Genomic DNA, 72,089 nt, shown 5'->3' with positions numbered 1-72,089 from the left:
GTCCGGCCGGCGGGACGGGGCGTCCGTCCGGCTGGCATTCTTCTTACGCCTGGCCGGACGACACTTACTTCACGTCCGACCTTCTCTCTCCATCGGCATGCTGGGGAGATCTTCGGTAAGATGTTATGTAGGGACTACTAGCAGTATGTTACATTGCCTTTGGACGATCATGACGTCCGCTCGGCCCTTCGTTACTGTTCAATTGAGCGTCGGAACCCCGATCCCTGTCAGGGCGTCTTTTTATTATCGGATGTTCATCGGTCGGCCGGTCGGGAGGCCGACTCATCCTTCTCCGGTTGGCCGGTCGGTTTGCCCTTCTCTCATGAGTCCGGTCGGCTCACCCTTCTCCGATGGACCACCTGGCCCTTTGACTTCCACGTGGCGTTGACCCCTCGCTATGGGGTCCCGTGTTCTAACCGCCGGATCAAAGGAGATTTTAATTTTTAGAGATAACTTTCCTTTTTGGAAATCATCCATATGTTTAAAAGAAAGATTTTAATTTATAAAATTTTCTTTTTACAAACCACCATGAAGGGAAAATTATTGGAGAAATTTTTTATAAATTTCCGGAGATAAATTAGGAAGTTTTAATTCTTGTGTTTATTAAAACTCTCCTTGTTTGGGATTTTAAAGTGGCCGACCATGATGTTTAATGAGAAGAAAATTGTTTTTTAATTAAAATAAAATTTTCTTTTCATGAAAAAAGAATTAACGAAGTTTTTATTCAAATTTCCTTATTTGCCAAGACCAAGGATTATAAAAGAGGGGGTAGAGGTGTCTTCATGGCTAGAGAACTCTATTCTTTTTCTTCCTCTCTTTTCCTCTTTGGTGTGGCCGACCCTAGAGGTTCTCCCTCTCCTCTTCTCTTCTTCTTTAGTGGCTAGTTTCATCTTCTCTTGGAGCTCTTGTTGATGGTCGGTTCTAGCTGTTGGTTGCTACTCGGAAAACCTATCGGTTTCACTGTACAAAAAATTTTGTACAAAGGTCTGAACCTTTTCCTAGCTACCATGTGTTTTTTTAAATTAAACTTGGATTGCCTGCAGAACTTAACACGTTTGATCCTAAGTTTAATTTATTTGTTCTTTTAGGTTTAGACTTGGATCTCCTGCGGAACTTAACACGTTCGATCCAAATCACCTAGGTCACGAAGAAAATTAAATATCTATTTCCAAAATCGGCTTCCAATACTGCATGGCGAGGCACATGACCTTCTTGGATATGAGAGCAACCACCACCGACTAGACAAAGCCTTTTAAGGAAATTAAATATTTAACCTTCCCATAGTAACCCTAGGTTAACCACTAAGAACAATCAAATCACAAGGAAAAGATAAAACAAAAGAACACAACTTCGAAAACTAATTCGAAAAACTAGAATCGTATGCCTCTTGTATTTGGTATTTTTTACAAAGAAACAAAACTAACATGATGCGGAAAACTATTATTAGTTATACCTTACTTTATGAATAATGATCTCTTGATCTTCTACTGCATTCCTCTTCTAATCTTGGACGTTGTGTGGGCAACGATCTTCCGAGACGAGGACCACCTAGCACCTTCTTCTCTTTCCTTCAAGTTTCGGCCAAGCACAAAGCTTCCAAAGGATGAAGATCTTTTTCCACCAACCAAGCTCCAAGGGATGCAAGCTTTCTCTCCTTCTTCTCCAAGCTAAAATCCGGCCACCACTTGATCTCCAAGGAAGATGAGAGGTTCGGCCACACCAAGGAGAGGAAAGAACTTGAAGGGGCCGGCCACACCAAGGAAGAAAAGAGGGAGAAAATAGAATAGTGGTTGTTCACCTTGAAGGCACCCAAACCCCCTCTTTTATAATCCTTAGCTTTGACAAATAAGGAAATTTAATTACAATAAAATTTCCTTAACTTTCCTTGACATGAATTAATTAAGAAAAATTAAATAAAATTTCCTAATAACCCATGTCATGGTCGGCCACCTCATGGAAGAGCAAATAAGGCAATTTTCAATCAACCAATTAAAATTCCTTATTTGTTTCCGAAAATTTTAAAAAATAAAATTTCCCTTTTAAAATCCCTTCATGGTTGATAAAAAGAAATTTCTATAATTTTAATTTTTCAACATGTGAATAATTTACAAAGAAGAAAAATAAAATATCCTTTCAATCTACAAATCAGGAAAGAGATTTAATCTCTTTTCTTAATCTTTTGTAGAAACTTATAAAAGAGATATTTTAATTTTTAATTTCTCTTTTAAATTATATTTTCCACATAAGAAAAATTTAAATTTAAAATTCTTTTCTATTTTAATAGGGCCGACCACCTAAGCTTGGGTTCAAGCTAGAGCCGACCACCCATGGACCAAGGCTTGGCCGGCCCTAGCTTGGTCCTCAAGCTAGCTTGGCCGACCCCTTCAACATGGGTATGAAGGTGGGTATAGTACTCTATAAATAAGAGGCTACGATAGGGACCGAGAGGAGGAATTGGTTTTAGTCTCCCGATAAAATTAAGCATTCCGTGTTCGCCCCGAACACACAACTTAATTTTATCAATAATAATCCATTCCACTAGAGAACTATTATTGAACTACCGCACCAATCCCAAATTACATTTTTGGGCTCTTTATTATGAGTGTGTTAGTCTCCCTGTGTTTAAGATGTTGAATGTCCACTAATTAAGTGAGTTACTGACAACTCATTTAATTAATATCTTAATCCAAGAGTAGTACCACTCAACCTTATCGTCATGTCGGACTAAGTCCACCTGTAGGGTTTAACATGACAATCCTTATGAACTCCTCTTGGGGACATTATCAACCTAGATCACTAGGACACAGTTTCCTTCTATAATCAACAATACACACTATAAGTGATATCATTTCTCAACTTATCGGGCTTATTGATTTATCAAACTAAATCTCACCCAATGATAAATTAAAGAAATAAATATCAAATATATGTGCTTGTTATTATATTAGGATTAAGAGCACACACTTCCATAATAACTGAGGTCTTTGTTCCTTTATAAAGTCAGTATAAAAGAAACGACCTCTGATGGTTCTACTCAATACACTCTAAGTGTACTAGTGTAATTATATAGTTAAGATAAACTAACACCTAATTACACTATGACCTTCCAATGGTTTGTTCCTTTCCATCTTGGTCGTGAGCTACTGTTTATAATTTATAAGGTACTGATAACATTATCTTCTGTATGTGACACCACATACTATGTTATCTACAATATAAATTAATTGAACAACTATAAATAAATGTAGATAATTTGACCAAATGTGATTCTTTAATTCAAAATAAATGTCTACAAAAGCTTAGGCTTTCAGTATACACTCTAACAATCTCCCACTTATACTAATGACTAAGCTGTCATATCTGCTGCCATACATCTGATTTCCATCCCCTCCACATGCCGATCGAAAGCTTTTACTGGAAGGGCCTTAGTGAAAGGATCTGCTAGGTTATCTGCTGATGCAATCTTGGCAATGACAACTTCTCCTCGCTTCACGATATCTCGTATCAGGTGGTACTTGCGCTCTATATGTTTACTTGCCTTATGGGCTCGTGGTTCCTTCGAGTTTGCAACTGCACCGCTATTATCACAATAAATTGTGATGATTTTGGGCAAACCAAGAATCACATCTAAGTTCATTAGAAAGTTCCTGAGCCATACTGCTTCTTTAGCTGCCTCAGAGGCTACCACATACTCAGCTTCCATGGTTGAGTCTGAAACACATTTCTGCTTAACACTCCTCCATGCAATGACTCCACCTCCTAAAATAAACACATAGCCTAATGTAGACTTACTGTTGTCCCTATCCTATTGGAAATCTGAATCCGTGTAACCCACAGGGAGCAAATCGTCTGCTTGGTAAACTAGCATATAACCTCTAGTCCTTCTCAGGTACTTTAATATATGCTTTACCGCAGTCCAATGTCCTTGTCCAGGGTTACTCTGATATCTGCTAACCATGTCCACGGCAAAACAGATATCAGGTCTCGTACACAGCATTGCATACATAAGGCTTCCTACAGCCGAAGCATAAGGAACTGCTTTCATGTCCTCTATTTCCTTTGATGTCTTCAGAGACATCTCTTTAGATAGAGCTACTCCATGCCTAAAAGGTAAGAAACCTTTCTTGGAATTCTGCATGCTAAAACAAGTAAGGATTGTATCTATATATGAAGCTTGGGGCAGACACAACATTCTTTTCTCTCGATCCCTTATAACTTTGATCCCAAGAATGTGTGCACAATCTCCTAAGTCCTTTATATCAAATTGTTTGGACAACCATACCCTTACGTCCGATAATACCTTGATATTGTTGCCAATTAACAAAATATCATCTACGTATAGTACAAGAAATACCACCACTTTTCCGTTACACTTCTTGTATACACAAGACTCATCCGGACACTGAATAAATCCATATGACTGGATTACTTCATTAAACTGGATGTTCCAAGACCTTGAAGCTTGCTTCAGTCCATAAATGGACCGATTGAGCTTGCACACTAGATGCTCTTTGCCTTTTTCAATGAACCCTTCTGGTTGCTTCATATGGATGTTTTCTTCAAGACTTCCATTAAGGAAAGCTGTCTTGACATCCATTTGCCAAATCTCATAATCCATATGAGCGGCAATGGATAAGAGTATTCAGATAGACTTAAGCATGGCTACCGGTGAAAATGTCTCCTCATAATCGATTCTCTCTTTCTGAGTGTACCCTTTCGCAACAAGCCTAGATTTGAAGGTTTCTACCTTCCCGTCTGTCCCTCTTTTCCTTTTGTAGATCCACTTGCATCCAACGGCTTTTACACCATCAGGTGGTTCTACAAGCTCCCAGACCTTATTAGAGTACATAGACTCTATTTCAGAATTCATTGCCTTTTGCCAAGATACTGTATCTATATCTTGGAGTGCTTCGTCATATGTTCGGGGATCAGGTTCATGTTTACCCAGGATCAAGTCCGAAGACTCTCCCAAAAACATGAATCTCTCAGGTTCCCTCATAACTCTCCCACTATGATGAGGCACCGTCTGTGGTTGTGTTTCATGTGTGACACGTGTTGCAGTCTTTTGTGGTACTTCATCTTGTACTGTTGGTACTAAAGTAGACATGTCCTCTCTAAGTTCTTCTAGAACAACTTTGCTACTGGACTTGTGATCCATTATATAGTCTTCTTCTAAAAATTGGGCATTGGTGCTAACAATGACCTTCTGGTCTTTAGGACTATAAAATAAACCACCTTTCGTTCCTCTGGGATAACCCACAAACACGCGAACTTCTGTACGAGATTCTAACTTATCAACATCTGGTTTCAGCACATGTGCTGGACTACCCCAAATCTGAATATGTCTTAGACTAGGCTTTCGCCCATTCCACAATTCTGTAGGAGTAGAAGATACTGATTTAGAAGGTACTAAGTTCAGAATGTGCGCTACCGTTTCCAGAGCGTATCCCCAAAACGAATTTGGTAATTCTGAATAACTCATCATCGCTCTAACCATCTCCATAAGAGTCCTATTCCTTCGTTTTGCCACACCATTCTGTTGGGGTGTACCTGCGGATAATTGGGATTGAATCCCGGCCTCTGATAAGTAATTCCTAAACTCTCCTAAGAGGTATTCGCCACCACGATCAGACCGTAGTGTCTTGATACTTTTACCTAGTCGTTTCTCCACATCAGCCTTGTACTCTTTGAACTTATCAAAGCATTCAGACTTGTGGCGCATTAGGTAAATGTATCTGTATCTTGAATAATCGTCTATAAAAGAGACAAAATATTCAAAATCACCTCTCGCTTGGATAGACATAGGACCACACAAATCAGAATGAACCAATTCTAACACTTCTTTGGCTCTATACCCCTTGGCCTTAAAAGGCCTCTTGGTCATTTTACCTTCCAAGCAAGATTCACAAGTTGGAAAATTTTCCAACTCTAATGAACCCAAGAGTCCATCGGCTATAAGCCTTTGAATCCTACTTAAGTTAATATGACCAAGCCTTAGATGCCAAAGATATGCTTGGTTCATTTCCGAAGGTTGTTTTCTCTTATTAGTGTTAGAAGATGTGTTATAAATTTCCATATTTTACTTTGTGGGAGAAATTGGATTTAAAGTATATAAATTGCCAACTAATGCACCATAACAGATAATCACTTTATTTCTCTTTATAACTACATTGTTATTAAAGGAAATAGAATATCCATCCAAATACAGTTTAGAAACTGAAATTAAATTCTTTCTAAAATTGGGTACATAAAGACAATTTCTTAAAACCAATTTTCTATTCCTATCAAAAGATAAGTAGACATCTCCCACTGCAACAACTGCCACCTTAGTAGCATTGCCCATGTAGACGGTTATCTCTCCTTCATATAGTCGTCGGGTTTCCTGGAACCTCTGCAAAGAATTGCAGACATGATCAGTGGCTCCCGTATCTACACACCATGTGCTGATAGATAACACCGCTAAACATGTTTCAACAACCAGAGCATGAGATATACCTTTGTTGTTTTGATTCCTACGAGGACAGTCCGCCTTCCAATGCCCTGACTGCTTGCAGATGAAGCACTCGCCCTTCAACTTCTTCAATCCAGCTTTAGGTCCCGTACTCTAAGATTTATTCACCTTCTTTGCTGAGCTAACTTGTTTCTTCTTCTTCTTTCCTTTCGGTTTAGAAGTAGAACCATTTTCAGCATAGTGAATCTGAGAATTGTGACAAAACAAACCTTCTGCTGCCTGAAGTTCTGTCAGTAGTTCCACCAATAAATATACCCTTTTATTCATATTGTAATTCAGGCGGAATTGCTCAAAACTTCTAGGTAGCGTTTGGAGGATCATATCGATCTGGGTTTCCCCATCAATTTCTTCTCCAAGGATTTGTATTTCATTTAGATAAGCCATCATCGTTAGGATATGATCCCTCACGGGAGTACCCTCTTGCATGGTGGCCGTCATTATCTTTCTCATGGCTTCTTGCCTAGAGGCCCGATCCTGGTGACCATAGAGTTCCTTGAGATTGTTCATAATATCATAAGCTGTTGGTAAATCTTGATGTTGATGTTGCAATACATTTGACATTGAATCCAAAATGTAACACCGCGCCATCTCATCTGCTTTTACCCATTTCTTTTGATATTTAATTTCCTCCATTTACTGAAGATTCATTTGGCATATTTAGATTGAAGAATGTTCAGCTTCTTTTGAATGTGTAGTTAATTATTAGGACCAGTAAGTCTGTTCTCTTTTAGTATGATAGCCAGTGGGTTGAAAGTCATCCTAAGAATCACAAATAACTTTTGGTCAGAACTCTAAATTTAGAATAATATTGATTCCTCAAACAATATTATTTTAAATTAACCAACACCTCAAAACATCGTGAATTTTGTATGCCACGATAGTGTGGACGTATACAAATTCAACATTTGTAAAAGGAGGGTTTAACCCATTAATTTTATTATCTTGTCAACCTAACTTTTTGACAAATAAAATTAATAGTTGGTTTCCTTTGGTCACACGAATAATAGTAGTGACTCCGATGGGGAGGATACTATTAGACGTGCCTAAGTGTATACCATTACTTGACACTAAGTCCATTAATAATATTGTGCCCCTTCCGATGGGGAAGATCACATGCTCTTAATTAATTTCCTATAGTCATCCAAAATGGAAGTTTGCTCTAGTGATCCACAAACAAACTCATCCGATATGGAGGAAGGCACTCATAGCCAACGCGTAAGTTTGTTTGCATCACTTACAAACCAGTAATGGAGACCGTGAAATTTATTTAAAATCTCTCTCCCACTTAGTTATTTAAAGTGAGGAATTTTGACTATGCTAGCCTACTAAACATGCACACACAGCACAACATAAAAGCAATAAATAGAAAAACTAATTTTCAACTATTATGACTTTTATCTATTGTTGTCCTCCGTGTGTTGCCATCCCTAGCTGCTGCCATTTTTGGCCACCGCCACCGGGTCTTGTTGTCGCATCCATCTTGCTCCTTGTTCCGCTGCGCCTCTGGTTCTCAAAAGGTTCCACGCCTTGCAAGATTCGATCCGTGACACAAATAGAATTTTACATTTTTCGATCATATATTCCTCGAAGGAATGTACATGTATCTAGATCAAAAAATAAAATCCTAATAAAACTAAATACAGCTCCTGCTGTATTTTATAATACAATCATGCACACACAATAAAATGCCCTTGACATATCCAAGGGTCCAATCACACACACAATAACTATAAGCCATAATAGTTGGATCCTGCATCCACAAAGTTAGCATATCCTACTATTATCCTACCTAAATTATGTATGACATGTGCATAATTAAACTAATACCAAATACACAGAGGCAAAACCCTAGCTCTGATACCAATTGTTGGTTGCTACTCGGAAAACCTATCGGTTCCACTGTACAAAAAATTTTGTACAAAGGTCTGAACCTTTTCCTAGCTACCATGTGTTCTTTTAAATTAAACTTGGATCGCCTGCGGAACTTAACACGTTTGATCCTAAGTTTAATTTATTTGTTCTGTTAGGTTTAGACTTGGATCTCCTGCGGAACTTAACACGTTCGATCCAAATCACCTAGGTCACGAAGAAAATTAAATATCTATTTCCAAAATTGGCTTCCAGTACTGCATGGCGAGGCACATGGCCTTCTTGGATATGGGAGCAACCACCACCGACTAGACAAAGCCTTTTAAGGAAATTAAATATTTAACCTTCCCATAGTAACCATAGGTTAACCACTAAGAACAATCAAATCACAAGGAAAAGATAAAACAAAAGAACACAACTTCGAAAACTAATTCGAAAAACTAGAATCGCATGCCTCTTGTATTTGGTATTTTTACAAAGAAACAAAACTAACATGATGCGGAAAACTATTATTAGTTATACCTTTCTTTGTGAATAATAACCTCTTGATCTTCTACCGTATTCCTCTTCTAATCTCGGACGTTGTGTGGGCAACGATCTTCCGAGACGAGGACCACCTAGCACCTTCATCTCCTTCCTTCAAGTTTCGGCCAGCACAAAGCTTCTAAAGGATGAAGAACTTTTTCCACCAACCAAGCTCCAAGAGATGCAAGCTTTCTCTCCTTCTTCTCCAAGCTAAAATCCGGCCACCACTTGATCTCCAAGGAAGATGAGAGGTTCGGCCACACCAAGGAGAGGAAAGAACTTGAAGGGGCCGGCCACACCAAGGAAGAAAAGAGAGAGAAAATAGAATAGAGGTTGTTCACCTTGAAGGCACCCAAACCCCCTCTTTTATAATCCTTAGCTTTGACAAATAAGGAAATTTAATTACAATAAAATTTCCTTAACTTTCCTTGACATGAATTAATTAAGAAAAATTAAATAAAATTTCCTAATAACCCATGTCATGGTCGGCCACCTCATGGAAGAGCAAATAAGGTAATTTTCAATCAACCAATTAAAATTCCTTATTTGTTTCCGAAAATTTTAAAAAATAAAATTTCCCTTTTAAAATCCCTTCATGGTTGATAAAAAGAAATTTCTATAATTTTAATATTTCAACATGTGAATAATTTACAAAGAAGAAAAATAAAATATCCTTTCAATCTACAAATAATGAAAGAGATTTAATCTCTTTTCTTAATCTTTTGTAGAAACTTATAAAAGAGATATTTTAATTTTTAATTTCTCTTTTAAATTATATCTTCTACATAAGAAAAATTTAAAATTAAAATTCTTTTCTATTTTAATAGGGCCGACCACCTAAGCTTGGGTTCAAGCTAGGGCTGGCCACCCATAGACCAAGGCTTGGCCGACCCTAGCTTGGTCCTCAAGTTAGCTTGGCCGACCCCTTCAACATGGGTATGAAGGTGGGTATAGTACTCTATAAATAAGAGGCTACGATAGGGACCAAGAGGAGGAATTGGTTTTGGTCTCCCGATAAAATTAAGCATCCCGTGTTCGCCCCGAACACACAACTTAATTTTATCAATAATACTTCATTCTACTAGAGAACTATTATTGAACTACCGCACCAATCCCAAATTACATTTTTGGGCTCCTTATTATGAGTGTGTTAGTCTCCCTGTGTTTAAGATGTCGAATGCCCACTAATTAAGTGAGTTACTGACAACTCATTTAATTAATATCTTAATCCAAGAGTAGTACCACTCAACCTTATCGTCATGTCGGACTAAGTCCACCTACAGGGTTTAACATGACAATCCTTATGAGCTTCTCTTGGGGACATTATCAACCTAGATCACTAGGACACAGTTTCCTTCTATAATCAAAAACTCACACTATAAGTGATATCATTTCTCAACTTATCGGGCTTATTGATTTATTAAACTAAATCTCACCCATTGATAAATTAAAGAAATAAATATCAAATATATGTGCTTGTTATTATATTAGGATTAAGAGCACACACTTCCATAATAACTGAGGTCTTTGTTCCTTTATAAAGTCAATATAAAAGAAACGATCTCTGATGGTCATACTCAATACACTCTAAGTGTACTAGTATAATTATATAGTTAAGATAAACTAACACCTAATTACATTACGACCTTCCAATGGTTTGTTCCTTTCCATCTTGGTCGTGAGATACTGTTTATAATTTATAAGGTACTGATAACATTATCTTCTGTATGTGACACCACATACTATGTTATCTATAATATAAATTAATTGAACAACTACAAATAAATGTAGATAATTTGACCAAATGTGATTCTTTTATTCAAAATAAATGTCTACAAAAGCTTAGGCTTTCAGTATACACTCTAACACTAGCTAGGAGAAGAAGGAGAGAAAGGAGGCTTTGTTTTCTAGCATCCCTTGGAGCTTGGTGGTGGTGGTCGGACCTCTACTTCGCTTGGAGAATTGTGGTGGACGAATCTTGCTTGGAGAAGAAGGTGGCTTAGGTGGATTCTCATCTCAGTAAATCGTTGCCCACACAACGTCCGGGATAAGAAGAGGAATACGGTAGAAGATCAAGAGGTTCTTTGTTTACAAAGAAAGGTATAACTAGTAATTATTTTCCACATCATACTAGTTTTTCTTTGTATAGTTATTTTTGGAAATACCAAATACAAGATGCATATGATTCTAGAGTTTTTCGGATTTGTTTCGAATTTGTGTTTCTTTTGTTTTATTTTTCGAATTTGTGATTCGATTGTTCTTTTTGGTTAAAGCTAGAGTTATATAAGGAAATTAAATATTAGCTTTCCTTAAAAGGTTTTGTCTAGGCGGTGGTGGATGCTCCCATACTCAAGAAGGCCATTTGCCTCGCTATGCAGTCTTGGAAGCCAATTTTGGAAATTAATATTTAATTGAATTAACAACATAGGTTGATTTGGATCAATAGTGTTAAGTTCCGCTTGCAATCCAAGTCTAAACCATTAAGAACAGATAAGTTAAATTTGGAATCAATAATGTTAAGTTCCGTTTGCGATTCCTAATTTAACTTCTAAAGAACACAATAGATTGTTTAGGAAAAGGTTCGACATTTGTACAAAATTTTTGTACAGTGGAATCGGTACGATCCTCCTAGGACCAACCAACAAGACCTTATGGGTATATCTCTCGGCCAATGAAAATGTTGTAGGCTCTGTGTTAGTTAGACAGGAAGGGAAAGAGCAACAACCTGTGTATTTTTCTAGCCATTTATTAAAAGGAGCTGAGTGTAGATATACTACACTCGAAAAATTAGCTTATGCATTAGTGTTAACTGCCCGGAGGTTACACCCCTATTTTTTAGCACATGCAATTATTGTATTGACCAACAGTACTCTCGGACGGGTGTTGCTTAACCCGAGGCATTGGGCCAGTTGATCAAATGGACGACCGAACTTAGTGAGTATGACATACAATACCAGCCTCGCTCGGCCATCAAGGCACAAGCTTTAGCAGATTTCATCATAGAAGTTCAAGGTCCTGAAGAAGAGAATACTTGGAAAGTTTATGTAGATGGATCTTCAACCAGACAAGGTAGTGGAATTGGTATTCTCCTTATATCACCGAGGGATTATAAACTTCAACTTTCTGTCAGGCTGAATTATAGAGCCACCAACAATGAGGCGAAATATGAGGTATTAATAGCAGGATTACAAGCCGCTCAGCATTTGGGAGTGTCTCGAGTTTATATTTATTCTGACTCTCAATTGGCAGCCCAACAGTTATCAGGTAACTTTGAAATTAATAATGATAGACTCAAGTTATATGCCGAGACATTTGATAAATTGAAGGCTCAATTTCAAGAAGTAAATCTACAAAAAATTCCTCGATCTGAGAATCAAGTAGCAGATGAATTAGCTAGATTAGTCTCTGCTATAATACCATGGAGCTTGGATCGACCAGTAGAGCAGACATTGTTAATATCTTGTATTGAAAGACAGGCTGATGAAGAGATACAAGGTGACTGGAGAGCGCAAATCATATTATATTTACAGCAAGGTATTCTTCCAATTGATGCAGAACAAGTAAGGATATTTAAGAAGAGGGTTGCTCAATATACTATGATAGGGGAACAGTTATATAAAAGGGCTTTCTCTAGACCTTTACTTAAATGTATTGGGACAGAAGATATACAATACGTCTTGCAAGAGGTCCATTAGGGCTCATGTGGTAGTCATATAGGTGGAAGGTCCTTGGCCCGAAGAATTTTATTAGCAGGATATTTCTGGCCTATTTTACATGAAGATGCTGCAAAATTTGTAAGAACTTGCATTTCTTGTCAGAAACATCAGAATATTCCACATCATCCTACACAATTATTAATAACCTCTATAGTTTCCTGTCCCTTTGATCAATGGGGCATGGATATAGTTGGTCTATTTCCTATGGCAACTGCACAAAGAAGATTTTTATTAGTAGCAGTGGATTATTTCTCTAAATTGGTAGAAGCAGAACCTTTAGCTCGGATTACTGAAGATGCAGTTATTAAATTCCTATAGAAAAATATTGTATGCAGATTTAACATTCCTCACAAATTAGTTTCTGATAATAGGAGGCAGTTTAAAGGAGACAAAATCCTACACTGGTGCAAAAGCTATGGTATTATTCAAGCATTTACTTCTGTGACATATCCACAGAGTAATGGTTAAGCAGAAGTAACCAATATAGAGATTATAAGAGGGTTAAAAACCAAACTGGATCATGTTGGGGGTAGCTGGATAGATGAATTGCCCAGTGTGCTCTGGGCATATCGTACTACACCCCGAGAAGCCATAGGAATCACTCCCTTCCAACTGGTTTATGGAGAAGAAGCTGTCATTCCTATTGAGGTAGGGGTAGAGTCTGATAGAAAATAACTATATAATGATGATAATACAGGTCGGCGACTTATGGAGTTAGATCTGATAGAAGAAATTCGAGACAAAGCTGTAACTCGCCTCACATCATACCGATAAAGAATGAGGCAAAATTATAACAGAAGAGTTATCCTGTGATTTTTTCAAGCGGGAGATTTAGTATGGAAACGTGTTAAGCCCGCCGGAGATGTTAGCAAACTAGCACCGCAATGGGGAGGACCCTACAAGGTAGTAGAAAAACTTGCATCGGGTTCATATTATCTCGAGGACACAAAAGGAAGAATTCTCGAGCGTCCCTGGAGTGCAAATCATTTACAGCCCTACCGAACTTAACAAGCTCATATCATTCAAAAATATGTCCGAGAGAGCAAATCAAAACTATTTGAAGCAGTTTCCCTACGAACAAATGACAAGTATGCTCATAATTTATGTACTTCATGTAACTCTATAAATACAATGCAAGATAAATATCGCCCAAGGAATAAATATGGTTCAAACAGCGTGATGATTATTGAGCAAACATTTTTAATCTGTTCAAGCAACCGTCAATTGGGAGCTTTAAGGAAGGACCTACCAGGGTTCCTTAAAAGAATCTCCAAGATGGTAAAACCATCGCGAGGTTAGTGCAAGCATTTCAATTTTACTCAAAAAATAGTCGATCGGGAAATCTCATGGAGTAACCCGGACGGGTCTTCATGGGAGGAACCGGAGACTTTAAACTGACCCGTGGGAGGAACCGGAGACTTTAAACTTTCATAAAAACACAGTCGATCGAGAAATCTCATGGAGTAACCCGGACGAGTCTTCATGGGAGGAACCAGAGACTTTAAACTATCATAAAAGCACATTTGATCGGGAAATCTCATGGAGAAACCCGGACGGGTATTCATGGAAGGAACCGGAGACTTTAAACTATCATAAAAACACAGTCGATCGGGAAATCTCATGGAGTAACCCGGACAGGTCTTCATAGGAGGAGCCGGAGACTTTAAACTATCATAAAAACATAGTCGATCGGGAAATCTCATGGAGTAACCCGGACGGGTCTTCATGGGAAGAACCGGAGACTTTAAACTATCATAAAAACACAGTCGATCGGGAAATCTCATGGAGTAACCCGGACGGGTCTTCATAGGAGGAACCGGAGACTTTAAACTATCATAAAAACATAGTCGATCGGGAAATCTCATGGAGTAACCCGGACGGGTCTTCATGGGAAGAATCAGAGACTTTAAACTATCATAAAAATACAGTCGATCGAGAAATCTCATGGAGTAACCCGAACGGGTCTTCATGGGAGGAACCGGAGACTTTAAACTATCATAAAAACACAGTCGATCGGGAAATCTCATGGAGTAACTCGGACGGGTCTTCATGGGAGGAACCGGAGACTTTAAACTATTATAAAAACACAGTCGATCGGGAAATTTCATGGAGTAACCCGGACAGGTCTTCATGGGAGGAACCAGAGACTTTAAACTATCATAAAAACACAGTCGATCGGGAAATCTCATGGAGTAACCCGGATGGGTGTTCATGGGAGGAACCGGAGACTTTAAACTATCATAAAAACACAGTCAATCGGGAAATCTCATGGAGTAACCCGGACGAGTCTTCATGGAAGGAACCGGAGACTTTAAACTATCATTAGCAAGATAATGCAGGATCAAGTATCTGCTTAAAATATGATATAGCGCAGGACTCCATTCGGGATTACACGCTCGACTAGAGGTTGATGGGATTCTTCATATTAAATCGGTCGAGATTACACGCTCGACTCAGGGTGGTTCACTCAATCGAGATTACGTAAATCCTATGGAGTTCTTCATATGAAATTGCTCGAGATTACATATCCCTTGGAAGCACGTAGGTCTTCGGAATTCTTTATATGCAGTCATGTTTGACTGAAGTTCAAGGAATTTATGGAAGGCCTCATGGTTCAAAATTATATGCTCTTGGAAGATATCACAAAAAGGATAAGTCTTATTCTTAACTCTCAGGAGCATTTCAAAGGAAGCAGGATCAAGCTAACACAAACCAGAAAAAATAGGTAAGTACCAAATTTTCTTTTAAAAATGCAAGTACTTAGTTACAAGTCTTTTTCTTACATAATCATGCTTACTCAAAATCGCTTGTTAAGTTTTCGGGCAATTCTTGATTAAGTCTACGACGATTTATAAACTGAGAGGGGGGGTTCCCTAGATAAGTAATCACCTTCCCTCAATTGTCGAATAACCCCTGTCACAGAATGATTCATAGCCCCTATCATTCGGCGGACAAATTCATTACTAAACCTCGGAGACCTTAGATATGCCAAGCGTCTGCCTTCCCATCGATCCTCCTCCTACTCCTTATAACTTTAAAATTCAGCCTGTATTTTAGCAGCTTGGTCTTTGAAAGTGTCTCTTTCTAACTTAAGTTGCTCTATCTCCTTTTGAAGTAAGGATATCTCATCATCCTGAGCCTTTCTTTGTTCTTGCTCTTGTAGCAGAGCAAAATCTCTGGATGCTGACTCTTGAGCCTGATCAGAAAGAAAGATATTGTGAAGCCTCTCCACTTTCTCTAATACAATGTTTTTATGAGAAATATCCGAGAGGGCTTTGTCTTTCAAAGCCGTTTCCACCTGGAGGCTGGAATGTAATCGATCCACTAACAACTCTAGGGTTCTTCTTTCAAGCTCTTTGTTTTTCAACAATTGTTGCTCATGCTGCAATTCCTTTTTCATAGCCTTTATTTGTTGAGTCTGTGAGGCTATCTTCTCTCGTAATTGAGTAAGCTCAATATGGGAAGGAGGAAGATTAGCTTTCAGTGCCTGTACTTGAGCTTTTAACTTGCCATTTTCCCTTTCCAAGGTAATGACTAATTGGTCCAGATGAAGACTTAAGGCAAGGAACTAAAATAATAATACGATTAGTAGGAGTAATAAGAAGTTAACAATATATAATGGAAAATACTTACAGCAATAGCTTGGTGACTATGACTGTCGGCACGGCTGGAAATACCGGTGCCTTTTAATAGTTCTTGGCAATGCAGGCAAGATTCAGACAATGAGCCTTGTAGTTATAAAAAACCGTAATCAAGAGGGTCCGAAGTTTGTCCCATTTGAGAGGGAAGACCCATGACTTGTTTAAATAAAGGCGTGGAGGCAGAAGGAGAAGAGAGTCGTGTGGAAGAATAAGGAAGAGAAAGGAGGGTGGGGGGTAGTAGAACCGGGAATGACAGAGGATGAGCTAGAGGGGATGGAAGATGTTAGAGCAATCAAAGTTGATTCAGTGGTCGAAGCATGGATAACTGATGGTCCTGGACTCGAGGAAGATCTCCTGCAAGGCGTTCTTTTAGCTCGGGGTCCAGGAGCTAAAGGAGGCACGACCAGGGTAAGAGGTTGAGAGGAGGTCGAAGTAGTAGTAGCCATCTGAGAAGTAGAAGTAGTTGAAACGATAGCAGAAGGTGAAGGAATAAGTAGACCCGGTCTTATCATTCTAAGAGAAAGATTAGAAATAATGTGGGTAGGGGGCATTGGTGCCTTATCTCTCTCAAAAGAAATAGGTGAAGGAGCAATAGGGGGCTGCACAAAAGTACCAAAGGTGTCACGAAAGGGAACATCCTCAGTAAGCTTGGGTTTCTTGATTACGGCAACAAAAGGTTGTTCGTCTTCCTCTTCCATAGCAGCCACAGCTTCCGTTGTTTGCTCTTCTTTAGATAATAAACCCAAAGTAAAGGAAGTAGGATTGGCTCGACGAGCTTGCAGTAATTGCTCTCCAAATTTATTCAAAAAAGACTTGGTCATGGCTGTATTCTTGAACATGAAAGCGGGTAGAAGAGCATCAGCTGAAACATAAGAATTGGGCATTACTATAGAAGATGATTAGCAAATAACTGATAAACATAGCTTAGAATGTTTAGACATACCAAAAGAGACATCCAAGGGAGTGTCGATGTTACTTATCCCAAAGGGAAACATCAAACCCTCCACAATCAAGGATGGTAAGCTGAATTTGGCCCCCTTTAGTTTGGATAAAGCGAAAGAAACAGAGGGATCATTGAGGAGATTGTTAGTATTAGGAACTGGAGGGAGATCGTATATCCAGTGGATAGGAAAAGGAAGAGAAGAAAGGAGACGCATAAAGAAAAATTTGTGACGTCATTCCCCTAGAGGAGGAATCCTGTTGAACAAAATAGCCTTAGGGTGAGACTGAAATTTGAAGACACCAATATCTACTTGGCACAGAATGAAGAAGTGGTGAAAAAGACAAGGGGATAGAGGAAAATCTAACAGTTTGGACACCCTAACAAAACCCATAAGGATAGAGAAGGACTGGGGAATGAACTGATTAAGGGAAATTTTAAAGTAGATACTGACATCAGCGAAAAAGCGATGAAGAGGGAATCAAAAATCTTGTAAAACTTGATCCCGGAAGATAGATACACACCCCAGAGGAGGAAGGTGCGGACTATCCTGTGGGGTAGGGCGAACTATATAGGAAGGAAAACCATAGTTCACTTGTAACTCCACTTCCTCTGGCTCTATAAGGTCAGAAGCGCATGAAAGGAACCATGCGGGGGAAGAAGTGGCCATGGAGGAATAGCAGAAGGGAAGCAAACAAAGAAAGAGGTAGGGATAGTAAAAAAGAAGAAGATAGCATTTCAAATCTTCTTCTTGTTAGGATGTATACTAAAAGCCTAGCTTTTGGTATAAACATTTATCTAGAAATAAGAATCACATTGGTCAAATGTTTACATTTATGATAAATGTAGTTGTTCAATTAATTTATATTGTAGATAACATGGTGTGTGGTGTCACACACAGAAGATCATGTCATCGGTTCTTTATAAATTATAAATAGTTACTCACGACTAAGATGGAAAGGAACAAACCATTGGAATAGTCGTAGTGTAATTAGGTATTAGTTTATCTTGACTAATAATTACACTAGTACACTCTAAGTGTATTGAGTAGGACCATTTTAGGCAAATTCTTTTTATACCGACTTGATAAAAGAACTAGACCTTAGTTATTATGGAAGTGTGTGCTCTTAATCCTAATATAATAACAAGCACATATATTTGATATTTATTTCTTTAATTTATCAATGGGTGAGATTTAGTTCGATAAATCAATAAGCCCGATAAGTTGAGAAATGATATCACTTATAGTATGTGTTGTTGATTATAGAAGGAAACTGTGTCCTAGTGATCTATGTTGATAATGTCCCCAAGAGGAGCTCATAAGGATTGTCATGTTAAACCCTGCAGGTGGACTTAGTCCGACATGACGATAAGGTTGAGTGGTACTACTCTTGGACTAAGATATTAATTAAGTGAGTTGTCAGTAACTCATTTAATTAGTGGACATTCTACATCTTAAACATAGGGAGACTAACACACTTATAATAAAAAGGAGCCCAAAATGTAATTTGGGATTGGTGCGGTAGTTCAATAATAATTCTTTAGTGACATGAATTATTATTGATGAAGTTAAGTTGTGTGTTTGGGGCGAACACGGGAAGCTTAATTTCATCGGGAGACCAAAACCAATTCCTCCTCTCGGTCCCTATCGTAGCCTCTTGTATATAGAGATTTATACCCACCACATACCCACCTTCTTACCCACTCTTTGGTGGTCGACCAAGCTAGCTTGGAACCCAAGCTAGGGCCGGCCAAGACCCAAAGGTTGAGCCAAGTTGGTGGCCGGCCAATGCTTGGAGTCCAAGCATGATGTGGTCGGCCACATCATATTAAAAAGGATTTTATTTATAAAATTTTCTTATGTGGATTCCATGGTTTTAAAAGAGATTTTAAAATTTAAATCTTTCCTTTTACAACTTTCTACAAAAGATTAAGAAAAGATTTGAAATCTTTCCTTATTTGTAGATTGAAAGATAGATTTTAATTTTGAGAAAACTTTCCTTTTTTAACCATGTTCATGATTTAAAAGCGAGTTTAAAAATTAAATATTCTCTTTTATAAGTTTCTACAAAAGATTAAGAAAAGATTTGATATCTTTCCTTATTTGTAGATTGGAGATTTTAATTTTTAGAGATAACTTTCCTTTTTGGAAATCATCCACATTTTTTTTAAAAAAAATTTAATTTATAAAATTTCCTTTTTATAATCCACCATGAAGGGAAAAATTATTGGATAAATTTTTATAAATTTTCAGAGACAAATTAGGAAGTTTTAATTCTTGTGTTAATTAAAACTCTCCTTGTTTTGGAGATTAATGTGGCCGGCCATAATGTTTAATGAGAAGAAAATTATTTTTAATTAAATAAATTTTCCTTTTCATGGAAAAAGAATTAAGGAAGTTTTTTATTTAAATTTCCTTATTTGCCAAGACCAAGGATTATAAAAGAGGGGGTAGAGGTGCCTTCATGGTGAACGACTCTATTATTTTTCTACTCTCTTTTTCTCCTTGGGTGTGGTCGGCCACTCCTCTTTCTCTCTTCTCCATCTTGTGGCCGAACCTCATCTCATCCTTGGAGTCCTTGTGGTGGCCGGATCTTGCTTGGAGAAGGAGAGAAAAGGAGGCGATATTTCTAGCATCCCTTGGAGCTTGGTGGTGGCCGAACCTCTTCATCTTTAGAGGAGCTTTTGGTGGCTGAAACCTAGAAGGAAGAAGAAGGTTCTTGGTGGTTCTCATCTTAGTAGATCGTTGCCCACATAATGTCCGGGATAAGAAGAGGAATATGGTAGAAGATCAAGAGGTTATTTGCTTACAAAGAAAGATATAACTAGTAATTGTTTTCCGCATCATACTAGTTTTCTTTGTATAGTTATTTTTGGAAATACCAAACACAAGAGACATATGATTCTAGAGTTTTCGGATTTGTTTCGAAGTTGTGTTTATTTTATTTTATTTTTTTGATTTTGTGATTCGATTGTTCTTTTTGGTTAACCTAGAGTTATTTAAGGAAATTAAATATTAGCTTTCCTTAAAAGACTTTGTCTAGGCGGTGGTGGTTGCTCCCATATCGAAGAAGGCCATGTGCCTCGCCATGCAGTCCTGGAAGTCAATTTTAGAAATTAATATTTAATGGAATTAATAACATAGGTGGATTTGAATCAATAGTGTTAAGTTTCACTTGCGATTCAAATCTAAACCATTAAGAACATATAAGTTAAATTTGGAATCAATGATGTTAAGTTCCGTCTGCGATTCCTAATTTAACTTCTAAAGAATACAATAGGTTATTTAAGGAAAGGTTCGACACTTGTACAAAAAATTTTGTATAGTGGAACTGGTACGTTTTCCTATGACTAATCAACAATTGGTATCAGAGCTAGGGTTTGCCTCTGTGTGTTTGGTTTTCAAATTAGGTTATGCGCATATCATACATAATTTAGGTAGGATAATAGTAGGATGTGCTAACTTTGTGGTAGCAGGCTCCAACTATTATGGCTTATAGATGTTGTGTGTGATTGGACCCTTGGACATGTCAAGGGCATTATTTTTGTGTGTGCATGATTGTATGTAACTAATACAACAGGTGCTGTATTAGCCTTAGGATTTTAGAATTTTATTTTTGATCTAGATTACATGTACATTCCTTCGTGGAATATAGGATCAATATATGTAAAATTCTATTTTTGTCACGGATCGAATGCTTGCGAGGCGTGGTTCTTTTGGAGCACCAGAGGCGCAGCGGAATAACAAGCAAGGTAGATGTGACGACTCAACCCGGTGGTGGTGGCTAAAGAAGGCAGCAGCTAGGGTTGGAGCACGCAAAGAACAGTGACAGAAAAATGCCATAATAGTTGGAAAAATAATTTCCATATTTATTGCTTTTATTTATTGTGATATGTGTGTATGCATGTGATGTAAGCTAGGATAGTTTAAAATTCCTCACTTTAAATAACTAAGTGGGAGAGGGGTTTATTTTAATAAATTCCACGATCTCCATTACTGGTTTGTAAGTGATGCAAACAAACTTGCGCATTGGTTCTGAGTGCCTTCCTCCATATCAGATGAGTTTGTTTACGGATCACTAGATCAAACTTCCATTTTGGATGACAATAGGAAATTAATTAAGAGCGTGTGATCTTCCCCATCAGAAGGGGCACAATCTTATTAATGGACTAAGTGTCAAGTAATCACTACAACAAAAACATTAAAAGACAACGGTTAAAAACCGTTGTCGTAAGCTTTTAAAACCGTTGTAATTAGCAGTGTTGTTAAAAGTGGGGGGCTACGACAACGGTTTTAAACCGTTGTCTTTGACTGAAAAGACAACAGTTTTGCAACGGTTTAAAACCGTTGTCTTTGAATGAAAAGACAACGGTTTAAAACCGTTGTTTTTTAGAGTATTTTTTTTAAATAGCATTGCTCGTTACAATCATTTTTGGGGCTACGACAACAGTTTTTAACCGTTGTCTTTGAGGGTGATAGGCAACAATAACTATTTTAAACCGTTGTCTTTTAAACTATTATCTTTTAATACCAATATATTATATTTAAATATAAATATATAATAAAGAATCATAATCACAAAAGAAAGAATATTCCTCACATCAATATCATTCAAAATGTTACTTATACAAGAATTACAATCACAAAAGAAGAAACATGTCTCATGTTTAAATAAAATTTATCTCAATACAAATAAACAAATAAGTTCCATTTATAACTAATGAACAATAGCCAACTAATGAACAAGTCCCATCACAATCTTCAACTTGTAGGATTTCATTGAACTCTTTTTTCTCACTTGCTAATTCTTTTTCAATCAGTATATAAGAATTGGCATCCACTGTTATAGCCTTGCATATAGCAAAATGAATAAAGGTCGATGGAGTGAATAGCTTCATGTAGCTGAAACAAAAAAATTGGAACAAGCATAGCTTAATGAAGATGATGTAAGAATTGGTAACAAGTTAATTCCAATAAACTGACCAGTCCTGCCCCAACATGATCACGAATGAAAGCTGCATCGCTGTATCGCTCTTCCTCTATAGCTCTCTGTACTTGAGTTGGACTCATTTAATGTGTTGGCAAAATCTATGACGTTATGTTTAAGTTGGATAAAACTTCTATATCCTCAAGCTTTAATCCATACAACAAACTTTAATGAGAAAAGTAAATGACCAAATTAAAGATAAAAATATGTTATAACTACATGCGCAAAAGGAAAAAAATAACATATTCTGATGCATAAAGCAGCTAGTCAACAAAACATGCACTTGTCTAAGAGTTTTCATACCTGATACAGAGCATGACTTAACTCTTACCTAGCTGTGTGTAATTGATTCTCAAGTGCAAAATTAGATAGCATCAGAGCATCTTATTCCTGTTTCAGCAGAAGAAAAACAACATTAAATTCCTTAAGGATTAATACATTGGTTGTAAAGTATAAAGAAGGATTATTCTAGAAAATTAGGATAAGGACAAGCGTGTTCTGATTACCGCATGCTCCCATCTCCCGTGTTCTAATTACCTCTTCTAACAGAACACCTGTGACAAAAGTCTTCCATGAGTTACAAGAAGACAATTCAGGTCAAACTTCAAATGATTAGGTATTCTATTATTGAGGTGGATATATGCTTGCTCTCTGTTTGCTTTAATGGGGATCCAACCAATGTCCCTCATTATCATAAAAACCTGCAAAAGCACCATGGTTCTGCATATATTAGTTGATACTTTGCTAGAATTCGAGATTAGATAAAAACTAGGAAATCATCTCACTGAAGCTTGAACATTAGAACACACGCTACCTGGCATGTAGAAAGTGATTAAAATATGATTGATAAATAAGGACCATTTTGATTGCACAGAATAGAATAATAACAAATTCGATGAACTTGAGCTCACAAAGTTACAACATTTGTAGTTACAAAATGACAAGGTTCTTACGAATCAAGATTTGTAGAAAAAATCACTGTTTGATTATCCTTCCAGCCAATACAATTGCTCACACAATTAGATTTTCCCTAAGCCTTTGGATTAGCATAAAGCAGCACATTGAATCGAACCTACCTCATGATGTCCGTGATTTAAAGCCCGAGATAAGCTCAAAACTCAATGGAAACAAATCGTATACAAGGAATGAGGAGGTGACCTGGGCGACGTAGTGGAAAGAGATAGACCGAGGGTTGCGGCCGGCGGCGAGGGAGGAGGTCGCGAATCCAACAAATAAACTGTCTCCTTATATGGATCAATGACTGTGAGAATCCAATGATAACTATACACAAATCACATAATTATTGCATGCATATTTCTCGAAACAATAAATTAAAACTGATATTATAAGTCTTACTTACCCAACATTATGTGACACCAAAACTAGTTGATTTCTTGATGCTTGACTCAGCTTATCTGCCAAGACATTCATTGAGATAAATTGAGCACAACTTAAAACATTCATTGAATTTCACTATAGGCAACAAAGCCAATGAATAATATTGTCACTTCATAAATCAAGTTTCAAGAAAATTCCAGATAGAAGAGACCATTTTAGGAATATATTCGACCATTTTTTGTGTTTCTTGAGATAAATGGCTAACACAGGTAACACCCAAGGAAAGAGTAGATAAATCAGAAAGACCATAATATCTTAGCTAAAAAAACCACCACATGTTGGATTAACGTCACTATTAGCAGCCTCCCTTAAAAAGATAATGCAATAATATTAAAAATTGTCTCAAGACAAGCATAAAAAAATGACAAGAGGCTTACAAATTAGGAAAGAGTTTGCAGCAACAACGTTCATAGATTTGAAAACATTTCCATTTTAAAGACATACTAGAATAGTTCAAAGCAGCTGCCAATATTATATAGTCAACCATACCAAGGAAATTCACGAATAGCTAACTAGTTATAGATTCTAAATTATATTCAAATGCTTAAGTATAACTATTAAGAAATATTAGTATTAATAGAATTATGGTGTAACAAGTTCAGTCCTGCATTGATATTTCAGTTTAGGATTGTATCCAACATTCTATGCATATCCATGTTAATATTTCAGTTTAGGATTATTATGACATTTTTTTGTACTCAGTGTGAGATACTTTCCAGTGCTTCATCAATTTTGTCTCAATTTTCAATGTAATTTGAGGGTTTGTTTTGTTATTGCATCAGTTAAGAATAAATAAGTTTATATATATAACCACAAAAGAATGTTGCTTAAAGTTGTAATTTCAGATTTCATTGCTGCAGATAACACAATGGCCAAAAACTATAATACTTGATTTAAATTCTAGACAACAGCAGTCACACCTGAGATGACTTTAAATAAAAGATATATTTAGAGAACATAAAACAAAACAGTTGTTTCAAATATGGCAAATAAAGCAAACAAATACCAAGGAAAAATGAATTATGTGGCAGAAGCTTACATTTGCTCTAATTTTCCATTGTATACAAAATATCCATTATGTTTTGTTGACATTTTGTTTACTTGAAAGTATTCATCCTGCAAAAAACAACATATTCAATATAATCTTTCAATGTTAAACCATTAAAAAGAAGAAAACAGAATTAAAGGCATCATTAATCAAATGCAAGATGGAAGACAATCTTTGATGCACCTTCTAATCCAGAACTTAAAAGGAACAAGCAATGCATACAAAGACAACTTGGCTGCCAGACGGTAGGTAGGTGCTAGCTCAATTTCTGCTCAGGATATATGCTGCCAATCAGGGCCTCCTAATAAATGGAAAGACAAACATGACTATAATTTTTTCTGGATCAGTGTTCATACTATTAGTTCAAGCGAACAAACAGAAAGCACAGATGGATATACTTGAGCACAGAGAAGCTGTTAGTCATCCAAGAGGGTCTTCAACATTTATGAAGTGAAACTACAAACCATGTATCAACCATATATTTGTTAAGTCAGCACAATATTTGTGTTCGGTAGGTATTTGGACAAAAACTAACAAAATAACAATATGATTTGATGATGATGATTGCTTCTCAGTTCTCTTATCTATTGATCTTTTTTACATTATTTCTAAAAAGGTACCCAATTTCCATTAGGGTTCTTGAATCATTAGCTTAGGATTGACAATAAATAAATAAACACTGCTTAAAGCTAATCTTTTTATGTTGTACTCACCTCCCAACTCATGATTCTTCCCTTTCTCTTGCAGCTCATAGACCAAATCCACAATTCTTTTTTGCTCGGCAGTGCTGAATACTCCAGTATGCAGCTCGAGGACATTGAGGATATTAACGATCTTGTCATTGACCCTCTCCAGGCATATGAAATCCTTCTTCCTGACAACATTCCTAAAGTGTATTTCTTCCCTCTGCTCCCTTGACAATCCCGTCTCCTTCTTCGCAATCTCCCTTTTAACTCTTGTTGCTCCCTCAATCGAAGTTCTTCCTGACTCCTCCGTCTTTTCCTCCTGCGTCGCAGCCTCCTTGAGCTTGTCTTCTTGAGCCATGTCGGCCCAAGTGATGTGTGTAGATTATATACTCTTTTATGCATGTTTTTATGCACATTTACATACTTTGAGCATGCTTGATCTATGCACTTTTATACTTCCAGCTTTCCTTTTAGCATATTTACTCTTTTGGTTCGGATATCTGCTTTTTGTGCATTTTCTGTACACAGGAGTCGAAATTGATGAAGACTATGCGTCCTCAGGCAAGCTTGGAAGGAATTGAAGGGAGAGAGCATCAGGACGTGTACCACACACGGCCGTGTAGTTTTAACAGGAAGGGAAGAGGACATGGCCGTGTGAATCTCACACGGCCGTGTCTTGATTTGAAGAAATTAGAGCAGATGCCTTACATGGCCGTGTAGATCTACACGGCCGTGTGAGGTTTCCAGAGGCCAAGCAGGTGGTGGCCGTGTGCACCACACGGCCGTGTAGCATTTCCAGAGAACAGAAGGGTCCTGGCCGTGTGAGTCACACGGCCGTGCAGCTTTGGCACATGGCCGTGTGAATCTCACACGGCCGTGTCATGGGGCCGTGTGGCGCCCGATTTCCTCCTCTATTTAAACCCTCCTTCATGAATTGAAAGGGGATCTCTCCCCCTTTGGGAGAAGGCAAGATTTGGTGGTTTCCTCCCATTCTTGGGAGGATTTCTGGGCGATTCTAAGGGAGTTCTTGACGATTTCGACTCCGGAGCGAGGATTGGATCCGAAGACGAGGCTTCTTCGTAGATAAGTTTTCTCTTTCCCCCTTTTCTTGGTTTCTTGGATTGGGGATTTAAGAAATGTTTGTAATCTTTATTTCTTCGAGTATTCTTCCTCGATTCATGGAGTAGATCTTGTATTCTAGGATTAAGGGAGTATTTGTATGATGGATTGATGTAATCTCTTATGGATTTGTCATTTTCTTGTTTCAATGACATTGTCTTGCTTGTATCAATTAGATCTTGAATGATTAATGGTGATTTGTGCTTAATTCTCATTCTTGATTGATTGTTTGGATTTCTTGTGGACTTTGTAAAGATAAACTCTCACTCGATCATCCGAGGGATCCACGTGACAGGTGCAAGCCCGTGTAAGGACGTTTGAGAGATAATCTTGAAGAGGAAATAGGAATATTCAAGAGAGTAGGATGGATCTTATGATTAGTTTCTTGTATCTTGATAGATTAATAAGTTGTGGGCTTCTATGTTGATATCCGAGGAAGGCATAGTAATAGGTGCGCTTCTGTGTAAGGACAACGTAGGTTCACGTCTAATTGATCATATTTAGATACATTTCTCAGTCCTTAGCCGGTTATCTATTGCAAGAGAGAACCGGCAACTTTCTACAAGTGTTTGGCAATTGAGGGATAAGAATTGGTGAACCATTTACATTCAAGAAATCTTACAAAGAAACCGAAACTCCTAGAATCTCCCTTTATCATAACCCAAAACACTAAACTCTTGTTTGTTGATCTTTAATATTAGATTTGTTTACCTTCACTTTGCATTTGAAACAATTGGATAGTTGTTTAGCTAATTCACATTGAGACATTTCTAGTGCTTATTCTAGTCCCTGTGGATACGATAATCTTTTATATTACTTGCGACATTTCCGTACACTTACGGAGCGTAACAAGTTTTTGGCGCCGTTGCCGGGGACTGCGCTATAACATTAGGAATTATCAATTGAGTTAGACTAATCATAACATTTGTTTTCCTTTCATATTGCATAGTTGTAACTAATCATTAGATTTCTGTTTTTACTTTCTTGTATAACTTTTACTTCTTGTTAATTCTTTTTGTACAAATTCAATTCTGCATTTTTGATTCTTTTAGTTTTCTCTTTTTCTGTTGAATTGTCATTTGCTATCTTGTTCTTGTGTATGGGAAGATCTAACTTTGCAGGGGAATTCTTTCCTTTTGACCCTGAGATTGACAGAACTTTCCATAAAAGAAGAATTCTGCAAAGGCAAATAGAAGAACAAGAATATCTAAACATGGTGTGCAAGTCACTAGGAGATTATGGAGCTCCGAAGTCTGCAAAACAAATGGGAGCAATTGTTTACCCTAACATACAAGCAAGAAATTTTATACTCAAACCATCTTTTGTTTCCATGGTTCAGAAAACTCAGTTTGGAGGATTGGAGATTGAGAACCCTTATTCCCATTTGATGGAGTTTTATAGATATTGTTATACTTTGAAATATGAAGAAGTTTCATCTGATATTGTTCAGCTGCTTGCTTTTCCTTTTAGTCTGAAGGATGCTGCAAAAAGATGGTATAATTCTCTAAAGTCTCAAAGTATCAAAACATGGGATGAGTTAGAGCAAAAATTCCTTGACCAATATTTCCCTCCAAGGAAAACTACTTATTTGAGAAGTCAAATTTTAAATTTTAAGCAATTGGATGGAGAAAAATTATACCAAGCCTGGGAAAGATACTCTTCTCTTCTGTAGTTATGTCCACATCATGGAATTGAGAAATGGTTAATTATGCATTTGTTCTATGATGAGCTTTCTTTCTCAAATAAGAATCAACTGGATTTAGCATCTGGAGGATCATTTTTGAAAAAAAGTCTAGAAGAAACTTTTGAGATAGTTGGCAGAATTACACAAAATTCCAATGATTGGGCAGAGCAAGATAGCTCATTCTTAACAATGGATATCATTAGAGAAAAGGATGATGTTGAAAAAGGGCTTATCTTGAATCAAAACGATTTCCAAACATTATTTCCTTGGTGCTGTGAATCATTATCAAAAATGTTTGGTGAAAAAGCATTTTCAACAGAAAAGGGGGTATGTCTTGGTGATCATAAGGAGGATGATCTGTCTTTAGATAATGAAGAGTTTTTAGAAGAAAGCTTGGCTAAGGAGGAGACTATGTTGATAGAACAAGAGCTAGTTTTACCAGAAATAGTACCACCTCAACTTGAACTTAAACCATTACCACCAAATCTTAAGTATGAATTTCTTGGGCCGAATTCTACTTATCCAGTTATAATTAATGCTCAGTTAAATGAGTTTGAAACAAAGAGACTGTTGGATGAGTTAAGGTTGCATAGAAAGGCCATTGGATATACAATTGATGATATAAAAGGGATTAGTCCATCTCTCTGTATGCATAGAATTTTACTTGAAGAGGGGTACAAGAACTCAATTGAGCATCAAAGGAGACTAAATCCAAATTTAAAAGAGGTAGTAAAGAAGGAAGTGATTAAACTTCTTGATGCAGGGATTATTTACCCAATTTCGGATAGTGAATGGGTGAGTCCAGTCCACGTGGTTCCAAAGAAAGGAGGAATGACTGTTATCAAGAATGAAGAAGATAAGCTAATTTCAACACGAACAGTGACGGGGTGGCGAATGTGCATTGATTATCGGAAGTTGAATAAAGAAACAAGGAAAGATCATTTCCCTTTACCATTTATTGATGAAATGCTTGAAAGATTAGCTAAGCATTCCTACTTTTGTTACTTGGACGGATATTCTGGATTTTTTCAAATTCCAATTCATCCTCAAGACCAGGAGAAGACTACTTTTACTTGTCCTTATGGTACCTTTGCTTATCGTCGGATGCCATTTGGGCTTTGTAATGCTCCAGCCACTTTTCAGAGATGCATGATGGCAATTTTCTATTCAGATTTAATAGAAAAAATTATGGAGGTTTTCATGGATGACTTCTCAGTTTATGGAAATGACTTTGATTCTTGTTTGTCAAATCTTTCTACTGTTCTAAAAAGGTGTGAAGATACAAACCTAGTGTTGAACTGGGAAAAATGTCACTTTATGGTTAAGGAAGGAATAGTTTTGGGGCATAAAATTTCAGAGCATGGTATTGAGGTAGATCAAGCAAAAGTGGAAGTAATAGACAAATTACCCCCACCCATCAATGTAAAAGGAGTTAGGAATTTTTTAGGACATGCTGGTTTCTATAGACGTTTTATTAAGGACTTTTCAAAGATTTCCAAGCCATTAACTAATCTGTTGATTAAAGATGTTGAGTTTTGTTTTGATAGCGAATGTATTGAAGCCTTCAATAAAATCAAGAGTGCTCTTACAACAGCTCCAGTCATTCAAGCACCTGATTGGGATCTTCCTTTTGAAATAATGTGTGATGCTAGTGATTTTGCTGTAGGAGCAGTTTTGGGACAACGAAGAAATAAGATTTTATATGCGATCCATTATGCAAGTAAAACACTTGATGCAGCCCAAGTAAACTATTCTACTACAGAAAAAGAATTATTGGCAGTGGTATTTGCTATTGATAAATTTAGATCATATCTAGTAGGATCAAGAGTAATAGTATATACTGATCATGCAGCTATTCGGTATCTACTTGGAAAGAAAGACGCTAAACCTAGGTTAATCAGGTGGATTTTACTTTTGCAAGAGTTCAACCTTGAGATTAGGGATAAGAAAGGAGCTGAAAATGTAGTAGCGGATCATTTGTCTAGAATATCTCAAAAGTCAGAAAATGAGGTGGATTTTGATTTACCTATTGATGACATATTCCCGGATGAACACTTATTAGCTTTATCAAGTGTGAAAACTCCTTGGTACGCAGATTTTGTGAATTTCCTTGCTAGTGGAGTGTTACCTCCGGATTTTTCTCATCAACAAAGGAAAAAGTTTTTTTCAGAAGTTAAGAATTATGTTTGGGATGAACCTCTCCTATATAAGAAGTGCAATGATGTGATTTATCGAAGATGTATACCTGAAGAAGAAGTTAGAGATATCTTGTTTCATTGCCATTCTTCGTCCTATGGAGGACATTTGGGTAGTTCAAAAACGATTACGAAAATTCTTCAAGCAGGATTTTATTGGCCAACCTTATTCAGGGATGCTAAGTTGTTTGTTCAGTCTTGTGATCAATGTCAAAGAACTGGGAATATAACTAAAAGAAATGAAACGATGTTGAATTACATTCTTGAGGTTGAGTTATTTGATGTTTGGGGAATTGATTTCATGGGACCTTTCCCTCTTTCATATGGGAATAGGTATATTCTTGTGGCGATAGATTATGTGTCCAAATGGGTAGAAGCTGTGGCATCTCCTACGTGCGATGCGAAAACAGTTATCAAATTATTTAGGAGTATTATCTTTCCAAGATTTGGGGTGCCAAAGGCAGTCATTAGTGATGGAGGATCACATTTTATAGAGAAACAGTTTGAAAACTTACTTAGAAGATATGGAGTGAAGCATAAAGTAGCAACACCTTATCATCCTCAAACTAATGGGCAAGCTGAGATATCTAACCGGGAAATTAAGTCCATATTGGAAAAGACTGTATCCACTTCAAGAAAGGATTGGGCATTGAAATTAGATGATGCTTTATGGGCATATCGAACTGCTTATAAAACTCCTATTGGGATGGCCCCATTTCGATTAGTTTATGGTAAGCCTTGCCATCTTCCAGTTGAACTAGAACATAAGGCTTATTGGGCAATTGCAAATTTGAATATGGATTTAAAGGAAGCAGGGGAGAAAAGGAAGCTTCAGTTGAACGAACTTGATGAATTAAGGATGGATGCATATGAGCATTCTAAATCTTACAAAGAAAGGACGAAGAAATGGCATGATCAGCACATTCTTCGTAAAGACTTTAATGTAGGAGATTTGGTTTTGTTGTTCAATTCAAAATTAAAACTTTTTCCTGGGAAGCTTAAGTCAAGGTGGACGGGTCCATATGAGGTAAAGAAGGTTTATCCTTTTGGAGCTGCAGATATTTGGAACAAAGATTTTGGGATAATTAAGGTAAATGGTCAACGTTTGAAAAAATATATTCATGGTACGAAAATAGAAGAGGTACAAAGGTTGTATTTTTCTGAACCTCGCCCTCCAGATTGAATTCTTTTAGCTAGTATAAATTCATTTTGTTGGTTTTTTACTTGTTTTTTATTTTATTTTCAGGTTAGGTGCAAAATAGAGCCCGACCGTGTGCTATACATAGCCAGGCAAAGGTTGCAGAGAAGGGAAGTGCTTGGGCCGTGTCATCCAGACATGGCCGTGTAGGTCTCCCGAGGAGAAAAAGGTCTAGGCCGTGTCTCAAACACGACCGTGTAAAGAATCCCGAGGAGAAAAAGGTCTAGGTCGTGTCCCAAACACGGTCGTGCAAAGAATTCCGAGAAGAAAGATGGAGAGGCCGTGTCCCAGACACGGCCGTGCGAAGAATCCAGAGAAGGAAGAGGGGGAGGCCGTGTGGATCTGCACGGCCCGTGTAGGAGAGTTATTAAAGTCTTCTTTCTACCTTACACGGCCAGATCTTGGCCGTGTTCCGCACACCCCCAACTCTCCAAAACATCTCTTTCTCTCCCAATCTCTTAAAAACTCCTCTCTAATCTCTCAAGATCTCTTAGATCCGGATTCTCCTCCTCTCTAAGACTTGGACTTTTTGTTCTCCTAACCTAAGATCTTTGCTCTTTGAAGTTTTGTTCTTTGAGTTCCATTTTTCCAACCCTAGATAATTCTTCCCCTATCTAAACTCATCAAGATGTCCAACATTTTGAAGAAACTTCGCAAAGGAGGTGGTGGATCCAGTGGAGACAAAGAGAAGGAGCCATCAAGGGACAAAGGAAAACAACCAGTGAAGGGCAAAGGCAAAAGGACTTCACGCAACGAAGGTAATGACAATGAATTCAATATTGTGTTTAGAAATGATGATCAAGTAACTAGATTTGCAATTCTTGTCAATAGAAAGATAGTGTGTACTAGATATATGGACCCAACTGTTCTTGATATGTTTGGAATTAGGGAAGATGTAGATTTGATGATTGAGTTTTTGGATCGGAGTGATATTATGTACACACATTTGCCTACATATCCTCGTCTTGTTTTGGAATTTTTAAGTTCATTGGATGTCCATTTTACTAATGAAGATGATTATTTTGGAAAAATCTCATTTAGACTAATGAATCAAGAATTTCTATGGGCATTTAGTGACTTTAATTCTTATTTTGGATTAACCACCGGTAGCCCTCGTAGGTTTAATCCAAGGTTTAATTGGAATCATTTTTGGAATGCAATAACTGGGTTAGATCAACCTTATGAGCCTTCAAGAGCTAAGGTCTCCCATATGCAAAACCCCATCTTTAAGTATCTACATAGAGTCATGAGTAAAACTATTTTTGGTAGGGGAGAGAGTGATGGGGTGGTTAAAAAGATAGAGCTTTATGCTTTATGGGCTATGCTTTATAAGGTTGAATTTGATTCTGGTTTTCATTTTGTTCAAACCTTATTAAGATCTGCTAGGGCATCATCGGGATCAATTGTTTTTGGTGGTTTGATTACCCGAATAGCTTATAATTTAAATCTTGATGTTTATGGGTTGGAAATAATTCATGGTAATGACATGATTGACATTGATGCATGTCTTGCTATGAAAATGATCGTTCGGGATGAGAATGGTTTCACGTTTCCTAGGAGGAGTGGTTCTCCTTTACCCCTTCCTTTTCCTGAACAAACTACTATTCGTAACCCGGCTAATTGGGTAATTTCTGAGTTAGATTTTGAGGATAACCCTTCTATACCTGGAGACACTGAGCCACATCATGAGCCCTCGTCATCTGGACACCCGCAGCCTTCTAGTTTTATAGAGCCTGCTAGACATTCTTTTGCATATGGCACGGGATCTTCTAGGTTTGATTTTTCAGATTTTCGTACGTCTCTAGAATCACTTCATGAGAAGCAAGATGCCCAACGAAAAATGTTGGAGGGGCGCTTCTCTTTATCTGATGATCAGTTTAGGGAGGTACAAAATCATTTCCAGTTTACGAGGAATTTTCAAGGTCAAGTGGCTGAGTTTGTGCAGGATTATGATACTGATCAGGCTAGGATGAGAGATTTTATGCAGAGCATGATGCTTTCTAGCCAACAAGTAGATGCTTTATATGAGTATCATAGATCCTTGGGTGAGATTCCAGGTTTTCCTAGTTTTCCTATTGGCCAACCACGTCGTAGACCTCCTTTCCCTCGTCCACCTCGACGATGAAAAGTTTAAGTCAGGGGGGGTGTCATGTAGTTTTTAGTTTTTGTTAGTTTTTCATGTTGGTTCTTATTTTCATTGCTTGTTGCTTTATTTTGCTTGTTTTTGAAATAATCATGGCAATTTTGAGAACATCAAATCTTCACTTATATGCTTTCTTGGATTCAAGTGAAATGTTAGCACGATTATTGTCTTGATTCATGATGTTCGAATGATGCTAGTAGTAAACTTTGTGTAGTTCTTTTTTCTATCTTGGGAAGCATTAATAAGCTAAAAATCTTATGGTGATGAGTGTTAGCTTTGGTTCAACCTTAAGGATTTTATCTTCACTACACTTGTGCTTGATGCTTGAATAGTTGATGTCATTGAAATAGTCATGATTCATCTTGTTTACTTAGTACTTGGTTTCCATGGTGATTTCTCAACTTTCATTTTGGTTACTGGATGAGGCTCAAATCATTAAAGCTCATTTGGAAAAATCAAAATATCCCAACATGTGTGCTAAAAGTACATTTGTGAATAAGTTTTGCACAATGCAAACACTTATAAAAATAATAATAATAATAAGGGATATAAAAAACAGTTGTCATGAGTGGAATCTAGCAAGTCACCCCTTTGAGACCGAGTTAGGTTACTGGGGAAATGACTGCTTAGCTTCCCTTGAGATTGAGCACACCTTTGAGACCTTGGGTTAGTTGAGAAATATGAACCAAGTGAATGGTGAGTAAGTGCCTATCACTGGTTACTTGTCTTTTACTGGAAACACTAGGAATTCAAATTTGATGACGACTTGACTAGGACATGGATTGAAACTTGAAGGGTGTTGAGTTACTTTTACACTGTGCACAAGATTCTTATGCTTGAACCATACTTTACTTGTTTCCATGATCACGCTTGTTAATGAAACTTTTTGATAGAGTTAGGAAAGTGCACTAGGTTTTATGAATGTGTTGTAGAACATATGAATTTAGACTGCAGCATTTTGCTTGAGGACAAGCAAAGGTTTAAGTCTGGGGGTGTGATGTGCGTAGATTAGATACTCTTTTATGCATGTTTTTATGCACATTTACATACTTTGAGCATGTTTGATCTATGCACTTTTATACTTCCAGCTTTCCTTTTAGCATATTTACTCTTTTGGTTCGGAGATCTGCTTTTTGTGCATTTTCTGTGCACAGGAGTCGAAATTAGTGAAGATTATGCTTCCTCAGGAAAGATTGGAAGGAATTGAAGGGAGAGAGCATCAGGCCGTGTACCACACACGACCGTGTAGTTTTAACAGGAAGGGAAGAGGACATGGCCGTGTGAATCTCACACGGCTGTGTCTTGATTTGAAGAAATTAGAGCAGATGCCTTACATGGCCGTGTGAGGTTTCCAGAGGCCAAGCAGGTGGTGGCCGTGTGCACCACACGGCCGTGTAGCATTTCCAGAGAACAGAAGGGTCCTGGCCGTGTGAGTCACACAACCGTGCAGCTTTGGCAGAGAAGGAAGAGGACATGGCCGTGTGAATCTCACGCGACCATGTCATGGGGTCGTGTGGCACCCGATTTCCTCCTCTATTTAAACCCTCCTTCATGAATTGAAAGGGGATCTCTTCCCCTTTGGGAGAAGGCAAGATTTGGTGGTTTCCTCCCATTCTTGGGAGGATTTCTGGGCGATTCGATGGGAGTTCTTGACGATTTCGACTCCGGAGCGAGGATTGGATCCGAAGACGAGGCTTCTTCGTAGATAAGTTTTCTCTTTCCCCCTTTTCTTGGTTTCTTGGATTGGGGATATAAGAAATGCTTGTAATCTTTATTTCTTCGAGTATTCTTCCTCGATTCATGGAGTAGATCTTGTATTCTAGGATTAAGGGAGTATTTGTATGATGGATTGATGTAATATCTTATGGATTTGCCATTTTCTTGTTTTAATGACATTGTCTTGCTTGTATCAATTAGATCTTGAATGATTAATGGTGATTTGTGCTTAATTCTCATTCTTGATTGATTGTTTGGATTTCTTGTGGACTTTGTAAAGATAAACTCTCACTCGATCATCCGAGGGATCCACGTGACAGGTGCAAGCCCGTGTAAGGACGTTTGAGAGATAATCTTGAAGAGGAAATAGGAATATTCAAGAGAGTAGGATGGATCTTATGATTAATTTCTTGTATCTTGATAGATTAATAAGTTGTGGGCTTCTATGTTGATATCCGAGGAAGGCATAGTAATAGGTGCGCTTCTGTGTAAGGACAACGTAGGTTCACGTCTAATTGATCATATTTAGATACATTTCTCAGTCCTTAGCCGGTTATCTATTGCAAGAGAGAACCGGCAACTTTCTACAAGTGTTTGGCAATTGAGGGATAAGAATTGGTGAACCATTTATATTCAAGAAATCTTACAAAGAAACCGAAACTCCTAGAATCTCCCTTTATCATAACCCAAAACGCTAAACTCTTGTTTGTTGATCTTTAATATTAGATTTGTTTACCTTCACTTTGCATTTGAAACAATTGGATAGTTGTTTAGCTAATTCGCATTGAGACATTTCTAGTGCTTATTCCAGTCCCTGTGGATACGATAATCTTTTATATTACTTGCGACATTTCCGTACACTTACGGAGCGTAACACCAAGACATCCGGATTTGAGGGGACTCCGGTGAAGACGTCAGATCCGAGTCCTACCCAGTTGGTTGGTCATCGGGAAAGGGGGCAGCAAAGCTAGCAGAGGCATAAGACGCCTGATCCTCCCTGGAAGTGGACCCGGAGGCATCTGCGTCGGCTTCGGCGGCAAACCCTAAAGAAGAGCACCACCCCAGCGAACTAAGTAATCTAGCATTCTTCCAAAGGGAAAGCGACCAACAAATCAAGAACCGAGAAAGGAAAGGAGATACTTGGGCGAAGGGAGTCGATGCGGCTTCAGACAGTGGCAGAGCAGCCGTCACAGAGGGATCGGGTGAGGAAGGGAAGCTAATTGGTGAGGAACTCGGCTGCGATCTCCAAGTCTTTAGATCGAACTGTTGGAGGAATAAATCGTCTTCCTCCATGAGCAGCTGTCTTCTTCGTTCAACAAGATAAACAGGTTATGAATCGACAGAGGTGCCACCTTTGGCGAAGAAGCAGCAGTGGAAGGTCAAAGGGCCTCGTCGAGCTCAGAAACCAGCTCACTAGGGAGAGAGGAGAGCACACAGAAGTGGATGGCGTGAAGAGATCGAGAATGCCAAGGGGAAAATAAGGCGCCGAAAAAATTTACGGAGAGAGGGAAAGTAAAATTGTGAGAGGGAAAATGACGGAACAAATAAAGTCAAAGACAACGGTTTTATCAAAACTATTGTCGTAGCCCCTAAAAAAGCGCTTAAAGACAACGGTTTTAGATAACCGTTGTAAAATGTGTTGTTGATTTAAAAAAAAATTGCTCAACGACAACAATTTTCATAAAACTGTTGTCTTTTGTATTTTATGGGAGCTCAAAGACAACAGTTTTAGATAAAACCGTTGTCTTTTACCAAATTTACAACAGTTTCATCTAAAACCGTTGTCTTTGTGGTGTTGTTGTTTAACATTTTTGTTGTAGTGAATGGTATACACTTAGACACATCTAATAGTATCCTCCCCATCGGAGTCACTACTATTATTTGTATGACCGAAGAAAACCAACTATTAATTTGTCATAAAGATAGGATGACATGATAATAAAATTAAAACCTCCTCTTACAAATGTTGAGATTTTGTATACGTCCACACTATTGTGGCATACAAAATTCACGGTGTATGAGGTAATTTTATTTGCCAGTTTGACAAGAAAATAAAATTAATGGGAAAACCCCCTCTAACAAATGTTTGATTTTGTATACGACCACACTATCGTGGCATACAAAATTCACGGTGTTTGAGGTAATTTTATTTGTCATAAAGACTTATTGACAAGATAATTAATGGGTAAAACCCTCCTCTTACAATGTTTGAATTTGTATACGTCCACACTATCGTGGCATGCAAAATTCATGGTGTTTGAGGTGTTGGTGAATTTAAATGATATTGTTTTGAGGAATCAATATTATTTCAAATTCAAAGTTTTTGACCAAATATTTGATAGACCAACTATTAATTTTATTCGTCATAAAGTAAGGTTGACGAGATAATAAAATTAATGTACAAAATCTCCTCTTTGATTTTGTATACGTCCACACTATCGTGGCATACAAAATTCACGGGGATTTTTAAGGAGTCGGTCTTGACCAAATATTTTTGTGATTCTTAGGATTTAAAATGTTTGTCAATCCCCTAGTTGTTATACTATAGAGTAGACTTAGTAGTCCCAATTGTAGTGATTGGAAATAGGACTTGGACATTTAGGTAGACTGTCATCTTAGAACTAAGAACAATATAGGTGTATTTCATTCATTAGTTAATACATGATTAGTGGTGTTATCTACCGGTATCTGGTATGTAGATACGGGAGCCACTGATCATGTCTGCAATTCATTGCAGAGGTTCCAGGAAACCCGATAACTATATGAAGGGAAAATCACCGACCACATGGGCATTAGTAGTAGCTGTTGCAGTGGGAGAAGTTTATTCTCTGATAGGAATAAAATATGGATTTTAAGAAATTGTCTTTACGAACCAAGTTTAGAAAGAACTAGTTTTTGGTTTCTAAACTATTAAAGAATAGATATTGTGTCTATTTTGATAACAAAGTTGTTATCAAGAAAATAGGAAAGATATCTGTTCTGGTACGTTGGTTGACAATTTATAAATCCAATAACTCCTACAATGCAATAAATGGAAATTAGTAACACATCTTCTAACTTTAATAAGAGAAAGCAACCTTCGGAAATGAACCAATCATATTTTTGGCATCTAAGGCTAGGTTATATTAACTTGAGTAGGATTCAAAGGATAAAAACCAATGAACTCTTGGGTTCATTGGTAGTGGAAATCTTTCCAATCCTGCGGGTCTTACTTGAAAGGAAAAATAACTAAGAAGCTTTTAAGTCTAAGGGGTATAGAGCCAAGGATGTGTTGGAATTGGTTCATTCTGATTTGTGTGGTCCTATGACTATCCAGACAAGAGGTAGGTTCGAATATTTCATCTATTTTATAGACAACTATTCAAGATATATATACATTTACTTGATGCGCCGCAAGACTAAGTGCTTTGATTAGTTCAAAGAGTACAAGGCTGATGCGGAGAAACGTCAAAGTAAAAGTATCAAGTCACTATGATAAGATCATAGTGGCGAATATCTCTTGGGAGAATTTAGGAGTCACTTATCAGAAGTAGGGATTCAATCCCAACTAACTACATCTGGTACACCCCAACAGAATGATGTAGTAGTAAGAAGGTATAGGACTCTTATGGAAAAGATTAGATCGATGATGAGTTATTCAAAATTACCAAATTCATTTTAAAGGATATACACTGGAAACGGAAGTAAACGTAGTACCTTCTAAGTCAGAACTCTCTACTCCCATAGAATTGCAGAATAGGCGTAAGCCTAATCTGATGCATATTTGGATTTGGGTGGTCTAGCACATGAGAGATATTGATAAGTTGGACATGAGTTCACTTGTTTGTGAGTTATCCTAGAAAAAAGAAAAGATGTTTATAGTCCTTAAAATCGGAAGGTCATTATTGGCACCAATGCCCGATTTTTAAAAGGACTATGTAATGAACCAAAGCCCATAAGTAAAATTGTTCTTAAAAGAAAAAGGGCACGTCTAATCTAGGACCAACTGTACAAGAAGAAATATCACAAGAAACTGCAACATGTACACAATTGCAGAAAGTGCCTCGTCGTAGTGGGAGCGTTGTTAGGCGACCTAAAAGATTCATGTTTTGGGAGAGTCTTTGGACTCAATCCCTGGTGGACATGAACCTGATCTCCGGACATATGACGAAGCACTCCAAGATAAAGATGCAGCATTTTTGCAAAGAATACAGAATTAGAATATATATATATTCTAATAGAATCTGGGAGCTTATAAAATCACCAAATAGTGTAAAAGCCATTGGGTGAAAATAAGTCTATAATAGGAAAAGAGGGATAGACAGGAAGGTAGAAACTTTCAAAGCAAGGCTTGTTGAAAAAGGAAACTTTTTTATCGGTAGCCATGCTTAAGTCTATCCGGATTCTTTTATCTATGAGATTTAGCAAGTGGATGTCAAGACAGCTTTCCTTAATGAAAGTCTTAAAGAAAACATCCATATAAAGCAACCAGAAGGGTTCATTGCAAAGAGCAAAGAGCATCTTGTGTCAAGCTTAATCAGTCTGTGGACTGAAGCAAAACTTCAAGATCTTGGAACATCCGGTTTAATGAAGTAATCCAGTTATATGGATTTATTCAGTGACCTGATAAGTCTTGTGTAATACAAGAAGTATGATGGAAACATGGTGGTATTTCTTGTACTATACGTAGATAACATTTTTGGTAGTTGGAAACAATATCAAAGTGTTGTCAGAAGTAAGGGTATGGTTGTCCAAACAATTTGATATGAAGGACTTGGGAGAATGCATATATTCTTGGGATCAAAGGGATCGCAAGAAAAGAATATATTTTACTTATCCCAAGCTTCATATATTGAAACAATCTTAGCTCGTTTTAGCATGTAGAACACCAAGAAAGGTTTCTTACCTTTTAGGCATGGAGTAGCTTTATCTAAAGAGATGTCTCAGAAGACATCAAAGGAAATAAAAGACATGAAGGCAGTTCCTTATGCTTCGGCTGTAGGAAGTCTAATGTATGCAATGCTGTGTACGAGACTGGATATCTGTTTTACCGTGGGCATGGTTAGCAGATATCAAAGCAACTCTGGACAAGGACATTGGTCTGCGGTAAAGCATATATTGAAGTACCTTAGAGGCACTAGAGATTATATGCTAGCTTACAAGGTAGATAATTTGTTCCCTGTGGGTTGCATGGATTTTAACATCCAACGAAAAGGGAAAATAGTAAGTCAACCTCAGGATTTTGTGTTTACTTTAGGAGGTAAAGTTATAACTATGGAAGAGTGATAAGCATAGGTGTTCTTTCGGACTCCACCTTAGAAGCTGAGTATATGGCAACCTCTGAGGTAGCCATAGAAGCTGTATGACTCAGATACTTCAAGATAGACTTAGATATGATTTTTGGTTTGCCCAAAATAATTTGGTGCAGTAGCAAACTCGAAGAAACCATAAGTCCATAAGGCAAGTAAACACAATAGAGTACAAGTACTACCCAATACGAGAAATCGTATAACGAGGAGAAGTTGTTGCTGCTTAGATTGCATCAAGTGATAAACTGGAAGATCCTTTCACTAAGGCCCTTAAGGCAAGAGCTTTTGATGGGCATGTTGAAGGGTTGGGAATCATACGTATGGCAGCAGATATGACAGCTTAGTCTTTTAGTATAAGTGGGAGATTGTTAGGATGTATACTAAAAGCCTAGCATTTGGTATAAATATTTATCTAGAAATAAGAATCACATTGGTCAAATGTCTACATTTATGATAAATATAGTTGTTCAATTAATTTATATTGTAGATAACATGGTGTGTGGTGTCACACACAGAAGATCATGTCATTGGTTCTTTATAAATTATAAACAATTGCTCACGACTAAGATGGAAAGGAACAAACCATTGGAATAGTCGTAGTGTAATTAGGTATTAGTTTATCTTGACTAATAAATTACATTAGTACACTCTAAGTGTATTGAGTAGGACCATTTTAGGCAAGTTCTTTTTATACTGACTTGATAAAAGAACTATACCTTAGTTATTATGGAAGTATGTGCTCTTAATCCTAATATAATAACAAGCACATATATTTGATATTTATTTCTTTAATTTATCAATGGGTGAGATTTAGTTCGATAAATCAATAAGCCCGATAAGTTGGGAAATGATATCACTTATAGTGTGTGTTGTTGATTATAGAAGGAAACTGTGTCCTAGTGATCTAGTTTGATAATGTCACCAAGAGGAGCTCATAAGAATTGTCATGTTAAACCCTACAGGTGGACTTAGTCTGACATGACGATAAGGTTGAGTGGTACTACTCTTGGACTAAGATATTAATTAAGTGAGTTATTAGTAACTCATTTAATTAGTGGACATTCGACATCTTAAACACAGGGAGACTAACACACTCATAATAAGAAGGAGCCTAAAATATAATTTGGGATTGGTGCGGTAGTTCAATAATAATTCTTTAGTGATATGAATTATTATTGATGAAGTTAAGTTGTGTGTTCGGGGCGAACACGGGAAGCTTAATTTCATTGGGAGACCAAAACCAATTCCTCCTCTCGGTCCCTATCGTAGCATCTTGTATATAGAGATTTATACCCACCACATACCCACCTTCTTACCCACTCTTTGGTGGCCGGTCAATCTAGCTTGGAACCCAAGCTAGGGCTAACCAAGACCCAAAGGTTGAGCCAAGTTAGTGGCCGGCCAATGCTTGGAGTCCAAGCATGATGTGGTCGGCCACATCATATTAAAAAGGATTTTATTTATAAATTTTTCTTATGTGGATTCCATGGTTTTAAAAGAGAGTTTAAAAGTTAAATATTTCCTTTTACAGCTTTTTACAAAAGATTAAGAAAAGATTTGAAATCTTTCTTTATTTGTAGATTGAAAGGTAGATTTTAATTTTGAGAAAACTTTCCCTTTTTAACCATGTTCATGATTTAAAAGAGAGTTTAAAAATTAAATATTCTATTTTATAAGTTTCTACAAAAGATTAAGAAAAGATTTGATATCTTTCCTTATTTGTAGATTGAAAGGAGATTTTAATTTTTAGAGGTAAATTTCCTTTTTAGAAATCATCCACATTTTTAAAAGAAAGATTTTAATTTATAAAATTTCCTTTTTATAATCCACCATGAAGGGAAAAATTATTGGAGAAATTTTTATAAATTTCCGGAGACAAATTAGGAAGTTTTAATTCTTGTGTTAATTAAAACTCTCCTTGTTTTGGAGATTAATGTGGCCGACCATAATGTTTAATGAGAAGAAAATTATTTTTAATTAAATAAATTTTCCTTTTCATAGCAAAAGAATTAAGGAAGTTTTTTTATTTAAATTTCCTTATTTGCCAAGACCAAGGATTATAAAAGAGGGGGTAGAGGTGCCTTCATGGTGAACGACTTTATTATTTTTATTCTCTCTTTTTCTCCTTGGGTGTGGCCGGCCCCTCCTGTTTCTCTCTTCTCCATCTTGTGGCCAAACCTCATCTCATCCTTGGAGTCCTTGTGGTGGTCGGATCTTGCTTGGAGAAGAAGGAGAGAAAAGGAGGCGATATTTCTAGCATCCCTTAGAGCTTGGTGGTGGCCGAACCTCTTCATGTTTGGAGGAGCTTTTGGTGGCCGAAACCTAGAAGGAAGAAGAAGGTTCTTGGTGGTTCTCATCTCGGTAGATCGTTGCCCACACAACGTCTGGGATAAGAAGAGGAATACGGTAGAAGATCAAGAGGTTATTTGCTTACAAAAAAAGGTATAACTAGTAATTATTTTTCGCATCATACTAGTTTTCTTTGTATAGTTATTTTTGGAAATACCAAACACAAGAGGCATATGATTCTAAAGTTTTTCGGATTTGTTTCGAATTTGTGTTTCTTTTGTTTTATTTTTTGAATTTGTGATTCGATTGTTCTTTTTGGTTAACCTAGAGTTATTTAAGGAAATTAAATATTAGCTTTCCTTAAAAGACTTTGTCTAGGCGGTGGTGGTTGCTCTCATATCCAAGAAGGCCATGTGCCTCGCCATGCAGTCCTGGAAGTCAATTTTGGAAATTAATATTTAATGGAATTAATAACATAGGTGTATTTGAATCAATAGTGTTAAGTTTCACTTGCGATTCAAATCTAAACCATTAAGAACATATAAGTTAAATTTGGAATCAATGATGTTAAGTTCCGTCTGCGATTCCTAATTTAACTTTTAAAGAACACAATAGGTTATTTAAGGAAAGGTTCGACACTTGTACAAAAATATTTTGTACAGTGGAACCGTGTAACGACCCACCTTCTACTGCTAGGCTGCAAGGCGGACCGCTACAGTTTCTTTGCTAACTGCAGCTAAATTTCTAATGCGGAAAAACTGGGCTGAATAAAAATTTTACTAAACTATTGTAGTTGCCTCTGTTAACTCTGTGAGAGTGAGATTTCATGTCCCACTACCTTCTAGATATTCATAGCTAGGCTGAGGAGGCAAAATTGGAGCTTTGGATCGGTCCGTGGAACGATCCATTGACCCCCACGCGAACACTGGCTGGATCGGTCGGGACCGATCCGATATAAGCTGATCGGTCGGCGGACCGATCCGAGGCTGAGAATCTGGGTTCGCTCTTGTCCGTGATGGATCGGTCGGCAGGCCGTCCGGTATCTCTGGATCGGTCGGTGGCCGATCGAGCCTGAATACACAGGATCACTCTTGTATCGCTGGATCGGTCGGTGGCCGATCCGAGGAGGATCTGATAGCATCTTATATCTCATTGGATCGGTCGGTGGCCGATCGGTGGCAACTTCGAGACCACGATCGGTGCGGAGACCGATCGAGTCATTCACCGAAGTTACGATTTGACACTGGCGTGCAAAACCTCACATTCTAAATCAATTGAAGCTACTTCTAAGATGCATTAACAAACATTCCCATAATGACTACTAACAATCTAACTCATTCTTTCATAGTTTAGTACGTTCCAAAACTAAAGGTGCATAAAAATGAAAGTATTAAACCATAAACTGTAAAGTGCTAAGGTAAACATGCTAAAGAGTCTAATGTTCATCCTGCTATGTCCCCTAAGGACCTTTGATTCCAGTTCCACACACACACACCATCTTCGCATTGTCCTCCAGCCTCCTCTGCTAGTCCATTTTCCTTTTACCTGTATCTGCAGTATAAGGAAAATAGTATCTGTAAGCTAAAAAGCTTAGTAAGAAACCATCTACCTCACTAAATCATGCATACGGTGCAAATATGCTTTTAAAACATGCTTTTGGAAAACATACTGAATATGCAAGCATGGCATGGCATAGTATCATACAAACATGGCATAGCATAAGCTGAAACATAGAGCTAACATGGAAAATTACACTGAAGCATAATGCTGAGCTAAGCTAAACTAAACTGAAGCTGCAATCAAACTCAACTGGTATAACTGATTTTTGAGTCTTGAAAACTAATACATAGTAAGTGAAAATACTAAACATGCTGCTGTAGGGCCCTGGCAACTGTACTTGCTGTGCGCGCATCCCTACTAGACCCGGGGTTGCAAGTTATCTGAACCTAGGGACGACTGTGGGAGTCCAACCCAATGGATATCTAATCCAGTACAGTGCCGCTGCTGAAAGTAAAATACTGATATGCTAGTTAGCTGAATCTAGGTTATCTGAACCTAGAACTAGGTTGTCTGAACCTAGAGGCGACTGTGGGAGCCCACCCATTTGGACATCTAGTCCCGTATAAGCTAGAATAAACTGATTTACTGATCTAAATGCTTCTAATGCATTTATCTACGCTGTTTAAAATGCCTAAGTTGCATTTTAGCTGGTCTAGTCATTTTATCGAACACTTGGTGTGCCTAAACCCTCCTTTCCCTTAGGGAAATCACCTCTAGGCACCCAACAGCGTCTATGACCTCCAACTGAAGGAGAATAAACGTGTTCGGCCCATCTAAAGGTGCTAACTAAATCCCTAAATCTGAGAGGAGGGTTAAAACACCCTACATGTCAACAAAATCTGCATATTACTAATCTAATGCATAGAAAGTCCAAACGGAGCTATTATACTGCAGGTGAGGGGTTTCTTACCTCCTATTCGTAATTTCTTACGATTCTATTCGCTAGAACTCCGGTGGAGATGACCTTCTTGACGAACCGCTCACGTCTTTGCGTTCCTCTCGCGGAGAAGAACCTTCTCCGTGTTGGAGTCGTCGCCGGAAGGTGCTCCCTTGAGCCCTTGGGGCTTGGTGTGCCGAGAGAGAAAGGGGAGGAAGAAGGTGTCGGCGTTGAGGGTTTGGAGAGGGAAAAGTTGCGTGAGGTGAGGAGGTGCCGAACCGATTCCTAAACCCAAACCCTACTCAAGTTTATATTTATATTAAGTGGTTTAATGAACCCAACTCTAATATAAATATATTTGGTTCTCCTTTCTTTCAGCACAGCCCTGCTGGGTCAACTGGTTATTGGCCTTGTCCACTAAACCATAGGTCTCGGTTCGATTCCCGCCTAGGCCGTTTTACGTTTATATTTATTTTTGCTGCTTCCGCTACTCGGAAAATTCCGGAAAAATATCTAAAAATTCCAGAAAAATCGTAAAATAATTCTAATGCAAGTTTGAGAATTTTCGGGCGTTACAATCCCCCATACCTTATAAAAAGTTCGTCCTCGAACTTAGAACAATTCTGGGTACTTCTGTCTCATGCTGGCTTCTGTCTCCCAAGTTGCCTCTTCTGCTGTGTGATTGTGCCAAATAACTTTGACTAATGGTACTTCCTTGTTCCGCAATTTCTTAACTGCTCGGTCTATTATCTGAATAGGCCGACTATCATAGCTGAGGTCTTCGCGGATCTGTACCGACGGGCTCAATCACCTGGTGGCATCTGGGGTATGCTTCTTGACATAGAGACATGAAATACATTATGGACGGTGACATCTCACAGGGTAGCTCTAGCTCATATGCTACCTTGCCCACTCTTGGTGATGGTATGGTCCCACATATCCGGGACTTAGCTTGCCCTTCTTCCCAAGCGCATTACTCCCCTCATGGGAGCTACTCGAGGATCCAGCAGAAAACTCAGGGGTCTGCGTGCGTATCGGCATAGCTCTTCACGGCTCTGAGGTGTCTCTATCCTCTGGCGGATCTGCTGTATAGGCTGTGGTATCTGCTACTAGATCAGTCTGAAGCTCTAGTTCCTTCATTCACCACTCTCATACCAGCAGATTGGAGATCTACACCTCCGCCCATAGAGAGCCTCGTAAGGTGCCATGCCGATAGTGGCACGATAGCTGTTGTTGTATGCAAACTCTGCTAAGCTCAGATATTTGCACCAACTTCCCTTAAAGTCTAGGGCACAAGCTCGGAGCATATCTTGAGTGCACGATTTACTCGCTCAAATCATCCATCATGCGAGGATGGAATCTTGTCTTGAACTTTAGATTTGTACCCAATGTTGACTGTACACACTCCCGGAAGTGTGATGTGAATCTATTGTCTCTATCTGAAATGATGGTTCGTGGGACTCCATGTAGTCTGACGATCTCCTGGAGATACAACTGAGCTAGCTTCTCCATGGAGTAGGATATCTTGATAGCTAAAAAGTGGGCTGATTTGGTCAACCTGTCGACTATTACCCAGATGGCATCGAAACCATTCGTGGTTCTGGGCAGTCCCACTATAAAATCCATAGAGATATCCTCCCACTTCCATTCTGGAATCTGTATAGGCTGGTCGCTGATGTTCCGCCTTGACCCTCGGACAGGTGAGGCAGACGCTAACATATCTGGCGATGTCTCGCTTCATCCCGGACCAAAAATGTTTCTTCACGTCTTGGTACATTTTGGTGGAACCTGGATGCATCGCATAGGGAGTCTTGTGAGCCTCATCTAAAATCTGTCTCCGTAGCTCCTCCTGATTTGGAACACAGAGTCTGTCTCCAAAATACAGCACCCCGCTATCGGACACCCTGAACTCTCTACTTTCTGATTCTGCTAGTCCTTGCTTGATCTTCTGAATTTCAGGGTCCTGTCCCTGAGCTGACTGAATGTCACTAAGCAAGGTAGACCCTAAGGTCATAGTAGAGAGCTGTCCAACAATAAGCTCGAGACCGAACTCTACGATCTCCTTCTGTAGGGGCGGTGACATAGCTGTAAGAGATAACAAGGTAGCGCTGGATTTTCTGCTGAGTGCGTCTGCTACCTTGTTGGCTTTCCCTGGGTGGTAGAGGATGTCTATGTCGTAATCTTTGACCAGCTCTAGCCACCTGCGCTGTCGCATATTCAGATCCTTCTGAGTGAAGAAGTACTTCAGACTCTGATGATCTGTATATACTCTGCACTGAGCTCCATATAAGTAATGTCTCCAAATCTTGAGAGCGAACACTACTGCTGCAAGCTCAAGGTCATGAGTAGGGTAGTTCTTCTCATAATCCTTGAGTTGTCTGGAGGCATAGGCGATCACCTTGTCATTTTGCACAGTTCTGCTCCTAGTCCCAACTTAGAGGCATCACTTGTAGATGTCAAAGCTGCTGTCAGTTTCTGTAGAGCCAAAAGGGAGCATTGGTCAACCTCCTTTTTAGCTCGTTGAAGCTGTCAGTCCTCTGTCCACTGAAATTTCTGTTCTTCCTGGTAAGAGTTGGGAGGCTATCTGGAGAAGTCCTCTACAAACTTCCTATAATATCCTGCTAATCCCAGAATCTTTGGCGTTCTTAGGTCTCTTCGAGTTACTTACGCTTCTATCTTGTTGGGATCTACCATAACACCATCCTTGGAGATGATGTGACCGAAAGGCTACCCGGTCTAGCCAAAATTCACATTTCGTGAATTTGGCGTACAACTGGTTCTGCTGAAGGATCTGCAAAACTGTCTTCAGATGCTCTGCATGGTCCTCCTGAGTACTTGAATAGATAAGGATGTCATCTATGAACACGATGACAAACTTGTCCAAGTATTCCCTGAATACTCTGTTCATGAGGTCCATGAATGTAGCTGGAGCATTGGTCACGCCAAAGGGCATGACTACGAACTCGTAGTGTCCGTATCTGGTCCTGAATGCTGTCTTAGGTACATCCCCTTCCTTGACTTTCACCTGATGATAACCCGATCTGAGATCTATCTTAGAGAACACTGCTGCTCCCTTCAGCTGGTCGAACAGGTCATCGATTCTGGGAAGAGGATACCTATTCTTGATCGTGACTTGATTCAGGGATCTGTAGTCTATACACAGTCGCATGCTTCCATCCTTCTTCTTCACGAACAATACAGGCGCTCCCCATGGTGAGTGACTCGGGCGTATGAAACCCTTGTCGAGCAGCTCCTGTAATTGCTCCTGAAGTTCCTTCAGTTCTGCTGGAGCCATGCGATAAGGCGCTTTGGAAATGGGATTAGTACCGGGGAAGAGCTCTATCTCAAATTCAATCTCCCAGGTGTCCACGTTAGTTCTGCCCCTTTGTAGACTATAAATGCTAGGCTTCTATGTCTAGACGTTGGTCCTTGATGCCCCACTAGATGTACTAATTGCTGGGTATGCATCTTGAATCCATCAACTTCCCAATTGGTAGAGAAATCTTCGGCTTTTCTTGTTTGGTCTGGGTTAATGATTTCCAGTTTGGAATATACGTTTATGACATTCTATGGAAGCACCATATCTGATCGGAAAGTCCATTCCCGGATGACGTCGTAGTCAGTCATTTCTAGCAGGATCGGATCACGGAAGAGTTCCCTGTCTGCTATAATGATAGCACTGCTCTAAGCCAGTGCGTGGATGCCATAACTTCTCCCGAAGGTAGTGTCGTCAAAAACTGACCACTGAGTACTGATGGTATTTCTAATTTTTGGAGAACACCCTAGCTACGTATGATAGGTTGCCCCGATATCGAATAGAGCGGTAGCACTATCTTGAAAATGCTAATCGACTGTGACCAGTCGAGGCATTGGCTCGTCCTCTCGGTGAGTGAGTAGATCCTCGCATTCGCCATAGTGGGGGCTTCTAATCGCCCTGGTGATAAGGGGACCTTCTAGAGCGGTGCATCGATATAAGCTGTTGGTGGCTGCATCTTTGAATCTGTGGTGAGGAAGACCGGTCTTGTTCGAACCTTTGCTTGGCCATGTGCCCTTCTTGTCCACATTCAAAGCATCCTCGCGTGCCCTTGCGGCAAACCCAGGGTGGAATTTCCCACAAGTAGCACACTTTGGATAAGCGGGTCGCTTGCTAGATGGTCCTCCTTTTGAGTCACTCCACGATTTGCGCTTGCTGTTGGAGTTCCCCTTCCAGTTAGTGGCCTTGCTGTTTTTGAGTGTGAGAGCTTCCTTGGCCTTTGGACTCGAGGAGACACCTGCTTTATCTTTTACGATAATGTTACGTGGTCAAGGCGCTCACTAACTCCTCGTGGTTTGTGGCTTATATGCGCCACGTTCCTATCTCTAGCCTCGGCATCTTGAGCATCAGCGGATTCGCTCCTTCTGCATCTTGACTAGCTCGGGCATAAGCGAGCCAACTGTTGAATTTCTTCACGGCTTCCTCCTCTGAGGTTGCCTGGCGAAATTCAATGAACTCATCGTAGTGGCAATCCGCATGTGAAAGAATTCCTCGAAGAACTCTTTCGAAGTCGGCCCATGACATCGATTCACTGGGCGCTCTAACTCTCTCCACCATATGCTAGGCGTCCTGTCGGTGAAGGAAGCATTTAACCTTCTCTGTTAGGCGGTCTAGAAGCTCCATTATCCTCTCCAGTGTTTTGAACCATGCTTGAGCATCCCATGGTTCGCTAGTGCTGAGAAATTCTCGGGCTTAACTCTCTGCCACTGGATTAGGTAAGCTTCTTTCCTTAGCTCAGCTTTGGGACTACTGGTGCTGGTATTGGTGCTGTTGGCTGAACTGTGGAACCTCTATAAATCTTGGGGTTGCTAAGTTCGGTTCCGGGTGGAGTATGTTGTTGGTTAGCCTTTAAGGTGGCTATTTCTGTTCTTTGTTCAGCTAGGCTAACTTGTTGAGCCACCTGTGTTGTAAGATCTGGAGGGGCAGGCTTTGCCTCCTGGGGCTCGATGGTGGTGTCCGCTTAGGGCGTCCTCGTGCCATTTCTAATGACATAGAGAACATACATAACTAAAGCATTCATAGTTTCACAACTACTGATATCATGTCTAAAACTATCATATACTAGCATGCTTCAGGTATATATAAACATGAACTGAAATAAGAAAGCAAGGAACATATAGAGAGTAGAGGTATTCTTACTTGGAAGCTGCAGGTACAATGCTGATGTGTGTGTAGGAAGTATGGAACACGGCTCTGATACCACTCTGTAACGACCCACCTTCTAGGTACTGGCTGTTACTTTGTTAACTGCAGCTAAATTTCTAATGCGGAAAAACCGGGCTGAATAAAACTTTTACTAAACTATTGTAGTTGCCTCTGTTAACTCTGTGAGAGTGAGATTTCATGTCCCACTACCTTCTAGATATTCATAGCTAGGCTGAGGAGGCAAAATTGGAGCTTTGGATCGGTCGTGGAGCGATCCATTGTGCGAACCTTGGTGGATCGGTGCGGGGACCGATCCGGTATAAAGCTGGATCGGTCGGCGGACCGATCCGAGGCTCTGAGAATCACGGGTTCGCTCTTGTCCGTGATGGATCGGTCGGCGGACCGTCCGGTATCTGGATCGGTCGGTGGCCGATCCGAGCTGAGAATACAGGATCGCTCTTGTATCGCTGGATCGGTCGGTGACCGATCCGGGAGAATCTGATAACATCTTATATCTCATTGGATCGGTCGGTGGCCGATCGATGTAACTTCGAGACCACGATCGGTGCGGAGACGTCGGTCATTTCACCGGAAGTTCGATTTGACACTTTGGCGTGCCAAAACCTCACACAGCAGTTCTAAATCAATTGAAGCTACTTCTAACATGCATTAACAAACATTCCCATAATGACTACTAACAATCTAACTCATTCTTTCATAGTTTAGTACGTTCCAAAACTAAAGGTGCATAAAAATGAAAGTATTAAACCATAAACTGTAAAGTGCTAAGGTAAACATGCTAAAGAGTCTAATGTTCATCCTGCTATGTCCCCTAAGGACCTTTGATTCCAGTTCCACACACACACACCATCTTCGCATTGTCCTCCAGCCTCCTCTGCTAGTCCATTTTCCTTTTACCTGTATCTGCAGTATAAGGAAAATAGTATCTGTAAGCTAAAAAGCTTAGTAAGAAACCATCTACCTCACTAAATCATGCATACGGTGCAAATATGCTTTTAAAACATGCTTTTGGAAAACATACTGAATATGCAAGCATGGCATGGCATAGTATCATACAAACATGGCATAGTATAAGCTGAAACATAGAGCTAACATGGAAAATTACACTGAAGCATAATGCTGAGCTAAGCTAAAATCTCTGAATTCAAACTCAACTAATAAGACTGATTTTGAGTCTTGAAAACTAATACATAGTAAGTGAAAATACTAAACATCTTGTTTGGGCCCAGCAACTGTACTTGCTTGCGCATCCCTACTAGACCGGGGTTGCAAGTTCGAATTTAGCGAGGTTTACTAGGTTATCTGAACCTAGGGACGTGGGAGTCAACCCAATGGATATCTAATCCGATACAGTGCCCTGAAAGTAAAATCTGATATGCTAAATGATCTAGGTTATCTGAACCTAGAACTAGGTTGTCTGAACCTAGAGGCGACTATGGGAGCCCACCCATTTGGACATCTAGTCCCGTATAAGCTAGAATAAACTGATTTACTGATCTAAATGCTTCTAATGCATTTATCTACGCTGTTTAAAATGCCTAAGTTGCATTTTAGCTGGTCTAGTCATTTTATCGAACACTTGGTGTACCTAAACCCTCCTTTCCCTTAGGGAAATCACCTCTAGGCACCCAACAGCGTCTATGACCTCCAACTGAAGGAGAATAAACGTGTTCGGCCCATCTAAAGGTGCTAACTAAATCCCTAAATCTGAGAGGAGGGTTAAAACACCCTACATGTCAACAAAATCTGCATATTACTAATCTAATGCATAGAAAGTCCAAACGGAGCTATTATACTGCAGGTGAGGGGTTTCTTACCTCCTATTCATAATTTCTTATGATTCTATTCGCTAGAACTCCGGTGGAGATGACCTTCTTGACGAACCGCTCACGTCTTTGCGTTCCTCTCGCGGAGAAGAACCTTCTCCGTGTTGGAGTCGTCGCCGGAAGGTGCTCCCTTGAGCCCTTGGGGCTTGGTGTGCCGAGAGAGAAAGGGGAGGAAGAAGGTGTCGGCATTGAGGGTTTGGAGAGGGAAAAGTTGCGTGAGGTGAGGAGGTGCCGAACCGATTCCTAAACCCAAACCCTACTCAAGTTTATATTTATATTAAGTGGTTTAATGAACCCAACTCTAATATAAATATATTTGGTTCTCCTTTCTTTCAGCACAGCCCTGTTGGGTCAACTGGTTATTGGCCTTGTCCACTAAACCATAGGTCTCGGTTCGATTCCCGCCTAGGCCGTTTTACGCTTATATTTATTTTTGCTGCTTCCGCTACTCGGAAAATTCCGGAAAATATCTAAAATTCAGAAAAATCGTAGAAATATTCTAATGCAAGTTTGAGAATTTTGCATTACAATCCCCATACCTTATAAAAGTTAGTCCTCGAACTTAGAACAGTCTGGTACTTACTAGCTTCCATCTCCCAAGTTGCCTCTTCTGCGTGTGATTGTGCCAAATAACTTTGACTAATGGTACTTCCTTGTTCCATAATTTCTTAGCTGCTCGGTCTATTATCCGAATAGGCCGACTATCATAGCCGAGGTCTTAGCGGATCTGTACCGATTCAATCACAGGGTGGCATCTGGGGTATGCTTTTCGACATAGAGACATGAAATACATTATGGACGGTTGACATCTCCCAGGGTAGCTCTAGCTCATATGCTACCTTGCCCACTCTTGGTGATTGTATGGTCCCACATATCCGGGACTTAGCTTGCCCTTCTTCCCAAAACGCATTACTCCCTCATGGGAGCTACTCGAGGATCCAGAACAGAAAACTCTAGGGGTCTGCGCCGTGTCTCTTCTAGCGGCTCTGAGCTGTCTCTATCCTCTGGCGGATCTGCTGTATGGCTGCTGTGGTATCTGCTACTAGATCTGTCCGAAGCTCTAGTTCCTTCTGTTCACCACTCTCATACCAACAGATTGGAGATCTACACCTCCGCCCATAGAGAGCCTCATGCCGATAGTGGCCTGATAGCTGTTGTTGTATGCAAACTCTGCTAAGCTCAGATATTTGCACCAACTTCCCTTAAAGTCTAGGGCACAAGCTCGGAGCATATCTTCGAGTACCTGATTTACTCGCTCCGTCTGTCCATCTGTCTGAGGATGGAATGCTGTGCTGAACTTTAGCTTTGTACCCAATGCTGACTGTACACACTCCCAGAAGTGTGATGTGAATCTGCTGTCTCTGTCTGAAATGATGGTTCGTGGGACTCCATGTAGTCTGACGATCTCCTACAACTGAGCTAGCTTCTCCATGGAGTAGGATATCTTGATAGCTAAAAAGTGGGCTGATTTGGTCAACCTGTCGACTATTACCCAGATGGCATCGAAACCATTCGTGGTTCTGGGCAGTCCCACTATAAAATCCATAGAGATATCCTCCCACTTCCATTCTGGAATCTGTATAGGCTGCAAGACTCCTCCTGGTCGCTGATGTTCCGCCTTGACCCTCTGACAGGTGAGGCAGACGCTAACATATCTGGCGATGTCTCGCTTCATCCCAGGCCACCAAAAATGTTTCTTCACGTCTTGGTACATTTTGGTGGAACCTGGATGCATCGCATAGGGAGTCTTGTGAGCCTCATCTAAAATCTGTCTCCGTAGCTCCTCCTGAAGAGTCTGTCTCCAAAATACAGCACCCCGCTATCGGACACCCTGAACTCTCTACTTTCTGATTATGCTAGTCCTTGCTTGATTTTCTGAATTTCAGGATCCTGTCCCTGAGCTGACTGAATGTCACTAAGCAAGGTAGACCCTAAGGTCATAGTAGAGAGCTGTCCAACAATAAGCTCGAGACCGAACTCTACGATCTCCTTCTGTAGGGGCGGTGACATAGCTGTAAGAGATAACAAGGTAGCGCTGGATTTTCTGCTGAGTGCGTCTGCTACCTTGTTGGCTTTCCCTGGGTGGTAGAGGATGTCTATGTCGTAATCTTTGACCAGCTCTAGTCACCTGCGCTGTCGCATATTCAGATCCTTCTGAGTGAAGAAGTACTTCAGACTCTGATGATCTGTATATACTCTGCACTGAGCTCCATATAAGTAATGTCTCCAAATCTTGAGAGCGAACACTACTGCTGCAAGCTCGAGGTCATGAGTAGGGTAGTTCTTCTCATAATCCTTGAGTTGTCTGGAGGCATAGGCGATCACCTTGCCATTTTGCATCAGCACTGCTCCTAGTCCCAACTTGGAGGCATCACTGTAGATGTCAAAGCTGCTGGTGTCGTCTGGTAGAGCCAAAACGGGAGCACTGGTCAACCTCCTTTTTAGCTCGCTGAAGCTGTTCTCACAGTTCTCTGTCCACTGAGGAGGCTATCCTGGAGAAGTCCTCTACGAATTTCCTGTAGTAGCCTGCTAATCCCAGGAAGCTTCTGATTTCACTGGCGTTCCTGGGTCTCTTCCAGTTACTTACTGCTTCTATCTTGCTGGGATCTACCATAACACCATCCTTGGAGATGATGTGACCTAGAAAGGCTACCTGGTCTAGCCAAAATTCACATTTCGTGAATTTGGCGTACAGCTGGTTCTGCTGAAGGATCTGCAAAACTGTCTTCAGATGCTCTGCATGGTCCTCCTGAGTGCATGAATAGATAAGAATGTCATCGATGAACACGATGACAAACTTGTCTAAGTATTCTCTGAATACTCTGTTCATGAGGTCCATGAAAGTAGCTGGAGCATTAGTTACACTGAAAGGCATGACTACGAACTCATAATGTCCGTATCTGGTCCTGAAAGATGTTTTAGGTATATCACCTTTCTTGACTCTAACCTGGTGATATCCTGATCTGAGGTCAATTTTAGAGAACACTGTGGCTCCCTTCAGTTGGTCGAGCAGGTCATCGATTACGGGAAGAGGATACCTATTCTTGATCGTGACTGATTCAGGATCTGTAGTCTATACACGATCGCATGCTTCATCCTTCTTCTTCACGAACAATCAGGCGCTCCCCATGGTGAGTGACTCGGGCGTATGAAACCCTTGTCGAGCAGCTCTTGTAATTACTCGAAGTTCCTTGATTCTGCTGGAGCCATGCGATAAGGCGCTTTGGAAATGGGATTAGTACCGGGGAAGAGTTCTATCTCAAATTCAATCTCACTGTGCTACACGTAATTCCTCAGGGAAGATTCTTTGGGTAGTCACATCGACTCGGACCTCTGCTAGCTGTTGGTCCTTGCCCTGTATTGACTACATGTGCTAGGTACCCGTACATCTGAATCCATCAACCACGGGCCTTCATGTTGAGAGAAATCTTACGGCTTTTCTCTTTGGTTCGTGATGTATTCAAGCGTATACCTTGGGTTGGAATCGACTTTACATTCTGACATTCTATGGAAGCACCGTATCGATCGAGAAGTCCATTCCGAGATGACGTCGTAGTCGGTCATTTCTAGCAGGATCGGATCAGAAGAGTTCCTGTATGCTATAATGACCGGCACTGCTCTAAGCCAGTGCGTGGATGCCATAACTTCTCCCGAAGGTAGTGTCGTCAAAAACTGACCACTGAGTACTTCTGATGGTATTTCTAATTTTTCGGAGAACACCCTAGCTACGTATGAATGGGTTGCCCCAGTATCAAATAGAGCAGTAGCACTATACTGAAAAATGCTAATCTGACCTGTGACGACCGTCGAGGCATTGGCTACGTCCTCTCTGGTGAGTGAGTAGATCCTCGCATTCGCCATAGCTGGAGGGGCTTCTAATCTGCCCTGGCTGATAAGGGGACCTTCTAGGGCAGACTGCATCTGATATAACTGCGCTGGCTGGCCTGCATGCTGAATCTGCTGTGGCTGAGGAAGACCAGTCTTGTTCGGGCACTGCTTGGCCATGTGCCCTTCTTGTCCACATTCAAAGCATCCTCGCGTGCCCTTGCGGCAAACCCCAGGGTGGAATTTCCCACAAGTAGCACACTTTGGATAACTGGGTCGCTTGCTAGATGGTCCTCCTTTTGAGTCACTCCCTGATTTGCGCTTGCTGTTGGAGTTCCCCTTCCAGTTAGAGCTGTGGCCTTGCTGTTTTTGAGTGTGAGAGCTTCCTTGGCCTTTGGACTCTGAGGAGACCTGCTTCTGCTGCTTTATGCTGTTCTGATAATGTTCTGTGGTCAAGGCGCTGCTCACTAACTCCTCTGTGGTTTGTGGCTTATGTACGCCACCAGCCACGTTCACTGCTATCTCTGGCCTCAGCATCTTGAGCATCAACCGGATTCGCTCCTTCTCTGTGCTGACTAGCTCTGGGCATAAACGAGCCAACCTGTTGAATTTCTTCACGGCTTCCTCCACTGTGAGGTTGCCCTGGCGAAATTCAATGAACTCGTCGTAGCGGCGGTCTGTAACTCGCATGTGAAAGAATTCCTCGAAGAACTCTTTCTCGAAGTCAGCCCATGACATCTGATTCACTGGGCGCTTCGCTCTAACTCTCTCCCACCATATGCTAGCGTCCCCTGTCAGGCAGAAGGAAGCACATTTAACCTTCTCCTGTTCCGGCCAGTCTAGAAGCTCCATTATCCTCTCCAGTGTTTTGAACCATGCTTGAGCATCCCATGGTTCGCTAGTGCCTAAGAAATTCTCGGGCTTAACTCTCTGCCACTGGATTAGGTAAGCTTCTTTCCTTAGCTCAGCTGCTGGGACTACTGGTGCTGGTATTGGTGCTGTTGGCTGAACTGGTGGAACCTCTATAAATGCTGGGGTTGCTAAGTTCGGTTCCGGGGTGACGGTAGGAGTATGCTGCTGGTTAGCCTTTAAGGTGGCTATTTCCTGTTGCTGTTCAGCTAGCTGCTGCTGTAACTGAGCCACCAACGCTGTAAGATCTGGAGGGGGCACTGAACTGCCTGCCTCCTGCTGGGGCTCAGTAGCTGGTGCCCGCTTAGCTGGGCGTCCTCGTGCCATTTCTAATGACATAGAGAACATACATAACTAAAGCATTCATAGTTTCACAACTACTGATATCATGTCTAAAAACTATCATATACTAGCATGCTTCAGGTATATATAAACATGAACTGAAATAAGAAAGCAAGGAACATATAGAGAGTAGAGGTATTCTTACTTGGAAGCTGCAGGTACAATGCTGATGTGTGTGTAGGAAGTATGGAACACGGCTCTGATACCACTCTGTAACGACCCACCTTCTACTGCTAGGCTGCAAGGCGGACCGCTACAGTTTCTTTGCTAACTGCAGCTAAATTACTAATGCGGAAAACTGGGCTGAATAAAAATTTTACTAAACTATTGTAGTTGCCTCTGTTAACTCTGTGAGAGTGAGATTTCATGTCCCACTACCTTCTAGATATTCATAGCTAGGTTGAGGAGGCAAAATTAGAGCTTTGGATCGGTCCGTGGAACGATCCATTGACCGCGAACATCTTGGGCCGGATCGGTGCGGGGACCGATCCATATAAGCTGAATCGGTCGGCGGACCGATCCGGTGGCACAATCAGGCTCTGCTGATCGGTCGGCGGGACCGATCCGGTATGTCTGGATCGGTCGGTGGCCGATCCGAGCACTGAATACAGGATCGCTACTATATCGGCTGGATCGGTCGGTGGCCGATCCGGAGAATCTGATAACATCGTATCTCATTGGATCGGTCGGTGGCCGATCGATTAACCAGAACCACGATCGGTGCAGGCCGTCGAGTCTGATTCACCGAAGTTCGATTTGACACTTTGGCGTGCCAAAACCTCACACAGCAGTTCTAAATCAATTGAAGCTACTTCTAACATGCATTAACAAACATTCCCATAATGACTACTAACAATCTAACTCATTCTTTCATAGTTTAGTACGTTCCAAAACTAAAGGTGCATAAAAATGAAAGTATTAAACCATAAACTGTAAAGTGCTAAGGTAAACATGCTAAAGAGTCTAATGTTCATCCTGCTATGTCCCCTAAGGACCTTTGATTCCAGTTCCACACACACACACCATCTTCGCATTGTCCTCCAGCCTCCTCTGCTAGTCCATTTTCCTTTTACCTGTATCTGCAGTATAAGGAAAATAGTATCTGTAAGCTAAAAAGCTTAGTAAGAAACCATCTACCTCACTAAATCATGCATACGGTGCAAATATGCTTTTAAAACATGCTTTTGGAAAACATACTGAATATGCAAGCATGGCATGGCATAGTATCATACAAACATGGCATAGCATAAGCTGAAACATAGAGCTAACATGGAAAATTACACTGAAGCATAATGCTGAGCTAAGCTAAACTCTACTGAAGCTGCAATCAAACTCAACTGGTATAACTGATTTTTGAGTCTTGAAAACTAATACATAGTAAGTGAAAATACTAAACATGCTGCTGTAGGGCCCTGGCAACTGTACTTGCTGTGCGCGCATCCCTACTAGACCCGGGGTTGCAAGTTCCGAATTTAGCAGGGTTTACTAGGTTATCTGAACCTAGGGACGACTGTGGGAGTCCAACCCAATGGATATCTAATCCAGTACAGTGCCACTGAGAAAGTAAAATACTGAATCTAGGTTATCTGAACCTAGAACTAGGTTGTCTGAACCTAGAGGCGACTGTGGGAGCCCACCCATTTGGACATCTAGTCCCGTATAAGCTAGAATAAACTGATTTACTGATCTAAATGCTTCTAATGCATTTATCTACGCTGTTTAAAATGCCTAAGTTGCATTTTAGCTGGTCTAGTCATTTTATCGAACACTTGGTGTGCCTAAACCCTCCTTTCCCTTAGGGAAATCACCTCTAGGCACCCAACAGCGTCTATGACCTCCAACTGAAGGAGAATAAACGTGTTCGGCCCATCTAAAGGTGCTAACTAAATCCCTAAATCTGAGAGGAGGGTTAAAACACCCTACATGTCAACAAAATCTGCATATTACTAATCTAATGCATAGAAAGTTCAAACGGAGCTATTATACTGCAGGTGAGGGGTTTCTTACCTCCTATTCGTAATTTCTTACGATTCTATTCGCTAGAACTCCGGTGGAGATGACCTTCTTGACGAACCGCTCACGTCTTTGCGTTCCTCTCGCGGAGAAGAACCTTCTCCGTGTTGGAGTCGTCGCCGGAAGGTGCTCCCTTGAGCCCTTGGGGCTTGGTGTGCCGAGAGAGAAAGGGGAGGAAGAAGGTGTCAGCGTTGAGGGTTTGGAGAGGGAAAAGTTGCGTGAGGTGAGGAGGTGCCGAACCGATTCCTAAACCCAAACCCTACTCAAGTTTATATTTATATTAAGTGGTTTAATGAACCCAACTCTAATATAAAGATATTTGGTTCTCCTTTCTTTCAGCACAGCCCTGCTGGGTCAACTGGTTATTGGCCTTGTCCACTAAACCATAGGTCTCGGTTCGATTCCCGCCTAGGCCGTTTTACGCTTATATTTATTTTTGCTGCTTCCGCTACTCGGAAAATTCCGGAAAAATATCTAAAAATTCCAGAAAAATCGTAGAATAATTCTAATGCAAGTTTGAGAATTTTTGGGCGTTACAAATCGGTACGTTTTCCTAGGACTAACCAACACTTCTCTCTCTCTCTCTCAAGGCCTTATACCCAAAAACCCTTAAGCAGGGGAGGAAGAAGAATTGGAAAAAAGGAAAAACCCGAAAGCATAGGGGTATATAAATTAATAAGGTCAATGACAGTTCGTGTAGAACTTAAGTATAAAAGTGGGTATGAAAAGAAAGAGTATGAATCTAATACGGAAGAATACCTGGAATCATAACTGCCATAAAGAGGTAATGTCATCGAGGGATAGAATCGAATTCAAAAAGAAGGATGAATCCCAAGAAAAAAGTATTAAGTTTGGTGATCTTCCTCGGAAGACACGACCAAGTTTTTCTCTCTATGCGCTTGATTCTTAAAAAACCAGAGAGGTATGAAGAAATCGGTCAGGTACGAGGTTGAGATGATAGTTTCAGATTATCTATTTGATTAAAACACCAAACTCGGGCGGTCATACTGGACCAGACAAGATTTAGTTAAGTATAAGTTACCGGTCGATATGTGCTAGCCTAATGGTAAATCTACCAGGTATAACAAACCAAGTGATATTGAAAATATTATATTATAAAGTACCATATCATATCGGACGGGACTGGGTTAAATACAAAGTACCGACCGATATTTGTAAGCATATGCATGAATCAGCCGATTACGATAAACCGACCGAGATAGGTGATATTATAATATATTGATTAAAGATTTATAGTGGAAAGCCAGGTGACATTCGTCATAATAGATCGGATGAAATTTAGTTAAGTATAATGCACCAGATGGTATTCGTAGACACAAGTATAAACTGACTTGTTATAATTAACCGAATGATATTAATAGCATTATAACATGCCACACTAAATCGGACGGGACTTAGTTAACTACAAAGTACCGGACGATATTTGTAAGCACGAGTATGAATCGACCGATCACAAAAGGCCGACCGAGATGGAGGGTATTATAGTATATTGAGTAAGGCTTTATAGTGGCAAGCCAAGCGACATTCGACACACTTAGATAAAATAAGCAACCACCACGAATGAAAAGGAGCAAATTTAGTAATAAAAGGATCGAGAAGTTTAACTTTACACAAACAAGCTAGATTGTCGTCACGAATTCTAGTTAACTTTACAATGATCTAGATTTAAGTAAAGAGATTACTCTATAGTCAACTGAGGAAACAGATCAGTGGGCCTGCTATCAAAGAGCTTGCGTCAGTTCAAGAAGTTAGGAGGGGGATCACGAGACAAGAAGTTTTCTTCTCGCAGTTGCTTTACCGCTCCTTCAGCTCCAGCAGTATAGGTGGCCAAAATAGACTTTACGATCGGCCTGTTGAATTCAGTAAAATTGATCAAGGTGGCAGCCCGCTCCTTGAAACTACCGTCTTCACTAGCTTTGTAAACCACTAAAGCCGTCTGGGAAGACTTCAACTCAGCTTCTTTGGTAGATTCCTCTGTTTTAGCTGTATTTAGGGAGGTATTTAAGGAAGTTATTTCATCGTCCTTCAGCTGCAGAGCCTTGAGTTTGTCAGCCAACGCAGACTCATAATTAGATTTTAACTTGTTGATTTCAACAGTTTGCTTCTCTAATTTGGAAGTTAATTCCTTGTTGAGATCCGTAGCTGATTTAAATTGCGATTGAAGACTCTCAATCTGGGCTTCATATTGTTTCTTGGATTCTTCTGAAGTTCTAGCAGAAGACATATCAGCAACTTGTTGTTTCAGTTTCTTGTTCTCATTATATAAGTTATGCATCAGCTGAGACAGACCCATGTTGGCTATCCATCGCTGAAAATATAATAAAGGGTCATAAAATAGTCAAGGATAAATAATAAATAAGTATTAATAAACATACTTGGGTTTCCTTGTGAGAGAATTGATCAATTGTCTCAGGAGTAGTAAGTTCTCCAAAGAGAGGATGAATTTCCTCCCAAGCACTAACAAAAGAACCTCCCAACAATATAGGGAGGACGGGAACAGCAGAAGAACCCATGGAGAAGGAAGAGGTGGGAATAGAAGGGGGAGCGAAAACTAGATAGGAAGAAAGTGAGGAAGGTAAAGACCCAGATTCTGTAAGAGACAAGGGAAAAGTAAAAGAAGTGCCACTGGGAGCACTAGTACTGGAAGAGGGCGAGGCAGAGAAAATAAGAGAAGGATAGAGGTCAGCCAAAGTAAGCTCATAAGAAAGATGGTCAGTAGAAGCAAAACTTTCTGAAACAAGTTCGTCGGCGGGAAGGATGAGTCTCCTTTTGGGAGGAGGAGCCCTAGTAAGTTTGCGTCCAGGGCGTTTGCCAGGAGCAACTTCAGCAGAGGATTTATCAGAGCTCATAGGATATGTAAGCTCAATGACAGGAAGGGGAGTGGTTGCTGAAGAAGCAACAACCACTGATGAAGAAACGATGGGCAGAGGGGGATCTGGAATTTCTGCTGGAAGACCTTCAGGAGCCTCAGGAACCACCTGAGAGCTGGAGGCTTCCACCACAGGAACTGAAACCTCAGTCAAGCAGGGTTGATTAAGTGCGGCAAGAAGCTTTTGCTCCTTAGCACGCAGCTCGGCTTCCTCCAAACGTAGTTCCTTATCAATCAAAGCAGCATAAAATCCAGCCACTGCACAAAATGGGAGGAAGGGTTTTAGTTAGTAAAAATCAATAAGGAAAAAAAGTAGAACTTTACCTAAAGAGCCTTGTGTATCAGGCTTGACAGGGCTTAGACCAAATAGATACAGAAGATCGACCCGCAGCCATCTAGGGATAGACAGGCGGCGACATAGCAATTTTTCACAATAGAGAGGAAAAGAGGGATGAAGGTAAAACTCCTTGACGTCAGGCAAGGGAGGTAAGGAAGATCTCCAGGCATGGGACCAAGGGATAGACTCGGGAAACTTCAGAAAGAAGAAGCAAGATTTTCAAGCTTTGAGAGACGAAGGCATATCCTCAAAAAGGACCATCTTAGTCCGAGATTGGAAAAGAAAAACGCCGGGCTCTGAGCATTTTGGGTAAGAAAACATAAAAAAAAATTTTGGGAGTAGGAGGAATATCTAACAGACGAAATAGCATGTAGGTGCCACACAAATAACAAAAGACATTAGGTGCGAATTGTTGCAAGGGAATGTCAAAATACTGGCTCACATCAATTAGAAAATGAGGAATGGGAAACCTCAAACCCCTATTAGCTGATCCCTGAAAAAAGTCACGCAATTAGCAAGAGGATGGTGAGGATGATCATCCGGTTTAGGGATTAAGATACTATATTCCCTAGGGATTTCATACTGACTGCGAATAGCGAGCCTAGCATTCTTGTCAAAAGAAGATGAAATTTGGACATACCACGGGGCAATCACTTTTTCAGCCATAGACAGAAGTAAAGGTTAGCAGAACAACAAGTTACTTACTGAAGTCAAGAAAGGAGATCACTGGGAAGTGGTGAGCGCGAGGATTGATCAAAGACTGCAGCAAAGGAAGAACGCTAAGGCAAGAAAGAAAGGGACAAAGTCGACAAGAAGACGAAGGGTTTAGGGTTGAGAAGACATACAACCATCGTTAGATCAGAACACCTTTGTTCAATAGACGCTGTTGATTATAGAAAAAGAAGCAAACGCTAGTCTTACATGAAAGAAAGAGAAGACACGTGTCATATAATCATAAGTGGGCATTTATGTTGGACGCGACAAATTGCATCACGCAGGGGTTGGTGACGCCTCGTCATGCGCCTCCAACATTCTCTTATCGTTGAAAAGCCAATCATAATCAAGGAAATTTTGAAGAAAAAGACATGGTTTACTGTGCGTAATAAAGAAGGATGGATTGAGTTTGACAGAACCCGAATCGAAGACAGAAAACAAAAAATAATGAGTCATTTAAGTGTAAAGCACTGTCTGAATTAATTTTATTACAAAGCATGGGTTAATATCGGTCGGGATAACCTTGTCTACAATAGACAGGTTAATATCGGTCGGATAACCTTATCTATAATAGACAGGCTAACATCGGCCGTGATAACATGTCTACCATAGATGAGTCAGTACCTGCTAAGTTAATATGTTCATGAAGGATAGGTTAATATTAACCGAAGTCAAAAGGAGTTTGATTGAGTCTAACATATTGATTGCATTTAAAGTGTTTAGTCTCACATAGCTCGAAATATATCATCACTTAAGTAAAAGAACAAGATAGGATTTACATATACTCAATAGGCGAAGCCTGATTGAACACGTGATATTACTTAACTAAGTAATTCAACTAAACATGAATTTATACACCTTCTTCAGATAGACTTGAATAGAAACCGGCTGAAGCAGGAGCTCTTATACTTCTTAGAAAACTTCAACCCAACTAAGGGTAAGCCCGACCAAACTATAGAAGTGGAAATATTTTGCCTGGCACGAAGGAAGCTTGCCCAGGCTACAGAAGTGGCAATATTTTACCTGGGACGAAGGAAACAATGAAGCAGGGTGGTCTCATGAACAAGGAAGGGCAAACTTATTTATGCCCCGGTGGAAAGGTGACTGAAGAGTCCCTTTCCTGCTTGAACCTTCAAGCTCTGCTTCCAGAGGGTCCGCCTTAGCCTGCAGATAACCTAGGCTATGCCTTCGTTGGGACGTCCATGGGCTATTTAGTTGATCCTCCATGATTAGTGTGAACCCCTCTGAAGCCTATTGAGTCTGCGGAGCAGTCATGTCTTTAGCTTGAGATTCTAGATCTCGAGGAACTTCGTTCCTCAGGACAGTTTCTCGAACCAAAGAATTAACTAAAGCTAAAGTCTGGGCAAACTCATATATAGATTTCGCCTTGTTCAACAAGAATTACCCCCAGAAAGAGGGATCTAAAGCCATACTCTAGGTGAGAAGAGGCGAACAAGAAGGAAAAAGAACTGGGGCGAGTGAAGAATGAAGAGAGGGTGGTAGCCCTATTTAAAGGATCAAAAGGGTTCACAGATCACTGTACTTGGGTTCACGGGATCACTATACTTGGGTTCAAGGGATTGCTGTACCAGAAGTCACGATGACTACTATAAAGAAGATCACGAGACCACTACGATACCCATGGCAGAGTCACGGGTGAAGATATACAAAGAGACAAAAATAGACTTGTGTCTAGTCAGTCGGCTACACCTCCTTCGACTAGACTTGAAGGGAAGGCTAGTGATATGAGTCAGGTTTAGTAGGTCCCCGATGAAAAGGAGAAAGAAGATAACAGAATTAAGAAAATAGATCAGTATCGGTCGGGATATACCTTGAGAGAGGTAGGCCAATCCCGACCGGGTATTACCTTGAGAAGTATAGTCCAATATCGGTCGGGATATACCTTGAGAGAGGTAGACCAATCTCGACTGGGTAATACCTTGAGAAGTATAGTCCAATATCAGCCGGGATATACCTTGAAAGAGGTAGGTCAATCTCGACCGGGTAATACCTTGAGAAGTATAGGTAAACATAGACCAAGATAACACGCTTAAGAAAAGAAAAGCCAATATCGGCCGGATAATACCTTGAGAAGTATAGGTCAACATCGACCAAGATAACACGCTTAAGAGAATATAGGTCAATATCGGCCGGGATAGCAGGATTAAGTAAATATGGGCCAAGATTGACTGAGATAACATGCTTAAGAAAAGAAAGGCCAACATCGGGCGGGATTGTCTGAGCTAGTGCATGCGAATATAGATTAATATCGGGTGGATGTATATGATCGTCTGGGAATGAGCAAATACAAGACCATACTGGATTTATAATATATTATCGGACGATAAGGATCCGTGTTAAATAAAAATAATAACCCACCTGTACGAAACCTCAGATCAATCCCGATCAATACAAAACATAGTATAATATCGGGTTGTCCATGACATAGTGAAGACAGGACAACCATGGAAGGGTGATAAAATATAACTCATAGAACAGGACGAGAATAAACATTTTGGAGATATTTATGAATAGCTTATGAAAATATCTGCTTCATATGATTGTATAACAGGTTGACTAATTTGGCGGGAAGAATGCTTCTAGAATTTTCTGCAAGTACTAGACGACAAAGAGGATACATCTGGGGTACCAAGAAGATTCCTTAAAAGTTATTTTGTGCAAGTACATGGCTTACGTCATCTCATAACAAACTCTAAGAAACCGAGGTCCACTTCATGACTACGGAGGTTATATGAAGTGGTATAAAAAGGGGAGTCCTCTCCGTTGGCCAGGTATGCACACATTGTTGCTTGCACTCACAGCTCTAATTTTCAACTACTGTTCATCTTCTTATTCTTCTTCCACACTAAGAGAGATCACTAACTTGAGCGTCGGAGGGCCGCCAGGGATTCCCACCTCGGTCTTAGGTCACTGACAATAGTGTTGGTTGGTCTCTTATGCGTAGGAAGCCTTGGAAGCTCCAAGTCTCGGTTTCTTTCATAAAAGCTTTCCTTTCATTTTGTGACTTCATCCTCCTAGATCCGCTTTGGGTTTCTTGGATCGATCTTCAACAGGTATTATTCTTCGTCAGCAGTAGGTTTTTCTCCCAGCTTTCCGTTTTGTCTAGCTTCTTAGACAGGATCAGTCATCTTGTAGAGGAGGTTTATATGGTGCAACCTTCGGGTATGCGTAGTGATGAGTTTCCGGATCATGTGTTCATTTGCATAAGGTGCTTTATGGCCTGAAGCAAGCTCCGTGTGCCTGGTATTTGGAGCTTCGCGCTTTCTTGGTCTCTCTTGGCTTTATCGCATCCCGAGCTGACACCTCCTTATTTGTTTATTCTCGAGATGATACTGTTATCTATTTCCTTGTATATGTTGATGATCTAATCATTACAGGGAGTGATACTTCTTCTGTTGATGTCATAGTATGTAAACTTCATGCAAAATTTGTGATTAAGGATCTTGGGGCTCTTTCCCTCTTCTACGGTATTGAAGTTCACCCAACCTCAAATGGTATTCTCTTGTCTCAATAAAAGTATATGTCACTGATCTTCTCTCCAAACACAACATGCTTGACTCCAAGCCGGTCTCCACTCCTATTGTTGCTGGCTCTCATCTTACATTGCATGATGGGTCTTCATCTTTTGATGCAACTAAGTTCTGACAAGTGGTTGGAGGCTTACAACATCTCCGTATGACTCGTCCTGATATTTCCTTTGCGGTCAACATGCTTTCACAATTTATGCATGCTCCTTCAGAGACGCATTGGGGTGCTGTGAAGCGTCTACTTCGGTATCTCAATGGTACTAGGGATCTTGGCATTCGTCTTCTTGCGGATACACCTTTTACTCTTCATGGTTTCTCAGATGCAGACTGGGTAGGAGATCCATATGATCGGTGTTCTACGGGTGCATTTATTATTTTTCTATGTGCTAATCCGATTTCTTGGAAATCTACCAAACATCGCATGGTTGCACGCTCTTCGACTGAGGCTGAATATTGCCATTGCCTCTACAGCAACTGAGATCCAGTGGATTAAGTCACTTTTGTCGGATCTGCTTCTTCCGGTTACCACGCCTACTGTGCTTTTTATTGATAATTTGGGTGCCACGTATCTTTAAGCTAATCCTATTTTTCACTCTTGGATGAAGCATCTGGCTATTGACTATCACTTTGTTCGTGATCTGGTGCAGGCCTTTGAACTACGAGTTACTCATATTCCTGCTGAGGATCAGTTGACTGATGCACTTACAAAGTCGCTTTCTCGACCTTGGTTATTTGCTATTTGTAACAAGATTGGTGTCATTTTTAGAACACCATCTTGAGAGGGCGTATTAGAAAATAATTATTATAAGTAAATAGTTATTTGTTTCCTAGTTATTAGAGAATAATTATTATTAGAAAATACTTATTATTTTCCTAATTTATGTATTTTCCTATTTTCACTTGTAATGATATTTATATATACCATATGCTATCATTAATAATATGTGTGTGAATTCTATCGTCAATAACATCAACTATTGACCCTTTTACATCAGTTCTAATTAATTCAATATCTACTTTATTTACATCACCTAATATTGTTTCCATATTAGAAAAATTATTATGAATAAATTGCATCGTATACCTAACATCTTCATTATCCATGTTGTATGTATCTCTTGGTGATGAATAGTACAGTACCAATCCTCTTTTGGATCACCAGCATAATAAACTTTTTTGAGCTTGTCTAGCTAAAATAAAATGTTTATTCTCTTCACGCTCTCCTATATTATCAATCGTAAAAAATTCAACATTGAAAATTCAAATAGATCAATTTTTAAACATGTGGTAGTGTTAAACTAATCACATTGAAAAACCACAATTTGTCCACGACTATCATAATCAAGTGAGATGACATCAGTTAGTTATCCATAATAGATTGACTCATTATTATCATTATCATGCATCGCCTGCACCATGAGCTCACTATTTTGTACTCCTTTTTTTTTTTTTTTCAAATTCCACTATGCGAAATGCAAAAGTAGTATTTATGTTAAGTCCATGATAACTTAATGTTATTGAATTTGGGCCACGTGAGAGCACCCTAATATCCAAGTCATTGATTCAGTATTTTTCTCGATCCACTTGTAAGGTACACATTTGATTGTTAGAGCCATAAAAAATATAAATCCTTTAAACTCTAACATATATATATATATATATATATAGTAAAATTGTAATATTAAATAAATCACATATATTATTTACTCATCTTACAAATCATTCTGGAAATTGTATTCTAACCATGACATTCAACTAAGAATTACTTGGGCGATGACCATATCTATATCTTCTCTTTCATTCATTTTGAAATTACTGTTGAATGACAACACTAAATTACTAAAATATTATGCAAAATAGTTAAAAATTAGTAAAAAAAAAATTGTATTAAACAAATGATACTTACTTATGATATGACTTCAACTCTATATAAAGAGAATAAATCAATGAAGTTGAGTTAGAGTTTTGTCACCCTAAGTAATTACTTGAAGTCCTTTTGTTGGTATCCCTATTTGTGGAAACATCATGTGGAAACATCGGGAGTATGGGAAACTCAACATTTGGTGTCTTTTATGCCATGTTTTGTGATTGCTTAATGAATTGTTACCATCTACATAACAAGAACCAAACACAACACATTCATCCGCTAAATATGCCTCTGCAATGTTGGCCTCTTTCTATTGGATACATCCACCGATAATGCACAAGGCCATCAATTCTGGCTTCATACACTAAATGTATCCAAATGAATCATTATAGTGAAAAAATGGTGGATATATTCTTTTTAATTAACATAAACCAAAACAACCCCTTCTTCAGCCTTATGTAATTCTTCTTCTTGGAGGGACTTTGCACACACTGTCATAAAATATTCACACAAAATAATAATTGGAGCAGTTAATTTTTTCGACAACACACGATGAAGAGCAATTGGAAGGAACAATTCCATCATGATATGACAATCATAGATTTTCAAGCCTATAATCCCACAACGTCCAACATCCATACACTTTAAAATATCAGATGACATACCATTAGGTACACAAATCTCTTTCAATACTTAACAAAATATTAATTTTTTTCAACTTTAGATATAGAGTAGCATGCAGGTGGCAAATACTCTCCATTATTTGAATGTGCATAGGGCTATAATTATTTCATAATACTCAAATTCTTTAAATCTCTATGATTGACAATTTTATCTTTACTCTTGTTGGAATCAACTAAAAGAGTTTTGACGATGTTGTCGCAAATATTTTTTTTTCAATATGCATAGGGTCCAAATTATGTCAGATCAAATTAAATTCTCAATAAGAAAGGCTGAAAAATATGTTTTACTTTCTCCACATTTGTTCAATTAACCCTATTTTAATTCTCATATTTGGTTTTGATGCATTACTCTTACCCAAAATCATATTTTTGTTTGAGGTCATTCTTAGAATGTTAGATCCAGACAATGACACCAAATCTAACTCACGTTGCTCTTGTTTGCTATAACTTGACATTATTCAAAGTTCTAAATTTGGTGGTAGAAAACGATGATGCCCTTTGAATGACCACTTCTTGCCATTTTTAGGTATGTTGCATCTGTCTTATCAACACAAGTTGGGCATGCATTCTTGGTATATGTATTTTATTAGACAAACATCTCAAACTTGGAAAGTCACTGACTGTCCAAAGTAATGCAACCCGTATTTGAAACATTTCTTTGTTACAAGCATCAAATGTGGCAATCCCATTTTCCCATAAATCTTTCAATTCAGTTAATAGGGGGTGTAAATACATATCAATATCACTTCCAAGTACTTTTGGACATGGAATAAGGGTGGATAAAATAATAGATTAAGGTTTCATGCATTCCCAAGGTGACAAATTGTAAGACATCATGACAATAAGCCAAGTACCTATAGGATCGTTGCGCTAGAGGGGGGTGAATATCTCTCATGGACTTCACGTTCATTTTTCGCAATACACAGAATAGGCAGTGGAAAGTAAGAAACAAAGAACAAGGACACCAACGTTTTACTTGGTTCAGAGCTTGTGACGACTCCTACTCTAAGGCCCGTGATCGCTGATCACTTTTGTTGGGCAACCATTATGGTATTGAAAAATTTTTACAAGTTTAGATTACAAAGTTGAAGCATACAAGTATTGTATAAAAGGAAACTTGTTACCGACAACTTGGAGAATTTGATCTTCTGGCGTGATCATCATCGAAATAGCGTTTGTGCATTGTTGAATTGTTTCCAGAGCACGCGCAGGAGCTGAAGTTGCTTTGAATGAATTGAATACGAAGCTGTTGGTCGAACCCCTTTTATAGACAAGTTGGGCATGATCCAGATCTACTAATCTCGAGATCAGTGTTCGACTCGACACTGATCAATCGACCGATCCCCCTGATCAGTCGATTAAACCCGCCGAATCCACCTGATTTTCTATTCAAATGCTGCCGCTTTGAGTAATATCTTAGTTCAGTGGACTGATCCCACTGTTCAATCGACCGAACCCTCGACGATCCTCGACTTATCTGGTCTGATCAACCTGGTCTTAAGTTTATCCACCTTTCGATTGATTGAACTTGAGGTTCAGTCGACTGATCCCTTGGGCGAAACTTTCACCATGAGCTAGAATCTAATCTGTTTACTTGGGGGTTAGGTTGATCGATCTAGACGTTTGGTTGACCAAACAAGCCAAAATTTTAACCTATAAAGTGTTAGTATTCCTGTAAAATAGAGTTAGAATAAAAGACAAATAATGTATAAAGAATGATAAGATTTGACAGCTTTCACACTGTTCGATCATGACTTTGAGTTTCGCATGAAACTCTAGGTTGGACCGACACCTACTATTCCCTCTTCAGAGAACTCGTTCTCACCTACTCCTCTCAGGAAAAATTACCTTTTGCCAGATTGGTTCTCCAAACCATTTAGAATTTTGCTCAGCGTCTGAGACTTCAGGACTTCATGCTGAATGTCCAATCCTTAACACATCCAGTCTTCCACCTGGTGTTCACGACCCCTAGGATTTTCATCTAGAGTCTTCGATTATAGGATTTCGCCCAAAGTTCTTGACCCTCCAAGACTTTGCCCAGTCTCTGGACTAGGGCTTCATTGCCTAATCATAGCTAGGATTTTCCACTTGCCTAGAATCCACTAGGACTTTTGTCTAAAACAACTTAGGATTTTCCTACAAACTCAGTCACACTTGTTAGATAACAAAACAACTTAATTTTAAACCCTTTATCATTATCAAAATACATGTTTGATTGTCTGGTACTCCCTGCACCAACAGTATCATCTACAATACTTTAATTTTTAAATAGATTAAATCCATTAATGACGAGTCCTAAGTGCACATTTTTAGGATTAAAGGTAAATTCACAGTGTCGTTCATCAAATTCCTTCAATGCTAGAGAATTAGTTGGATGTCTTAGAATTCCACCCAAAACACATTTTTAGAAATGTCACTGCATACTTTCATATGTCTTGGATGACATGAATAACCATTACAATTTTGATTTCAATGGAAAATACCAAAAGACTTTGGCTGGAACTTTAACCACAAGACGTTTTCTACCACCTTTATATGAACTCC

At 39.5% G+C, this 72,089-nt stretch overlaps 1 long non-coding RNA gene across 1 annotated transcript; it reads right to left on the bottom strand.

Annotated features, from left to right (window-relative positions):
* Window positions 1-23,361: 23,361 nt before the first annotated feature.
* On the bottom strand, window positions 23,362-24,706 carry LOC122010660. Its single transcript, XR_006119906.1, has 3 exons — window positions 24,628-24,706; window positions 23,551-23,605; window positions 23,362-23,471 (listed from the first exon to the last, which is right to left on the bottom strand). It is a non-coding gene; the product is annotated as an uncharacterized LOC122010660 (long non-coding RNA).
* Between the last annotated feature and the right edge of the window lie 47,383 nt (window positions 24,707-72,089).

The sequence above is a fragment of the Zingiber officinale genome, chromosome 1A (assembly GCF_018446385.1).
Source record: "Zingiber officinale cultivar Zhangliang chromosome 1A, Zo_v1.1, whole genome shotgun sequence".
Taxonomy (NCBI): Eukaryota; Viridiplantae; Streptophyta; class Magnoliopsida; order Zingiberales; family Zingiberaceae; genus Zingiber; species Zingiber officinale.
The sequence above is the reverse complement of the archived record's forward strand: the minus strand, read 5'-3'. Positions and strand labels throughout refer to the sequence as shown.